Below are 59,410 nucleotides of genomic sequence, written 5' to 3' on the forward strand. Positions count from 1 at the left end.
CGTGCTCCGATCCACCTTACGTAGATTCAATAAAAAATGTCTTTCTGATAAGCAATATTGATACTCATTTACGTAGTTTTATTGAATTTGTATCCTTATTTTATTATAATAAATTAAACATGATTCAAAATGATACAGCCGCTCTTGAGTTATAAATGGTGTAACTAAACTATAAATTCATTGATTGTTAGGCGGTACGAGGTTCGCCGGGTCAGCTAGTATGTGTATATATTTGAAATATGTTTGAAAACAAATTACATATGATTTCGAGCCATGCCTCTTATACAATGGCTCGAAACCGACAACAGCTCCTACCATTCATACGTCAGGAAAGCATCAAATCATATTTCCCTGATTTGCGTGCGCCGATAGTGTCTGTAGACAAAGGAAAAGTAGGTGACTCTCGTCATGTCATCCTCGATCCCTGAGATGTATTCCTTAAAGCAAGAAAAACACTATTCAACACCATGCGATGTCCGAAATCCGAGGCCAACATGTGAACTATTTCACTCCTCCGTGATACCTCTCATTTGGTTAATACCTGGTTAAATGACTTTCTTTCACTGCGCGCTTAATCACAAAGATGAATTAGATAGTTGAAGATAGAGCTCATTGCGGACTAAACCGCAGGCGACTTATCCACAGTTAATTTCGTACATTGATAATAGGGCGGCCACTTCCTTTCCCCCAAGCCACCTCGCAAGGTGCAGATAAAATACACCAGGGGAAAACCTTTTTAAAATGAAATTAAATTTAATTAATGTTTAGGATAGGGAAAATTCATCACTTTATATCAGAAGAATCATATTTGCTTTTAACTGATTGAAATTTGGGGACATATTCTCTGTATTTTTCATTTTGATCTCTGCTCCAACTTAATTTTATTTCCTGGCCGTGTCTCGCAAACAAATAGTCATCCTGGGAACCCAAAGGCGTGCACCCTAATTGGAACCCGAAACACTAGGATCATCATATAAATTTTTACCAATAAGGACATAACTTCACCATAGACATAGTGCTAATAAGGTTTCAAATTCTCTGTGCGTGAGGAGCTAAAATGACCCGTTATCTTTGAAGGCAACAAAAATTATCGCAAGATGAAAAATTTCGGAGCTGAAATTTACAAGAAAAAGGACGTTCATAATGGATACTTAACTTTTTCTATAATAATTCTAATATAATGTTCATTTACTTTCATATTGAAAATCCATTCAATTATATTTCAGTTCTTAGACATTCTGTTCCCTTCAAGTCATCATAGGCGTATCAATAGATGATGGTTTTAGTAATTTTAGGTTTCTTATCACATGTATTTGCAAATTATTATTTTACAAACAAACTTTAATTTCGTTTTAATTACCCCATTATTTTTCAAACTTTAGAATTCGTCTTTTAGGCTCTTCCATAGGGTAGGAACTACGACTCATAATTGCCTTCTTCTATTAGTAGCGTGCCATAGAGTGACCTAATATGAATTTGCAAATCTCAATTTAAATATGTCCAAGCCTGTATAACACAATCATTTTTTTCATCTGTTTCTAGGAACCGTGTTCAAATATCCGTGAGTTTTATGCTTTGAGTTGTGTGAAGGGAGCCAAGTGATCAATTTTGCACCCTCGCGAAGGCGTAACTGAAAGAATGCTATAATAATATTTCTCTGACACATTGGCTGAAGGGAGCGTTGGCATTTGTCCGCCATATTTCTTCCCTGTTTTCCCTCCTTCCCCGACTTTAAGATAGGAACGAATAGAATGACCGCCTATTTTCGCGATATTTTCATATTTCACATCAGAAATACTTCAAATCGTTACATGCGGTTCAATTGTCAACATAAAAATTCAAATAGATAAACACCCGATTGTTAACACCGATAAAACTCCATTTATTTCAATAAATCGTATTTAATTTAATAAATAAGCAATAACTTTGGCGTTCACAGCAGGGAACCCTCTTTTGTTACCAAGAGAACGTCAGGTTATTTTAAGTAGGGACATGATTAGAACAGAGCTCAATTGATAAAATTTCCGATGCCAGAACGCATACCCAGACATTAAAATCTACTCATGATTTTCAAATTAAACACCCCCCGAAAACCTCCGACATTTTAAAAGTTGTAATAAAAGTCGCAGTGAGGAATCTTGCTTTACCAAATATTATCATTTAAATATTAAAGGTACTTCAATTATTAATTTTTTTTACGACGACATTTTAAAAATTTTTTTACACATGGTAATATTATTGATAGCACCCAATTCTGGCTTAGAGGTGCCGGAACGCTTTTCCGACCAAAATTAAGCATTGTATTTGAATACGGAACTATATTTAAGAATCGTATCATCAATTAAACATTTTAATTATATGCTATACTCATAAGTTATTATTATTATTAATATTACCCATTTACCTCTCAGTGGTACGATTTGAACCGAGGACATTCGGATGAAGGTCAAGCACCGTAACATATACACTACGGCTGCCTCGTAACAGCGGGGTATTTCTACGGGAATGCATGTGAACAGTAAATATTTAATTCAGTTTTTTTGTTTAAACTATTGGATATATAATCCCGTATTGCGGGTGATTCGAGGTGAGCGCCGGAAGGACTATAACATAACGAAGTTTGATTGAAATCTGAGACCCGGTTTTCGGACACTTTTATTGTAAGAGGTACCGAAACGCCGTCCCAGCCGAAATTTAGCTCTGGATTTGAATACAGTAACATATTTATGACTTGGAGAATCAGTTTGGTTTGCCGCAGTCGCCACTTGGTTTGGATGCGGGTGCAGAATGAGGTTGCCGAGTGTGGAATTGTTTTGTCGGAGAGAAACCTTTAGTAATTGAATGCCCGGAGGGCGAGAACGTGGAAGTGGGATGCCGCAATTTATACACTGTCAGGCCCCGGGAGCGATAATGAATGTGAAGAGCGTGTATCAGTGATGACGCTATTGCCGCATGTTATGCTGCGGGTCAGGATGTAAGGCGATGACGTGGGAATTTTGGATTTACAGGTCGGAGACATGACGTAGAATGAGTGCGAAAATTTGATGCAACTATTTTGCCAAAACTTTGACAGCGGATTGAATTGACTCAACATTTTGGACCAAAAATCAAGAGAAACATACGAAAAAGCCATCGTGGTAATAATAAAGATTGACTTCTGTATCTTGCATATTCAATATTATTATTGGTTTTGAAAGTTATACGGAAAAAAAGGGATTCTTGCTATCACCACAAGGTGGAGTGCCTCCGCTATTCCGGAGGAGGACAGCCACGAGGGACAGTTGATAGCTGAGGAAAAATGCAGCTAAGACTACTCCTACCATCATTCGAAACCTATTTATTAATTACGTTGATTAGTGCCTTCGAGTGAAGATCTTTCAGTATGAAATGCAGAATGTTTGGCCACGTTTCGGTTTTTACCTTCTTCATGGATTATTTTTTTCAATGAATATGATTTGTTTGCAATTTTAACTGCAAAAGAACCCTGCAGAAGGCCTAAATATACCGAAACGTTGGCCAAAAATTTTGCAATAATTTCTTAAAGACCTGCACTCCAAGACACTAATCAACGTTAATAATTGAGGTGAATCCTCACACCTCCCGATGAAACTTACTATTCCTTGTTATTTATTTGTAAATACTGTTGAATATTTTTTGTTCATTGGTTGCGTTGCTTAATATTATTAAATTGTTTCTCCTGTTATTTTAGTCCTCTGTAATTGGCCTCGTGCTGTTTTTGGACTCGGTTGAACAAATAAAAAAAATAAATAGAAAGAAGAAAAAATAAATTTATTATTACCCACACTCCAAATCCAAATATTTTTCGGTTCAGATTTTAGTAAAATACTCCAAATCATTTTACTGACTTACTTACCTATTATTCAGGTGCAATGACTTGAAAACGAAGCATCTTAACCCATTTCAATCAAATAAGTTTTATAATGACAAACCGTAAAATACACAATTTCCTACCAATTATCGTCACATATTTCTGGCAAGTTTCAATTTTATTGAACTTTAAGTCCTCCTGAAACACCAACCTCCCAATCAATCATCTTCGACCTGAAGATGCAAGTCAAGAAAATATTCTATCCATGAAAATGAAAAAAGAGGATATTTATAAATTCATGACAGCTACTAGCAAAACTCGTTCGAATAATGGCAACCACCGTAAATAGTCTTTTAGAATAATTAAATTTCTAGCCAATATTAAAAAAACAAATACACGTCAAAACTCCACAAAGCATTCCATAAAGAGCATAATAACGCAAAAGAACAGCATATAAGAGCAGATTTCCCCAGTAATGTGTTATTATGAAAATGCAGAAACTAGGAGCTGCACTCCCTGCTCTTATCTCGCCCTGGTTTTGTCCGGAACAGTTTGGAATCAATATTTTTACAGAACGGAAGTGCATAAAAATCAACAATTAGACAAAAATTATAAAGCTGCTGAAAATACATTGTACGTCTGAGAAACCTGGTAGGTTAGGGTAAAGAAACGTCATGAGACATTTTTTATATTTAAAAAAATGGCAAATATTTTATTCCCTCCTGCGGTTATGGATGAACAGATCCCCACGGAGTTACATGCTTCGCTTAACACTTCTTGCTACCTCTGTTGCTTGTTTGAAAACACCTTCATCTCTAACGTCAGACGATCGTTAGTCCTAAAACCTTCTTTATTTACTTCGAATTACAGTTTTTTATCGTCTTTCTCCTTCAATCAACTTTCCCCTTTGCCTCTCTTCTCCAGAATCCACCTATCCTTTTTCATCAACAACTGTATGACAGCAATGAATAACAGTTTTTAAATTTCAAATGTTACGCAGAAAACTATAATGTCAACGCATATGGATGCAAATGTTTTTAACTCTGCATTTAAAGGTGCATTTTGCCACCTAAAAATAGTTTGCCACGGAGATAATTTTTAATTTTTTTTCCTAAAAAAAAACCAATAAAAATTAAATGTCTTATACATTTTCATGCTTCATCTTTTTCACCTGACTACCGCACCAAGTTTATTTTTTAGCTATTATCAAATTTTTGTCACCTCAAGGAGTGTTGTGCACATCTTGCGCCGTAAAATACTTTTAAAATGTTTTTCAATATGTCTTTAGATGAGGCTAACAAGCTTTTCCGATAAAAAATTTGAAACTAAGATTACCGTGATTCCAAATAAAAGTGACAAGCTACGTGGAAAATAATCTAGCAGGTGAGGATAGTGGACAGCGTAAAAGAAATTTATCTCCTATTCTTTCCCTTGAGTACATTGCGCTCGTCGTTCGGCGGCACATGTCCGGTAAAATAATATCTTATTACACGAAGGTCTCAACTTAAACGATTGCTTATTAACTTCTTACTGACTCACATTCCAAACAATAGAAATATAAACGGTGATATCTGAAATATGACAATATCAAGAGACAAATTGACGTCAGACTTTGACCAGACATAAACGAGAAAAATGGCACGCAATCCAAAATTAAAATCACACATAAAATAAACGCTAAGGATTCATTATCTAACGCCATTCTGTGAAAAATTGACGTTTATTACGGATTCTTCCGGCTCCTAATGTTTCTTCTGGAATATGGAGATAAAATTTCACAAAGCCATTGCATTTGGAAATGGCCGTAAAAATATCAGAGGTTCATTTCAGCAGGCGGTCCTGTGAAAATTAACAAGGAAATCCTGAAGAATGGGGTTTCATAGGAATAAAATAAATCAAGTATATTTGAGATAGGTTGAGCAAAAGCCAAAATTAGAGTCACGGGGTGAAAGTTAAGTAATAGTAAACTTCAACGATACATAATCTGTGTGTGTGTGTCTTCTTATTTACTGTGTCGAACGGTAAATGATAGAAGTGGAAAACCATGAAGAATATTTTATGAATATTTATTTCAATTGATGATAAATATAATCATTGAATTACGAGGACAAACTTGGGAAGGTAACCAGCAAAAAAAGGAAATCTCCACCACCAAGTAGTAAACAACAAGGAATGATTATTTTGAGATAGATATTTTCGTTAGCCACTTTAGATCTAAATCTTTCTTGAAGCTGTCACACACGAAAAAGTTTTCAAAAGGGGAGTAATGCATCAAAACACTCCATTCACCTCTCAAGACTCAATTATCCAATTTGAGATATGAGCCGATTGCAGTTTGATATCTAGCAACGTTTGAACAGTCAAGTGATCCATCAAGATCCTCAACGTATACCGTTAATAGCACACGGGTTGATACTACGATAGAATGCCGAGGCAGTTGACAAGCGTCTAGTGCACAGCGGAACAATAGTTAATTAAGTGCAAAACTTAGAGGATAAAACCTCCCTATTTGCTCTAAAAACAGGAATCCAGTAACATTCAACGAAACCAATCAGTAAACAATCCTGATAGACTACCCTAAGATGCATGCATGCGATACCTCATCTGCCGCGGTCGGTCTGCTGCAAAAGTAATTAAATGCCATCGAGTTCGTATTCCAGCAGATAACACCACCATATTTTATGCTTTCTTTTTTCTATGAACTACAAACTACTACTTTCTATCGAGGTGTTTCTACCCACGAACTCATCCCTGTTATGAAGCTCAACATGTTCAACATAATATATTCCATGGAATAGCGGGAAATTGATATTTGACATCCAATGTACGACCTCAAGTTATAAATAAATTGAAGAAAGAAATAATCTTGCCAATGGAAGCGGGATTATTGCAGCTGAGATAACTACCTTCAGTATCTTTCGAATACTTATGCTGTGAAAAGCAAATCGAAAAAATACAGTTATCAAGGTTATAGCGCTGATGGATGATAACTGCTAAGGTCAGAATGCACTCAAAACTGTGAGCTCCAGAGCTCGTGATTTTGCATTTAGCGGGAAGTAAAAAAATATTAACAGAAAATAATTTAACAATATAGTTCTACGGAAAGAAAAATTAGATTATTGGATTTTATGAGTATTTAAGGGCTTCACAGGGCTTATAGAGCGCCTGCTGTTGTAAAATGTGAAGGTATTCAACAAGATTTTAATAACAAGGAAATCATAAGATTGGTAAGATTAAAAAAAACAGCGGACATAAGTAAGGAGTGGAAAATTGAGACAAAGCAATCATTGGATTGTTGACCAATGATGACGGTCATTATAAAATGGAAATTTGCATCAAAATATATAAATTTAAGATTTGCAAAAATATTGGAATTAATTAATAAACCAACCTATCTGAAAAACCTCAGCGAATATGATTCGTAATTCAGAATCTTTGATTTTTCCTGGGCAACAATGCTTTGTGGTAATGTGTGGTTTTGATCTTATTGGTCGATTTCTATTGCTTATTATTTAAGTACATTTTGATTCATATAGACAAACAGATCCCCAATACTAGGAAATCTTTCAGAGAAAACCTAACCACAATGCCAAATAAGTTTTTCTTTTAATTTTGCATGAAAGTCCATATAAAGAATAAGTAAATGATTTAATAATAATCAAATTATTTATGATTCACGCAAGAGTATGTTTTATTACGTGGTCATTCATCATTCAATTCCCATTCAACGTTCACGCAGGACGTGTCACTGCAAATATAGCGGCTGTTTACTGCCGTATGAATAGATAAGTGCATTCATATCTACTCCTGGAGATGACTCTTCACAATCTATGACGAGCAGGAGAATCAAAGCGGGCGAGAGAATTATGCAATTGGCATTATTTTTCTTGATAGATCCCCCGCGTCCTTGGTTGAATGTCGTATCTGTATCGTGCTCGTATGTGCAGGAACACAGAATAGAATCCACGCGCATCATATCCCTTCGCGATACCGACCGATGAGGACGATGGATTACACGGTGAGCGCTTTGTCGGAGTGACTTGTCCTGAAGTGCGTCGCGTTCTCCCGAGAAGCAAGAGATCACTGGAAACACACTGGTCGGCTGGTGAATACACCTGACGGTAGGATTTATTTGCCTTAATAATTCACCATATCATTCATAATTAGCATCATAGTACGGTGTTTGTATTACGGATATATTTTGATATATCGCGCTATTTCGAGCCTGACTTTTTTCGTTTGCAAATACGGCAATAAATATTCTTATATTGGTTTGACTACCCAATTATTAATTTGACAAAAATTGACTCATTAACAATAATACGTAACTATTTACACTGTAATAATTCCTATGAAACATAAAGTTATGGTATAGTTAGGAAAAAAATAGCAACTTCGAATTGATATAAAATAGTTCACCAAAGTCAATGAACTAAAGTTGTATAAGAGTAAAAATATCTCTACGTGATAGTGCATGTAAATAAAAAAATTATATATGAACGTAGGTCCTCGATACAATTACTTTGGAGATATGGGTGAGTACTAGAATCCCGTGCAATATCGTTCATTGAATTTAATTTTATCGTAGCCAGCTACCAGATTAGAGTTCTTCAAGCTGGGAATACAATAATTTTAATAGCATTACCTTATGTAGATACTTCTATACATTATTAATAAAATTATTATGGGCGCCCACCATAAGATAACGCAGTTTTTCATTTACTACCAATGCGCATAATTCACTGTTTGAGATTTTCTGATCCTCGATACACCATTTTCTCGAGGTTACGAACCGATAGCCTAAGTCAAATATTCCAAAGCTTCATATTATGAGCGTCATAAGGATTTTGTCATTTACCCTAAAAATCTATCGATTTAAGTAAATCAGAGGAATTATAGCCTTTCCGACGGTTTTAATGATATTATTACTGGACGCAAGGGTAAAAGGACAAGAGTTAAAAAGAGAGACAACAGAAAATCATCAGTAAGTATTCTCACATTAATTCCTTTTTATTTTCGTTCATAAATCTATTCCTCTTTAACGCAAGAGAATTTCTCATGATTAGTATGACTTCTTATCTTCCCATGCAAACAATTCTTCATGACATTTACAGATTCTTTGTCTCAATTGGTTACAGAGACCATTTCAAAAGAAGAATAGTTTTTTTCGATATTTTTTTGTTTCTAGCGTTAGATTTTAGATCACTACCAACCCGAAATGGACATCGTTATGACTATGTAGTACGTATGAAGTTATATTTGTTTAAATATATAAGGTTCCATTCCCGAAAATTGAGAAGCGTAAAATCTGAAACAAAACATAACATAAACATTGATACCAAGCTATAATTTCCTCGTTGTCTACTAGTTCAGTCAGTACTTAAATTACGAGTCGTAGGTACATGTAATCAATTCAAACTAAGATAGGCGTTTTCGCTATCGCATTTTCAACTATTTTTATGGTAACATACGTCTCCTTTAATTTTTGGATTGATCGTGACATTTAAAATCTGAGAAAAACGTCGATTTTCATGTTAGAAAGAAGAGGTAAACTCATACTGCAGAAAAAGAAATTGGCAACCTTATCATCATAACTGTCCTTCACATGATCCAGTCAAGCGATAATTTTAGGCGCCATGTGAGGAATCACTCAAGCTATCTTTGAACATAATCGGAAAATATGATCATGGTATCCAATAAATTCATACAATTTCTCACGTTCCTCAGTTACTGGTGTATACTAACACCCCATCAACTCTCAACTCAAATAGCAATTTCGTCAATACCTCTTTTCTCACCCTCACAGGAATCTCAACATGGCGGTAGCAGGATGGAGCGTGCTGCAAATCACCATTGCCATTGTAACTATCCTTGTGACCAGCTTCATCCTGTTCGCGTTCTGGCGCCTAACGTATTGGAAACGCCAAGGAATCCCCTACCTCTCGCCTAAGCTCCCATTTGGAAATGTCAACGACGTATTCCTTGGAAAGAGGCCTTTTGGCAATGTGATGCACGACATATACCGACAGCTCTCAGGTAAGAATTCTGTGAAAGGAAACTCTGATCGAGAAATATGACAATGAAATGTCACAAAAATTGTTTCACGAATAAACACTGTGGAATGAGCGATGAAAACTGAGCTGAGCGCAGTAGTGCGATGCGAAAGTGGAAAGAATTGACGCCACGTCTGTGTGAAGTGGGCGAAATGGTGAAAGATAGCGCATAGATAGGGAGGCAATAATAAACACCAATTAATAATTGAGAGTTTGTCAATTTGTCATTTAAGGGTAACACCCTGAAAGCTTCCATTTCCATTTTGTACTAAAAACATCTCACTTTGAAACTTCTTGCCCGTTGTTATCCGCACTCTAGGGAGATTACCCCATTTTCATGAAGCTATTTGCGTTTTCCATACTTGTGGCAAGAATTCCTCTAATTACCTCTAATTGTCTATCCCCTAAAAATTCTGCAATCTGCGTTTATTTATTTCCTACATTGGGTCATACATTTAGCCACGAAGTGCAACCTCTTTTTTGAGAATAATCTCTTCTTAAGACTTTAAACCCATTCAGCATCATTTCCCCTTCATATAAATCGACTATTCCAATTAAAAGTCTAATTAACGTGCCTTAGTTCTTAGAATCACAGACATGTGCCACGCTGGTTCCCCTGGGGTTATCCGCAATTGTTTTGACGACAGTGACAATAAATAAAATCCGAGACCAAAGCATAAAGAAAAATTTATTATCCTCGATTTGATAAATTACAAATATGCACAGCTTTCAATTATCAGCTCCTCATAAGGATGGTGGATGAAAGCGTGACCCAGAGGAGCTCGGTTCACAAAGAAAAGATAGTGATTACGGTCGACCTTACGACAGCGCTCTATTCAAATTAATTTGAGATATCATCCAATCAGAGATCAAAGTATATGCTTTCAAAGACTTTTGGAGTAACGCCCTCAAAATTTAATCGTGAAATACTTCATTCAAAAATCCCTTCCCATTTGTGAAGCCGCAGTGCAAACAAGCGAGGCTAATAGCTTCGTGATGTACCTGTCTTCCTAAATAGGACACACACATTTAATCTTCAAATCCCAGTTCAAGATGCTCAAGCATCTCATCGGTTAAATGGAATACAACCTTCCTAAAATTTCATTTAAAATTTTTATTTGCATTACGAACTACATTTTTAGTTATTAATTGCTTGGTTTCTCTATATTTGGTTCAGTTTTTCCGTATCACTCAAACAAAGAGGGTTTAAAAAATGCGTAGTGAGTGAGATTTGATTGCGCGAGTTAAAAGCAAATTCATTGTTAATTTTCTATCGCACACATTTGACTTCAAAAGAAAGGACCCAGATAAATACAAAAAATGGCCTAGATGCTATCCTCGATGGTGCTTGCGTACGAAGTGAGAGAGTATTTAGGCATAAACAATAGCTTTTAAAATTAATAAACTGTGCCGCCATAGAAAACATACAATTAAACTCCACTTTTAGCCGTGTGATGACGGTACTACAGCATCTCCCACAATCTCTTTTGGTAAATTCACTCTGATAAAATCACCCGGATATTTTTACAAATTTAAACGTCTAAAATAAAACAGTTTAATGTAGGAGGAGATATCTTATGATAATAAGAATGGGTCAAAATGGTCATAAATGATACTCAAAGTAGGAGAGACAACATTTATGTGATCCAAGAATGCATGAAAGAGAGACATGACAGTATACTCGTGCCTGAACGCAATGGAGAAAACCCATACGACCGAAGGTGTCGTTAGACCTGTTTACACGATAAGTCTACAAATACAAACTAATTTACGAATACATGGAAGGGACTAAGAAGGCGAAAATTCACCCGTAACCTCCCAAAATGCATATACGTATGGACAGAAAATAAAACATTTTTTCAGGGTTATTATTTGAGAGTTCTACTCCGTTAAAAGCGTTCACAGAAATGTCCCTGACTCGTGCAATAATGCAACTTGAAAACAGCCATTTAGACCATTTTGTTTACATTATAACTCACTTGGCTACTCTCGATGACTTCCGAAGGCCAAGCAAGCTATCTTCGGTCTTTTTCGCTGTCTTTCGCAATTGAATGAGCTTTACAGTTTCCAATTACCTTTTCAGCATAGATGACATCAAAGAAAAGGAAAAATATATTCAGACTTCAAATGCTTTGTCCTTGTAGTCATTATCTAACGCTCTTCATAACAACGTCACGGTCAAGCAAGAAACTATTGCGTTAAGATTGTCTAAACCCCGAGTAGTATTTTATTTTCATTATATAAGGCCGAAGACATGTCAGATCAGGGGCGTAACTATTAAGGGGATGAGGGGTTCGATCCCCCACCAAAGCCTCGGGGAAATGAAAAAGTTATTTCAAACTATTGCCTAGTTTTGAAATTAAATAACACCATCAACTTAAAGTTAAATTTTTACTGCCAAAAAGATGTAGAATGTATATCCAGGCATGCCATTATTCAAAAATTTTCCCGAACCTCTTGTTACCTGTATGAGAGGGATTGCAACCCCTTCGCCATCCTATCCCCTCCCCCCAAAGCTTATTCCAAGCATTGTTAACTTTCCTATTATTCTTTTCAGGAATTTTCGACTGCTTTTGAACCAAATCTTATTTTAATAAAGTTTCGTAGATATATTTCATTTCCTTCCAAAGATGGATGCTTTCCTTCACTGCATTATTTTAATTTACAAGGTCATAAATAATTTTTAAAATGTTTTTTCCTCAAATTCTAAATCATTGTAAAAAAGAAAATCTTAATTAAATTTTGTTAATTTGCTATTTTTAAACCAATGATAGTTTTTTTTATTCTTTACCAATTTCTCGTCATTATTTTTTGCCATTTTTCACGTTAATACGACGATACATGTACATTACGTTCACCTTTAAATTTACCGGTGGGCTCATGATTAGCCGGAAAAAGGCACTAGCCCGGCTCATTTCCGAGCCAATACAGTCGTATAAAAATTGCTACTACCTGCGTATTTATTTCAGGCAAACCCTATGCTGGAATCTACATGGCTCTGCAGCCATCCCTATTGGTAATGGATCCGAAACTCATCAAAGACATACTCATCCGAACTGCCATAACCAACTTCCAGCACCACATCGCGAATCCACACCCAACGAAAGACCCGTACATTGCTAATAACATTTTTTTTGCGCGGGGACCAAGATGGAAGACTCTACGCGCCGGACTCAGCCCTGCGTTCTCTTCGGGAAAGATGAAGATGATGTACCCACTCGTCGTGGCCAAGGCTAAAAAGCTAGCATCAGTGCTGGAGGAGATAGCCCAGGGGTCAGGTGAGTGCCTGCGAAGGGATATTTTAACAAAATCAAAGCTGGAAAATTACCATCTCCCGCCAGACAGTGGAATAATATTCATATTATAAATTCATTACATATATAATATTCATATGACAGTCTCCTACCTAACTCTGAGGAAGGTGGTAATGTGCCACCAAAAATTTACTGCAGTGAGTGTTTTTTATCTTTTTTTGTGTCCTGTGATTCTGCCCAACCTGGGGTATTTTTGTGTTATCTCGTCGAGGAACATTTCGAAGTATTCACGTTATAAATGCAGAGTAATATTCATTGTCAATGGTAGGAAGTTTGACCTAGGGCTTATACTCTTTTCAAATATCTTGGAGATGGTCTCGATATTTTTGGGGAATGCTTGAAATCCATAAGCTCAATTAAATGCAAATTAATTTGCTTTCACCGTCTTAAGAGTTTTCAATTTCATAACTGGTCAATTAGGTATGCAAGTTGAGCATTGTGCTCCTTAATGCGTGGGAAATCATGTAGCACTCAAACTGTTTTTCTGCGCTCATACACAGAAAAAACCGCTTATAAAGCGCCTCACAAACCTGCGGTTTCTGATATACCGCGAGTTTCACCAAGTCTGTGAATTCTTAGCACGATGACTTTAATTGCTTCTTGGAAAATATTTACCTAAAAAAACCGCGCCAGAAGAAAATATCAGATTATTTTAGTTAATACTCCCATTAACATTAGCAACTCCCGGAAGACACTTCGAACGACAAAATAATATTTTCAAATTGTATTATGCAAACAAACTTGCGGTAAAATTTATGGTTAGAGGTTGTTTCTTTGTTCCCCCGATTTTTTCCAATAATCAAACGCGTTTTCCATAGCGCTAGTATAAACTCCGTCCCTCGAGAACCACGCCATAGCCGGATTTTACAGTAATTTGGAATGAACTTTAATTAGGTTTAAAATAACTGGATCTCTAGATCATTTTTATCATTCTATTGTATTGAGTAAAGACGAAGAGATCGTTGAGAGCAATGTGACTTTTTCAGTGCCTTGAGGATATAGGTACTTCGCTAGGCCAAAAGTGGTTTGTCCCGGGCACATCGCACCTCAGCTGAGGTTTAGTCCACCTCCTTTTCCCCAAAACATCTGAAATGATAATAACCAAACTGATGTCAAAACGGACGAAATAATTTTAGTCACTGCCAGTGGCGTAGCCAGGAATTTCGTTCGGGGGGGGGGGTCAAAACCAGGGGTGAAATTTTTTGAAAAACAGGGTACTAATTAGAGGGTTTTAAACTAGTGTTAACACTTTCATACTCGAAAAAACTTCATTTGTTGGAGAAATATTTTGAAAATTCATGATTTTTCAATATTTTGTTTTCTTTTATGAAGGAAAATAATTGTGTTTTTATATTTCGGGGGGGTCCAGACCCTTCTGCCCCCCCTTGGCTACGCCGCTGGTCGATGCCCAATTAAAAATGGTTTAAATGTGTTATGTTCCTTTATCAAACGAAGCAATCGATTAATACCTACGTCCATGTACATTTCAATTGAAAAAGTTGCTTTTGCTAACTAAATTATTTTAATAAGAGACCAAAGTCCGCGCGCACACTGTACTTTGCACAGGTTCTAGCAGCTACCAGCTGGTCTGATCCGGAAACAACCCACAACTGGAGATTTTTTTTATTCACTCACATTTATAAGGTTAAACAGGTACTTTTTAATACTCCACTCAATGTAATCCTTTCTATGTATGAAGAATTGCAGTGGATTTCTAATGCCACGATTTTCCGAAACGAAACGAAAATTTCCGTTTTTCGATTAACTTCAATCATTCTATGAATAATAGGCAGTTGAAAAATTATCTTATCAGTGGAAATCTTACATGCTGGAGGTAAAAGCAGATGTAGTTCCAGAGGAGAAACTGTGACGGCGGCTTAAGTGTACATGCCGCAATATGTTACAATTGTGTTATTTCAATCGAAATTTTCTCGGAAAATAATTTAATCGCCTAATCTTTACACTGCCTGAGAACACAAAATGTGTGATTAATCAAATAAAGATATATTACTTTATAATATATCTTTATTTGATTGATAAGATATAATAATTTTCAATCAACATTTGAAATTACTCGTTTTTCTCAGAGGGTAAATCATATTTTATGGCTCTAAATTCATAAAAAATTCTAATACTTACTTTTTTCGCCCAATAGATCCGAAGATAGACGCGAAGTTCCATGCTGCTCGCTACACCACAGACGTGATTGCTTCCTGCGCCTTCGGCATCGAAACGAACTCGCTAGAGGACCCTGGCAATGAATTCTTCAACATGGGACTCAAAGTGTTCGAGAGGACGTTCCGGCACACCCTGGACACAATGATTATTTTCCAATTTTCATCCCTCGTTAGGGTGAGAGCATTAAATATACGCACGGAATTGATCACATTCGTTTCTGTAAATTGTCATAGGGTATTTTAATGAAAGAAAATCAGTAGTGTTTCGACGAGGCGTTGCTATAAAATCAAAGTTTGAATCTTTCAGGAGGTGAAACTTTGAATATCAATAAAAGAATTTACTTAGCCACTTCCTCCAGATTTTATTTAAAAAAGACCGGTTTTCGCAGTTACGCTATTCTCTCCTGAGGATGAGCAATAAATAAAAGTTGTGGAAGAGACTAATTGTAAGCTATGACTACTGGTGCAGTCCATAGTGGCCATTTTGAATGTTCAGATTGTATCATGCTAATGGATTTCATCGATTTTTTTTTATTTTAGTAACTGCAAAAAATATCAAAATGCAGCATTAATTATTAATGGGGTAAATTGTTGCTAATTAACGTTTTTCACTTCGAATATGTTCAATATCGGCCATTCGCAATTGAAAGTTATTTATTTATCGACAGAAAAAGTATCAATGTAAAGGGTGTTGCAAAATTCCACAATATATTTCATATAAAACTATGTTCATTTAATATTTTGTTTCTAAGGCTAAAGAAATTACTTATCCTGGCATTCACTATTATATGTCTACATGAATTTTGATATTTATTATGTAAATGGGCTTTATGAAAGAAGTAAGTTTTGGACACTATTTTACGGAGGTTTTCACAATGATTTACTGAATTTTTTTGTTTGGTGGCTTTCACCGAGCAAAATAATTTTTCGCATCACTCTTTTGCTTTTTAACGGCTAGAGTCTTGAGATCCAGCGAGAGATAGAGCGATTATTTAAAATTTTTGTCTATTCAATGGGTATGAGGCGTAGATTTTACGGTCTATCATAACTCGAATTTTTAATTCATCGGAAATCATCCTTATTAACGCTATAGTCGGAATGTATAACTATCATTTCAGATTGCCGGATCAGTGTTTATAACGAAAGATGTGGCAGATTTCTTCCGTCATCTTGTGTGGGGTGTAGTCAAGGAGCGAGAGGAAAAGAACATTCAGCGGGGTGACTACATGGACATGCTGATTCAACTTAAGAACAACGGAAAAGTTTACGAAACTGGAGATGACAAGAAAACTGCCGTCGCGCAAGATGTGGACAAGATGAAAATATCCGAGCGTGAGTTGATACCAACTAACCAGATTGAAAAATTGGGTCGTTTCGCCAGACCTGATATCTTGAATTTTTTATTTTATTTTTATTTTTTATTGATTTTCATTCATTCTTGAATTCTAAATATAAATTAATTTATTTTTAATCCTGAATTCCGTTTGAAAGGTGGAAAATAAATTTGAGCTATTACAAAGAAGGTATTATTTCCGATTCAGCCACTCTTTCGTGAAACAAAAAAAAAACAATAGTTAATATCCTATTAAGAAGCTCGTCGAGCTATTAATGAACACACTTATGATTATCTCGCTCTTTGAAAAATAAGAGAATGGATGTAACATATAACAGCCATTAAGGTTAAATGTGAGTGTCAGGTTGTATAATAAACTTTCCACGCCCCTCTCCCATGCATGGTTGATGAAATGGCTGTAAAACAAGTATCGGGTATAATTACGGGAAAATGAAAATTCTTGTCGCGAACTCTCAATGTGTTCTACACCGGGTGATAGACTCTGGTGCATCCGATGCTTTGGACAGCGACTCGTTACCCATCTCAAGGCAAATGTTAATCTCATTCCTCACCCTACATCAGAATCGTTTCAGAAAAATTAATACCTGACTCTCATCCTGAACGTAGGTCCATCTGTTCGTATTAATTTTCTCTTTTGACTCGCACAAAACCGTCCAACAAATAGTCCTTCCTCAGACATGGGCATTTCTGGCATTTTTAATTATCATGTATTAGCTTTAACATCGTTATTTAAGAATTAATTAGACACCTGTCACGTACGTAATTAATCCTACCGATCCTAGTTTGAAGAAGTTACTCGCTGCATCAGTTTTTCCTTAACTCACAATCATTCCTACGAAAGCAGGTCAATTTTCTAATAATACTAAATGAGGACGTACTTTCAATTTCTATTCTTTTGTTATTTTAGTTCACTTTATCCTTCCTTTTTCTAAACTATCACTTCATATTTTGCTTGTTGCACCGCATTGACGCGAGAGGGTCTTGTGATGAATGACGAAATTCCCTGTAAGAATTATTTCCTAATAGAAAATAAGATCTTGAGTCTCCTGTCAACACTAAATGCGCCAAGTTAAAGTGTTAAGCGTCTAGATAAAGAATAAATTCAACCTTAGAACTACTGAAAATGATTCTCTCAATACCTCACATTTTAAAAAATGGAGGTAATTCTTAAATGTTATAAAACATTTAAAGAGCAATACTGTTTTTTTTATGTGTTTTTAATTCGAATTCGGTTGCAATGATTATTGGGGTATATTATCAGTATAGACTGAAATCTTGTGTTATGACGTTATCTACTGAGTCAATTGCTACTAACGTGCCCGTATATGAAGAATGTGGCAAAAATTTAGACAAATTTGAGCCTAAATTTGTCAATAATATTTTGAAGTGTAACCATTACATCAATTGTATTGCGAATTCGATATGAATGGTCGAGTCGTCATGCCTTCAGATGTTTTCCAAATGCTACTAAACTCATTCAAAAGTATGATTTTGAGTCTGGAACGCCAAGGTCATCATCGTCTACAAAAGCCATACCCCATTTTGGAAATAGCTATTAATTTTTAGAAATAAAATAACTTCAATAATGAGGTTTACAATAATATAAACAGGTTAACAATAATGAGGTTTATTGCAGACTTTGGCGGAGATTCACTTGTAGCCCACGCTTTGGTTTTTTACACCGCCGGATATGAGACTTCGTCCACAGCACTGAATTTTGCCCTGCTGGAACTTGCACGAAATCCCGATTGCCAGGAGAAGCTCATCAATGAAATAGACGAGACACTGAGGAAGAACAACGGAGAGATCGATTACGATGCACTCCGAAGCATGGTGTATTTGGACAAGGTGGTCAACGGTGAGTGATGAATTTTAAAAAATATCCAGTTTTTATAAAATATATATGCTAATACATGAAATATATACCCGTATAAAACGTTTAAAGCTTAAGAAATTCACATTAAATCGCTCAAATTTGACGATTAAAAATGAATCATCAGGAGTTGTGACTTCATAATTACACAGCAAGTATTTTTGTCGGAAAATATGAAGAATGTGACAAAAATTTAGACAAATTTGAGCCTAAATATGTCAATAATATTTTGAAGTGCAACCATTACATCAATAGTTTTACGAATTCGATATGAAAAACTCTTAAAATAATACTTTGGCACGTGTAACACAGTCTTTAATGAATTAAAAAATGAAAACTACGCCATGAATTCAAGTTTAATAGTAAAGAAACAAAAATAATTTCTCATCCTTTTTCTCCGATAATAAAAACGAGTGATCAATGGAGACAAACAAATGCACAATTAAAAAATGACTTCATTTCATCTTTTGGCTCCTAAACACCTCTTCCTCAAGCCATAATTTAACTTTCTGTGTCACTGTCGATTACCCACTTAATGAGTACTTCCGTCTACGTCAATATACTTGATAAAGCACCCGTGAATAATCGTTACGCTCAGCGCAGCATTCCAATATTTGATTGACTGTTAGAGAGAGTAATGGTATACGATATAATGTGAAGCACCTTAATTTTATGCCATCTTTTATTTTCTAACGCTAATTATTTCTACGCCTGAATCATAATCTGTTCTGACGTCACAATTATATTACTCTACCGCACACCATGTTAGTTTATTAATAAATAGTTCAGCCGATACCGCAACAGCTTAAAGAATGCAGAACGGAAAGAGACTAAGGCTTCATGCAAGAACTGAGTCTAATGCGTCTAATGATATTGTTAACCGTGAGACGACGAACCCTTTGCATTAAATTGATATAAGAAAAGAGAATTACATAAAGGTCTGTCGTATTGTATTGGTGATATGATGAAGTCATCACATTTCATGAAAACTGCCATCACTGGATTTTTATCTCCGATATTTTTCCCGTGAAAATGTTAGAAATAACAAGGCATTGGATTTAAGCCGAAGCAATATCTCATTGGGCGTAGATTTTTTATCATAATTACATAAATAACTAATGTCTAATGCCAACGTTATATTTTGTTCTCGCGTCGCCATAGGCACTGAAGTAATATCTAACAATGCATTGATTTTGTTGAGAATTACCTAAGGAGCCATATTAAGTACACCAAATAAGCATCAAGACTAATTAGTGAAGCATAGGTTTTTTCTACACCCCAGAACTCCTACGTTTTCACAGGATGAAATTTTAAATTCGGAGGTAATTCCAAAAAAAATGTTTGCATAAACATTATGCCGCTTGCTTCCAGTAAATTTCATGATCCCTATTACGATAAATTTTTTTTTAATCTTTCATCAGTTCGCCTGGGGACCTCAGCGATAAATATTTTTCTTCTTTTCCCAGAGACGTTGAGGAAATATCCAACCCTTGCCGTGTTGGATAGGTACTGTACGGAGGAGTACCGCAACCCAGAGTACAACCTCGTCATCCCCAAGGGTATGAGTGTACTAGTTCCTGTACTGGGCATACACTACGACACCAAGTACTATCACGACCCATACCGATTCGATCCTGAGCGATTCGGCGAGGACACCAAGGATAACCGCCCGAGCTGCACTTTCATGCCGTTTGGAGAGGGACCAAGAATATGCATAGGTGAGAAACCCTGGACGAAAAATCCATCCCATCACCGAGCCCCAAGATACAGCCAACTTGTGTTTCATTATCCTCACGGGTGGCTGGTGGACATGACCAATGAGCGTAAACATAATCTACACCTTCCCATCGCTCGATCAGCCTGATTTCCTGGTATTATAGGCGCTCAAAAATATTTCTGTCATCTTGAATCTTTTATGGCACAAGTTATGACCCTTTTCAATTACCACCTGAACGTAAAAATACAAAATTTTTACCTCTTTATATAGGTATTTTCACCTCAGTGTTTCTCATATTTCATCGATAAGCAATTATAAAAAATAGCCGACTTAATCGTACCTAGTGTTGCCGCGAGACTCGAGACGAGACCGTAGGGTAGAATTCGAGACGAGACTCGAGACGAGACCACCTTTTGACGAGACGAGACGATACCACTTCCACGAGACTCTCGAAAGTCTCGAAATTTAGATGGACGTCCTCAATTGATATTTGGTATAGTTTTATGCCTATAGGTTTATAGGTTTATGCTTAAAACTATATCCTTCAGTTAGGACGAAACACATTTTACGTTATTCTTAAGCATTATATTTTAAATACAGCTGAATAATAACTTTTCGATAGATGATCAAATTATAAACTAGAATATTTGCTGAAAAACCAATTTCTGAATGCATGAGCCAAGTAAGGGAGTGTTAATGGCTGACTACTTTTCCTTGTTTCCTGGGATAATTAATTTGGAAAATTGGAGCCTTATTTTAATGTAAAAAATGTTCTGGCTAAACTTTCGAGAGCCACAGCATTGTGTTACAAAAATGTGTTACGTTGGGTGGTCAGCCCCTCGCTCGGTATCTTTTGCTTTGGGTATTTCCTGCATTTATTTCCTCTTGATTTCTTCAGGGTTCCAAGGTCTTTCTTCATTCTGCACTTGTGAAAGCATCGAAGTATCGTAAACAAAAGACTGCATTATACAAATATAAAATTAGGACGCATGACGAGACTTATTCCGCGTCGGTAAGCAATACTGTACAACATAATAGATCGTTACGAGAACGCCAGAAATCGTGTATGACTTTCACGAGAACGCCAGAAATCGTGTATGACTTTCGCAAATTGCTGTTTCCTTTTTCTTTCTACCGTTTTTTTTAGCAATCCATCAGAAAATTCACGTTAATATTACTTCAGTAATACATATTACTGCGCCCTTCATTTCTAAATTTTTCCTAAAATGGCAACGACAATATAATTTTTATTGCAGCTGAGAGGAATCCTAAATTACCTCTATTTCGATCGCTTCAACTCCATTGGTGAAAGGTTTTCACACGCCGTGCTAACTCCAAGTTATGCATTGAGTAAGAAAAATATATTAAAATTCTAAAATTTTTACAATTAGTGAATTTCATGAGAGACATAAACGTGTTTATAATTATATTCATTAAAATTCATATATAGTTATTCAAGCTGAACTCCTCTGAGATCCTGCCAACTTCATTTTTTTCTTAACTATGAAGTCTGTGGTGCTGTCATCGGCACTAAAATCTCAGTAAGCTGAAGAGTCATGGTATCCTCAATTTTTCATCTCACTCATTTGAAGATACTCGGAGAAAATGAAAGTCGTGCCTCAGCATTTTATCTTTTCTGGGAGAAAAAATTCGAATCGGTTCATAATTGGTAGAGGGTATTTCGAGGTGGTATTAGTATCTTCGTGTATTGCTATCTCATTACCCTATTGTAGTCCCATCTCTAAGGCCATGTCCGGAAACATTTGATCCGCATGTAATTGCAAAACAATGTGGCTAGCGCGGCTGTTAGCTAATAATTATTTCAATGTATTGCATATTGTAAGGACTTATGGAGAGAAAGTCGTACTTAAATTTTTTACAATTTTAATAAATTTTTAAAATTGGCGGTGGAAAAATGTGTCGTACACAGTTATGCCACACTTGCCGGGAAAAGCCTGTGGCGGGGGGCAGGAGGCTGCTGTTGGCCGCGCCGCGATGTACAGGGATAAATATAGTATCAATTATAAATGAAAATATTCGAATTAAATATGACTTGCAAAGTAATTTTACGGGAATTTCAGCCAAATATCCTGTTCAAAATTATTACGTGTTTTGACTATGGCAACATGCTTGACTCTTAATCACTATGGCCATAAAAGATTTTTTTAGCCACAGACGGCAAGAAAATCAATGTTATTGAACCGTACAATGTATATATATTTTTCTAACCTAAATAGAAATGTGACCTACACATCTAATTTTATTCGATCGCAGTATTTTAGGCATAACTAATTCCGATTCTAGAAATGTAAAAACTACTATGTCTTTACATGAGACAAGTGTAAAAATATTTTTACACACATAAATACAGCAGAAATTAAAATGACAAAAGCTTTCTCGGGCACCAAGTGAGTGGTTGTTGTATAAGTAGCCAAAGTTTGTGTCGGATTGCCACCGTCGGGTGTTTGAATAAGAAGACGTTCTGCTGACAGTGTCTTTTTCTTGTCTGAGAGATCTTCAAATTTATCATTCGCTAGGAAAACACCAAAAATTAAAACGTATGCCCCGAAATCGTTTGTATGACGTTGCCTTTGACAACTATATCGTTATCACCGTTCAACAATTCGATAATTGAGCCTCTGATGAAGTTTTCCGTTGGGTTTTCGTATAAATGCCTGTGAATGACTTATTCAGTGTAATTGTCCTGTATAATAATCTAATTTTCGGAAACACCGGATAATTTTAATAGATTAATACGAACGTTTATTTTCAACTTATTAACAAATTTTATAAATTATGAATGTACCAGTATACAGGTATTTTTTCGCCGGTACAAACGAGGGAGTACTATTATTGCTATTTAACCCCTCAAGCGTGACTTTAAATTCCCGTGGTCGTTCCCTTGCGTGGTCGTTCCTAAGCGTGAAAGACACACTGTGTGAGTTTGAAAGTTTCATTAGGTATTCCTATCTCTTAATCTTCCATATATGTACTTTCAGTGAGTATATATGTGAGACATATCTGTCTGATTTCGTTCTGTGCCTCTTAATTGCCTCTGTTTGTGTGGTCGACTTTTTTTAGAATATTTTTTCCAGCTGATGCCAGGATGCTTCCTCTAGGAGCGGCGACTGGTGGACGCCCATGGAAGATAGTCTACCACTTACGCTCCGATTTATGTGCTTTCTTAGCGATTGTATGTTCAATGTGGGGACGCTGAATGCCTTCCTCTGTGGTTCATTATCATCTCATCTTCTGTCTCATCTTTTCCTTTCTCTTTCATCGTGGCAATGATAGTGAAGGCTTGGACCGTCCAGGCATTGTCACTCAATAGTTCTCGGAACCTCGAAGACCTGCCAGCATCTGGTATCTTATTTATGACGTTGGAAGCTGAGGGTTGGAGTTTTTTTTCGCGCTTGCGTTTGCTTTGGTGGTTTTATTTTTTTCGGCCTTGGGCCCCTTCCGTATCTGAACCCCTTCTTAGTTGACCATGCCTTCTAGCTGTCGTGAGTGGTGCGATCACAGTGTGCTTGACTTTCTGGAATAAAAGAGTGCAGAATGTTCTGATACGATTTCGTAAATTACAATTGGATACTCCCTTGAGTCCAGGTTCGAAGATTTATAGCATCTAATTTTTCCGTGAATTTTCAAGAAAATAATTGGGAAGAGATCGGCCGTGAAGACGCGCCTCTAACCTTTGCGTGTGATTTAGTTGAAAAGAAATATCGCCTATTCGTGTAAAAAGGATCCTTGGAATTGGAGTTATTTTTCGATGATGAAATAATTACAATTATAGTGACTGAGACAAACCGCTACGTGGCATAGTTTCTTTAAAATTTACAAAGAAAATTCCAAAAAAATGCGCTTTCACTATAACCTTTCGCCCATTAGTGAATATTTGAATCTTAGTGAACAAAATTATAGCAGGACAGAATTTAGAACAGCACAAAGGACGGTTCTAGAATATCGATACGGAATGTGCTCGATCGACCAGACGGCATATTTTGTTCAACAAAACCCATAAATTGAAACATATAGGGTTGAAAGAAGAAAGTGTGCAGTGAGTGACATAAACATAAAGAGATACGAGACAAGATACAGATGTAAAACTGCCCAGGAACCTGTGTTTTGAGAAACCCCACAGACTTTTGAACTACTAGACACGGCATACAGGGAGCAGGCAAAAGTAAACGGCGCTGAAAATTGTAAGTACGTATTAATAATATTCAAGTTCAAACAATGTTTAAGATAATATAATATTTTGAATTTTTTTCGGTGATCGATTAGGATTATGTCTACATTCCATTTTTAGACATTTTTCGTTTTATGTTATTATTTTATTCATTGATTATCAATAAAATCAATGATTTTAGCACCAGTTTGATGCAATTGGTGTCCGGATAAATATGTGCTTGCAATTTATATTAATGGCTCTACTATTTTTAAGACTATCGATTAAGCGATTCAGCACGCTTACCCATGGAAACGACGCTAAATTTAGTGTGGGGGAAACGAGACGAGACGAGAGTCTCGTCCGAGACTCGAGACCGAGACGAGACTAGGGTTCACGAGACGAGACTCGAGACGATACCAGAGGTCAGGAAACGAGACTGAGACGAGACTGGCGAAAGTCTCGTCTCGTCTCGTCTCGTCTCGCGGCAACACTAATCGTACCGGAAAGTTTCAAGTTGGTAACGCACGTTTTAAAAAAGGCAGTAGTCGAGAAACGAAGACAAAATGCAAGCGGTCATACAGGAGTGATACATATGGTTTCACTCCTGCATCTCTCTTTTAGTATGCATTGATGAAAGTTAAAATGTCTACAATCCCCTTCGACGCCACGCCTATATCTCAGAGCCCAAACATTAATTACATCTTAGGGCCTTCATGTGCGTATCTCATTTCATCTCACTTCTTCATCTAGTTCGCCCTCTCTTACCATTGTTTGGCAAAATCCTTCCTTCGGTCACTATCCTCGACCTCAATGAACTCACAGCCCTCAGTACTTCATTCAGCTACCTAACTAACTTCTTCATTTCTTCCTTATTTCCTTCAACAGACTACAAAAGTAAATTACACCATAAAAGTAACAGAACCAGGTGAGATAAGGTGGAATGACATCCTGTAAGTATTTGAAGAACAGAGAGATGGCACTTTTCCACAGGTTTATTATTGAAAGTACGACGCGTTTCGACCGTCAGGTCATTATCTAGTAAAATTAGGATTTTTGGTTCCGGAGCTGTATTTATGCAAAATGAATTGGTGTCGAGTGGAAAGGGACGAACAAACATTTTTTGGCTATTCCCCACTCCTTGCCATACCATTCCTCAAGCGCACCACCTAATCATGCATACCCTTCTTAACCATCCCCTTACACTAAGAAACTCCTTTTACCATACTTCCAAACGAGAGAACCGAATAATATATGTTTTATATAATCTTGTACCCAAATTTATTTTTATTTAATTACATGAATCAATTCGCTGCCAGTAACACAATAAATATTTGGAGTTCAGTGAATCTAAACGCCTTTACTTATTGACCTATTTAGAGCCCCATATAAAACTATTCATTTGCCATCTCTTCACAAATTCTATGATAAATTGATCAAAATCAGGTAAATCCATGTAAGTTATTAATGGTGATCATAGATACCCTATCTTTTTCATCAGAACTGGCCTTCATCACCTTATTGAACTCAACATCTTAATTTACTTCCCATAGCGATTTATCAACGTACTATATGCTAATCCGAAAACTATTCGCACATTCGTCATCGGTTTTGCAAAGAACTCTCACCTTTCAACTGCTAACTATACTGAGCCCATCATAAGGAGCATCAGGTTGGTGTGAGCATGGAGAAGATGTGTGATTGCTTACCAAGTGGACTGTTCGGCTACTCAAAAATGGTCCTCAGGTTTAAATACAAATTTGTAACAAGTTTCCGAAAGAGCAAACCTCACTTTTCATGGAGATACAGTCAAACGCGCTGGACTCCTTACCCTGAGTGCGTGAAATATTCATGCACATGACTTAATTTAAGGGTAAGCTCCACCCTGACCTATTTTAACCATCCTCAGGACTGAAGAGTGGGCTAGTATCTATTGACTGCATACGTTTAATACCGACTTTTATGCTTTCCAGGAATGAGATTTGCGCAGATGCAGATCAAAGCCGGCCTGATCAATATCCTTTCCAAGATGCGATTCTCAGTTCCAGATAAGTTGAAAGAAATGAGGGAGCTCCCGTTCGAAATAAATTCCTTCCTGGTCGCCCCAGACGAAGGTCTATTATTGACAGTGCACAAGAGGGAAACATCTACCGTACTGTGACCAATGAATATGGTTCCGCCTAAAATATGGAGAATAACATTTTCCACGCGATTCCAGTGATACTGCTCGCCGAATGGAGCAAGGTGGATATTACAAGAATATTTTTCTCGAAAGCTCCACGAGGTGAATAGAGCAGCATACATTGAATAAAGAGAATAAAAATATGATTTCGGAGCAAGATGCAAATATCGATGCTTTTTCATATTTTGCTTCCAGTGTTCACGAATATTGTAATAATTTCGAAAAGAATTTTGTTAATTATATTTTTGTTTGTTTCATTTGTTGGTGACAGTTTAATAAACATGCGATCTATAAATTAGAGCATTTGATTCAAACCTCAATCTTATTTTATTTGGGAGAATTGTACCAACATATTCAAATTCATCATACCACCCTACCGAACAATTACCAAAATATAATGCGTATCCACATCCAGGAGAAAGGTTATTTCAAACACCAAAAAAAATGTCCAAAACAATGGTACATTAAGACAACACACGACTGATGTCTGTCGTCTATTTCACACTACAGTGATTTATTGAGCATTCCTACGCGAATATTCAGTTGGCTGTATTTATACTGTGATTCGTTTTCCCTTTACCTGATGACCTCAACTACTTATTATAATAAGACCGGAAGCAGCAGAAAAAATATTGTATTCATCTCTTTTACCACTCCAAAAATGGACCTTCCTCTGTATAGGGACTTGATTTCTGACTTAATTACAATATACCGGTTTTATATAAACCTCTTTCCAATGATGCGTTATAAATTAGATTCAAACCCTAGAAGAACGCATAACAAATTGATCAGGCGCAAAAAAATATTCTGTTACAACGCGCATCGGATGCAACTGTAAATAAACAAATGCTGCATTTATATTTAAAATTATGAAATCTCATCAGCCACTAGGTTTCGCACAACTAGTGTTTGCGATATAGTATATTTCATTAAGTCATACTACGAGCCGTGTGAATCGAACCTCGTACCTTCAATAGAAATCTTAAAATTATTTATTTTTTATTCGTTTCCATATCACCGAAAACAACACATATTGGCCTTTTACATCGGGGTATATTAAACATTTCACCAATTAAACGTACAAGAACAACCTTGCGTTGGTTACGGGCAATCTAGTCAGGCGGTACTCAAACCCGAGACCTCTTGTCTGGCAAGCGAGGACTTGACTACTCCGCCACCGAAGCAGGCGATATTAACTGGTTGTACATGTAAATGCTTGTGAGTTTTAAGTACGTATCACAGTAATTTAAATGTGTTTAAAATGAAACGACCAGCCAGACGACCACCAGATCAATAGAATAAATAGATGGGATACTTTGCGAGGCGATGGGATAGAAAACTACATCATACTCACAATAGAAGAAACAAAAGTTAAAGAACTCGTTTATCATTACTTTTTTGGCGAGTTCTTTTAAATTTTTAAAAGAAAACTGAATGCTAATTCATCCAAGGTTCAAATTACATTTTGCTTCTAGCCACTGATTAACAGTAAATGAATCAACCGGAATCACACGACTTAAGGACACAGCAGAAATTTTCGACAAGATCAATCAGAGATATCAACCGTACATAGAGGATGAAACCTCCTTGTTTCCTCTAAAAACAGGAATCCAGTAACCGTCATCGACGCCAATCAGTAAACAATCCTGATAGACCACCATATGCATGCATGAGATACCGCGGTTGGTCTGCTGCCGCGGTTGGTCTGCTTTGGTCTGCTGCAAAAGAAATTAAGAGGTACCGAGTTTGCATTCCATCTGCTAACATCATCATATTTTATGCTTTCTTTATTCTATGAACTACAAACTACTACTTTCTATCGAGGTGTTTCTACCCACGAACTCATTCCTGTCATGAAGCTCAACATATTCCACATAATATATTCCATGGAATAGCGGGAAATTGATATTTGACATCCATTATACGACCTCAATTTATAAATAAATTGAAGAAAGAAGTAATCTTGCCAGCGGAAGTGGGATTATTTCAGATAAGATAGCTACCTTCAGTATCTTTTGAATAGTTATGCTGTGAAAAGTAAAGCGAAAAAATACAGGTATCAAGGTTATAGCGTTTATGGATGATGACTGCAAAGGTCAGAATGCACTAAATGCTGAGCCCCAGAGCTAGTGTTTTTGCATTTAGCGGGAAATAAAAAAAATATCAACAGAGAATAATTTAACCATATAGTTCTACTGAAAGAAAAATTAGACTATTGGATTTTATGAGTATTTAAGGGCTTCACAGGGCTTATAGAGCGCCTGCTGTTGTAAAATGTGAAGGTATTCAACAAGATTTTAATGGCAAGGAAATCATAAGATTGGTAAGATAAAAAAACAGCGGACATAAGTAAGGAGTGGAAAATTGAGACAAAGCAATCATTGGATTGTTGGCCAATGATGAAGGTCATGATAAAATGGAAATGTGCATCAAAATATATAAATTTAAGACTCGCAAAAATATTGGAATTAATTAATAAACCAACCTATCTGAAAGACCTCAGCGACTATATGTTTCGTCATTCAGAATCTTTGATTTTTTCTGGGCAACAATGCTTTGTGGTAATGCGTGGTTTTGATCTTATTGGTCGATTTCTATTGCTTATTTTTGAAGTATATTTTATTCATGAAGACAAACAGACCCCCTACTAGGAAATCTATCTATATGATACCAAATAATTGATTTATGTGAATCATTAATTACTTAATTTGTGATTAACGAGTACTATGATTTTATTAAGTGGCCATTCATCATACAATTTCCATTCAAAGTTCACGCAGGACGTGTCACCGCAAATATAGCAGCTGTTCATTGCCGTATGAATAGATATGTGCATCTACTCCTGGAGATGACTCTTCACAATCCATGACGAGCAGGAGAAACAAAGCGGGAGAGAGAATTATGCAATTGACATCATTTTTCCTACTAGATCCCCCGCGTCATTGGTTGAACGTTGCATCTGTGTCATGCTCGTGTGTGCAGGAAAACAGGCTATAATCCTCGCGTACCATTTCCCCTCGCCATACCGACCGTTGAGGACGATGGATTACACGTTGAGCGCTCCGTCGGAGTGACCTGTTCTGAAGTGCGTCGCTTTCACCCGAGAAGCAAGAGATCACTGAGAACACACTGGTCGGCTGGTGAATACACCTAACGGTAAGATTTATTTGCCTTAATAATTCACCTTACCATTCATACTTAGCATCTTACAATTAGTAAGGTGTTTTTATTACGGATATATTTTGATATCTCGCGCTATTTGGAGCCTGACTTCTTTCGTTTGCAAATACGACAGTAAAAAGTTTATTTTGGTGTGACTACCCAATTATTAATTTTCCAAAAATTGACTGGTTAACAATCATACATAGCCATTTACACTGTAAAAATTACGATTAAAAATAAATTTATGCTATATTTAGGGAAAAATAGCAACTTCGAATAGAAATAAAAAAATCTTGATTGAAGCTTTCGCGGCTCATGGTGATTAAAAGAGTGAGACATATGGGTGTATGCCGCGTGACGTAGTGGAAATTGCCCCGACGTTTCGTGACCGACTGCTGGTCATTTCTCCAAAGGAATAATGCTGCAAATGGGCAGCGAAAACAAATCTCAGCATCATTCCCTTGAAGAATTGACAAGCAGTCGGTCACGAAACGTCAGGGCAATCCCCACTACGTCACGCGGCATACACCCGTCTGTCTCTCTCTTTTAATCAGAAAGAAAATAGTTCACCAAACTCAATGAACCAAAGTTATATAAGAGTAAAAATATCTCTAAGTGATAGTGTACGTAATTAAAAATATAAAAGTGATGCACGAACGTAGATTCTCGATAAAATTACTTTGGAGATATGGGTGAGTACTAGATTCCCGTCCAATATCGTTTACTGAATTTACTTTTATCGTAGCCAGCTGCCAGATTAGTGTTCTTCGTGCTGAGAATACAATAATTTTAATAGCATTACCTTATGTACGTACTTCCATTCATTATTAATAGAATTATTATGGGCGCCCACCATAAGATAACGCAATTTTTCATTTACTACCAAAACGCATAATTCACTGTTTGAGATTTTCAATTCCTCGATACACCATTTTCTCGAGGTTACGAACCGATAACCTAAATCAAATATTCCAAAGCTTCATATTATGAGCTTCATAAGGATTTTGTCATTTACCCTAAAAATCTATCGATTTAAGTGAATCAGAGGAATTACAGCCTTTCCGACGGTTTTGATGATATTACTACTGGACGCAAGGGTAAAAGGACAAGAGTTAAAAAGAGAGACAACAGAAAATCATCGGTAAGTATTTTCATATTAATTCCGTTTTTATTTTCGTTCATAAATCTATTCCTCTTTCACGCAAGAGAATTTCTCATGATAGGTATTACTTCTTATCTTCCCATGCAAACAATTCTTCATGATATTCCAGATTCTTTGTCTCAATTGGTTACAAAGACAATTTCAAAAGAAGAATAGTTTTTTTCGATGCATTTTTTGTTCCTAGCGTTAGCTTTTTGATAACTACCAACCCGAAATGGACATCGTTTTGACTATGTAGTCCGTATGACGTTATATTTGTTTAAATATCTAAGTTTTCATACCCGAAAATTGAGAAGCGTAAAATCTGAAACAAAACATTTCATAAACATTGATACCAAGCTATCATTTCCGCGTTATCTACTAGTTCAGTCAATACTTAAAGTAGGTACAAGTAATCAATTCAAACTAGCATAGGTGTTTTCGCCATTGCATTTTCAACTAATTTTATTGTAACATACGTCTTCTTCAATTTTTGCATTGATCGTGACATTTAAATTCTGAGATAAACGTCAATTTTCATTACAGAAAGAAGATGTATACTCATACCGCAGAAAAAGAAATTGGCAACCTTATCATCATAACTATCCTTCACATGATCCAGTCATGCGATAACTTTAGGCGCCATGTGAGGCATCATTCAAGATATCTCTGAACATCGGAAAATATGAACATGCTACCCAATAAATTAATTAAATTTCTCACGTTCCTCAGTTACTGGTGTATACTAACACCCCATCAACTCTCAACTCAACTAGCAATTTCGTCAACACCTCTTATCTCACCCTCACAGGAATCTCAACATGGCGGTAGCAGGATGGAGCGTGCTGCAAATCACCATTACCATTCTAACCATTCTGGTGACCAGCTTCATCCTGTTTGCGTTCTGGAGCCTAACGTATTGGAGACGCAAAGGAATACCCTACCTCTCGCCTAAGCTCCCATTTGGTAATGCGAACGACGTATTCCTTCGCAAGAAGCCTTTTGGCAATGTGATACACGACATATACCGAGAGCTCTCAGGTAAGGATTCTGTGAAAGGAAACACTGGTCGAGAAATATCACAATGGAAAGGGAGGTAACAAATTGTTTCACGAATGAACGCTGTGGAAGGAGCGATAAAAACTGAGCAGAGCGCAGAAGCGTCATGTGCGATGCGAAAGTGGAAATAATTAATACTGAAATGTGACTCTGAATTGAATGTGAATTAATATTAAAACTGAAATAATTGACGCCACGTCTGTGTGAAGTGGGCGTAATGGTGAAAGATACCGCCGAGCACACAATGCCTCTAGCAGTGTATATATTGCCGTATACATCATAAAAATGGAGGAGATAGGGAAGCAATAATAAAAACTAACAGAGAATTGAGAGTTTATCTCCTATTGATGTCGTGGGAGCACATTCTGATCGCATCTTTTTGACACTGGATTCTTTTGGCGACTAATCGGGTTTCGTCATTTAAGGATAACACCCTGAAAGCTTCAATTTCCATTTTGTACCAAAAATATCTCACTGTGAAACTTCTTACCCTTTGTTATCCGCACTCCACGAAGAGAACCCAATTTTTATGAAGCTATTTGCATTTTCCAGGCTCGTGACAACAATTCCTCTTATTAACTCTAATTGTCTATCCCCTAAAAATTATCCAATCTAGGTTTATTTATTACGTTGAGTCATACCTTTAGCCACGAAGTACAACCTCTTTTTTGAGAATAATCACAGACTTTAAACCCATCCAGCATCATTTCCCCTTCATATAAACTGACTATTCCAATTAAAAGTCTAATTATCGTCCCTTAGTTCTTAGAATCACAGACATGTGCCACATTGGTTCCCCTAGGGTTGTCCGCAATTATTTTGACGACAGTGACAAGAAAATATAATCCGAGACCAAAACATAACATTGCATTTATTATCCTCGATTTGATAAATTACAAAGATGCACAACTTTCAATTATCAGCTCCTCACAAGGCTGGTGGAAGGAAGCGTGACCCAGAGGAGCTCGATTCACTAAGAAAAGATTTTTATTACGGTCGACCTTACGACAGCGCTCTATTCAAATTAACTTGAGACATTATTCAATCAGAGAATAAGCGATCAAATAATACGCTTTCCAAAGACTTTTAGTTAAAGTAACGCCATCAAAATTTAATCGTGAAATACTTCATTCAAAAATCCCTTCCCTTTTGTGAAATATTCCAATTCGGTGGTTTCCTATTATTATTTTACAGTCTAAATCAAAGATTATTACTTCTGGAGTACGTATTTCACGCTTTTAGATTTTTAAATGACGATATCTATTTTTCGCAATTAAATGAAAAGTGAAAATTTTCAAGCGCGCGAAAACGCGACGGCTAAGTATGAATGCCGGGAAAAACTCCGTGTGACGTCGTTCTGGTTCCCGCTGCCGCAAGTGAGGTGACCTTGGGGCGAGGCTTTGAGCGCTGATACGACGCAGGATGCTAGCAGGTAGCGGAGTACCCTGCTGGCTAGTAGCGCTTGGCTTAAATTAGGATTATTAATACCTTTTCAAACGAAGGAAACTTTCCGACCTTAGGCAGTTTTAATAGGAGATTATTAAGACATGTTTCCTTGAGCTCTATGCCTCATGCATGCATTGGTAATATCAGACGATTTAAAACTCCTATCTATTCGTATAGAATCTAGGTCCCTGTGACGTTACGTGGAGTGGCATCGCATGGGCGCCAATCTGGCCTTTTTCAAATGAGGATAAAATTGACCATTGCCATTCATCTACACCGGTATTTCAAAAACTAAATAATTTGTATATTATGAATACACTAATGGTGGGTAACGAATCGTAATCAGTGCCTTTCGTTTTCTTTGATGAAGGAAACTACCCTATTTACGCCACTATGTCAGATTATACCATATGATTAACTTTCCTATTATTCTTTTCAGGAATTTTCGACTGCTATTGCACCAAATCTTATTTTAATAAAGTTTCGTAGATATATTTCATTTCCTTCCAAAGATGGATGCTTTCCTTCACTGCATTATTTTCATTTACAAGGTCATTAATAATTTTTAAAATGTTTTTTCCTCAAATTCTAAATCATTGTAAAAAAGAAAATCTTAATTAAATTTTGTTATTTTGCTATTTTTAAACCAATGATAGTTTTTATTCTTTACCATTTTCTCGCCATTATTTTTTGCCATTTTTCAATTTAATACGACGATACATGTACATTACGTTCACCTTTAGATTTACCGTTGGGCTCATGATTAGCCGGAAAAAGGCACTAGCTCGGCTCATTTTCGAGCCAATGCAGACGTATAGAAATTGCTACTACCTACGTATTTCGATCAGGCAAACCCTATGCTGGTATCTACATGGCTCTGCAGCCATCCATATTGGTCATGGATCCGAAACTCATCAAAGACATACTCATCCGAACTGCCCTAACCAACTTCCAGCATCACATCGCGAATGCACATCCCACGAAAGACCCGTACATTGCTAATAACATCTTCTTTGCGCGGGGACCAAGATGGAAGACCCTACGCGCCGGACTCAGCCCTGCGTTCTCTTCGGGAAAGATGAAGATGATGTACCCACTCGTCGTGGCCAAGGCTAAAAAGTTAACATCAGTGCTGGAGGAGATATCCCAGGGGTCAGGTGAGTGCCTACGAAGGGATATTTTAACAAAATTGAAGCTGGAAAATTACCATCTCCATCAGACGGTGGAGTAATATTTATAATAAAAATGTAGAGTAATATTTATTGTCAATGGTAGGACATTTGATCTTGTGCCGATATTCATTTCAAATATCTTGGGGCTGGTCTCGATATTTTGGAGGGAATGGTTGAGATCCATAAGCTCAACTAAATGCAAATATAATTTCCCTTCCCCGTGCTAAGAGTTTTAAATTGCATATCTGGTCAATTCATAAAGGAACTTGAGCATTGTGATCCTTCTAAATGCGTGGAAATCATGTACCTTTTAAACTGTTATCCTCCACTCATACACAGTAAAAACCGCTTATAATGCGTCTCACTAAACTATGGTTCCAGATATACCGCGGGTTTCAACAAGTCCCCTAAATTCATAACACAATGATTTTGATTGCTACATTTGAGAGACATATTGGAAAATATCTACCTATCAAATGCCGCGCCAAAAGAAAATAATAAATAGATAATAATAGATTATTTCACTAAATTCCATTAATGGAGATTGCAGAAGATACTTTAAACGACCAAATAGCATTTTCAAACTGTATTATGCAAACATACTAGTGGTAAAATTTAGCGTTAGAGCTTTTTGTCTTTTGTTTCCCAAAATTTTCCCATAAAATGGGTTTCCCTAAGCGCGAGTATAAACTCCATCCCTCGAGACCCAAGCCATAACCGGATTTGACAGTAATTGTATCTTATACACTTGACAGCGAAGTATCTTATAAAACTCTGTTTTCACCAACTTATTTAGCGTGATTCCCAATTATAATACATTTCTGTAGGCCGTGTTAGGAGACTTCGGGCTGTCTATAGCTTATGTCGCGCAAGGAGTAGATCGGTTGTCATTCCATTGTATTGGGTAAAGAAGAAGAGATCGTTGAAAGAAATGTGACTTTATTCAGTGACAGTAAGATGTACTACGCTAGGCCAAAAGTGGTTTTTCCCGAGCTTATCGCAAACTCACCTTAACTGAGGTTTAGTCCACCTCTTTTGCCCCAAAACATCTGAAATGATAATAACCAAAACTGATGAGAAAACGGACGAAATAATTTTATTCGCTGCCACATCAAAAATGGTTTAAATGCGTAATCTTCCTTTGTCTAATTAATAAATCGATTAATACCTACATCCAGGTATATTTCAATTGACAAAGTTCCTATTGCTTTGTAAATTCCTGCTTTCAATGTGAGACCGAAGACCGCGTGATAGCAGCTACCATCTGGTCTGGGGCCGTATTCTGTATCTCCAAAGCGATCGGTTCGGCACCGAATCGTCGGGTGGGACGTCACACCGACTCGTAGTGCGATTCTGTATGCACCCGATCGGTGCGGCACCGAAGGGAAAACGGTAGATCGTCGATAGCCGTACCGACACCAAATAGGTGTCGGTACGGCCACCGACAAGTGGGTTTCATGAATTCCCCGATGCGCATTGCACGATTTATTTTGTTTTCACCTCATCACCGAGTAAATAATGAGGTTTTCCACAATTTTATCTCTTTCTCCCCCTTCGAATAGGCCACTATAATTCCATGTGTCATCATCTATTGATTACCTTGACATAAATATAAGATATTGGTCAATAAGCATGAGGTTTGCCACCATATTATGACATTCTCTCATTTATATCATCACTTTCACTCGCTTGGAATAGGATTTATTTCACTTTACCATCATTTATTTACTCCCTTGACATAAAAAAGATATATTTGATTAAATATGAGTTTTGCCGCAATGTTATCACTCTTTCTCACTCTGAATAGGCAACTATTATTTCACTCAATCATCATTTGGCGTTTCTCTCGACATAGAAATAAGATCTTTTTATTTAAATATGAAGTTTGCCGCAACAGTATGTTTCTTTCATTTGTAATAGGCAACTATATTTCATGCGAAAGATCCACAGAGAAAAAATCATTGGCCTTGACCGGGATTCGAACCCGGATCCCCCGATTTCCGTTCGATTGCTTTAGCCAGTTAAGCCTTTCACATGTTTATTTTCTTTTTTGTCAAAATACATAGAAAAAACACAAAAAAAAACAACTTTTTTTTCCTTGTCCAAAGTCCTGAGTAAATATGAGGCGAAAATTTTAAATGGTACATGAAAAAAAAAATCAAAAACAAATCACTTCTCTCACTTTAAATGATACATGAAGAAAAAAAAATCAAAAAACAAATCACTTCTCTCATTTTAAATGTTCAATTCACTTCTTTCACTCTTTTTCTTTTTTGTTTACGTCGACAAGTAGTCTTTTATTACTGCATAAATGAATTTTTTTAGGGCCTCAGGTACGCCCTTAATTGCGCTCATGTGAGCGGTACTCAGCAGCGTCCTCCCCATTGGTTTTTTGAAATATTGGGCATAGACAAATTTTGATATTAGAGCCGAAAGGGTTTTATTTTTGAAATCTGGGAATAGTTTAAAGTTTAATGTCAGCAATTTCTCGTCGCTGACCGTGGCACTGCCGCCATAGACGTCAAGGTGGAGATAGATGTCGAGGATTGCCCTCCATGCACTCGGACTATCCCCACAGCCGAGCACATGGTGAGCAAGTCCATCCACGCGGCCACACACGCCGCAGAGGGGCGAGAGAGCGAGGCCCATCCGATGCTTCGACTCCCCAGTGGGAAGAAGGCCAGCAATCAAAATGTACATTAGGCTCGCCTCCCGCTCATCCACGACGCATGACGCCCAATTCCTCCACATATTACTAGCGGAGGGCGCAACAACCCCACCCCCTCCCATTAACGCGCGCGTGTATAATGTTTTCACGCCAAAAACCTCGCCGGGCTTGAGGAGCGCGACGAGCGATCTCACGGCCGAGATCGATGTTTTTAGTTCCGGAGCGGCGGCGCTGCTGAACGCCCACGCCTCTTTCAGCAACGCACGCCTCCCCGGAGTACCATGTCCTAGAATTCTTACCGACAATTTTGTGAAGCACACGTCCGCCTTTAATCTGGCGTTAACCAATCCCAACCCACCCCTGTCCCTATCACGATATAACTGCTCCCGCTTAACTTTTTTAGTTTGACCATGCCAAATCATGCCATTAGTACTTTTAATAATTTCCGCATGCACTTTATTAGTCATAGGCAGGGTATGCGCCACATACCATATCTTCGGGTATGAAAACGTGTTAATTACACGTACCCGAGCCGTCAGGGGTATTGATGTTAAACGGTAACTAGCAACGCCCCATTTAATATAGTTTATGACGATTTGCCAATTTCTGGCAATCATCGCGGGGATTGGTGTCTCCCACCACAGGCCTAAAATCTTTATGCCTTTCTCAGAGACATTCCACACGGGATCAGGTGACGGGGTGCCTCGTAAAATAAGAACCTTGCTTTTCTTATTGTTTGTCTCAAACCCCGCCACCCGGTACACCTCAATTACCTCTCGCGCTGTCTCAAGCTGTTCATTGTTATTTACGAAGAGGGTAACGTCATCAGCGTACACTATCCCTGTGTACCGCACACCAAATCTCTCGACACCAATCCCCGCCAACCGAAGGGTCCGGATCACCGGGTCCATGGCGACGGCGAAAAGCGCCATGGACATAGGGCACCCCTGACGGACGGAATTCTTAATAAAAAAAGGGGGAGAGGTTTTACCCTCGACCCGAAGACAGGCAGTGGCACCGTTGTAAAGATTAAAAATACAGTTAGTAAAATTAGTAGGAAATGCCATCTTTTTTAAAACATGTAAAATGAATTCAAGGCGGACGAAGTCAAACGCCTTACTAAAATCTACGGCTAAAATCGCGTAAAATTCATCTCCCGGTGACGGAGCTAAAAACAAATCTCTGAGTAAGACCGTAGCATCCAGGATGCTACGATCTTTCGACACCGCATACTGTGATTCGTCTAAAATCAAATCGGCTACGGCCGAGAATCTAAACTTTAAAACACGAGTAAAAATTTTATAGTCTGAATTTAAAAGCGCGATCGGCCGAAGATCGTCACACGACCTGGGCCGATTTCTCTTTGGTAATAGTGATATCACCGCGGTCCGCTGACTTGAAGCCAGCTCGCCGCCGAACAAGTAAAATTCATTAAAAATGCGCGTAAAAACCGGACTTAAAATATCACAGCATGCGGCATACAACTCATAAGGGATCCCATCCGAGCCGGGCGCCTTACCCTCAGGGAGGGAGTAGAGAGCCGATTCCACCTCTTCCCTTCGGATCGCGGACTCTAGCTCGCGGATTTTCTCATCAGGGAGGGAGGGCATGGAAGGGAGTTGGGGGCAGGTGATGGCATCCCAGGGAGAGTATCTGTCATATACCCCCCTAAAATGGCGTTCGGCCTCTATTAAGAGATCGGACGTATTATTTCCCATAGGTTTTCTGTTATTAAAATTTATGATCCGCCGTAGTTCGGCTAGGGTCAGCGGACCCCAACCTTCAGGTTCGACTTCCCTCTCCCACCTGCGTGGGGAGTGTCGGCGTAGCTCATGAGATAAAATTGTTTCTTTCAGATCTCTTGCGATATCATAGAAATTTTCTGGCCGCTCACTGGAGGAGACCAACTCCCCCAGCGCTTGCCGGAAAAACAAAATAGTGGCGTCTTTCTCTTTACGCCAATTTTTTGTGAGCTTTTTTAAAAAGGACCTTAGCCTTGGTTTAAAGGCTTTCTCCCACCATCTTACAATATCCCCACCCGGGCGGAGGGAATCAGCCAGCTGACAAACCCTCGCCCGGATAAGTTGAACATACTCCTTATCTTTCATTATCCTCGTATCCATTCGCCACATGGTTGAGTGTGAGGGAGTTGGGGGTGACGGGAGGGGGGAGGGGAGGGTAAGGTCTAAGAGGAGTGCACAGTGATCCGAGACGGACACCGGCACCACACTCTGGGACCGGGGGAAGGATTTTAGGGCTTGGGATATAAAAATAAAATCAATCCGCGAGCGAGAGGTTCTCCCGATGCGCGTAAAAGGCACCGAAGCGGTGGCGCAGGAACTAAAAAACACGTCTGTGAGACATGCTGATTCAATTAAAAATTTAAAAGTACGACTCGGTGGTTCCGGGACACGAGCAGTTGAAGACTCTCGGTCCTCCTGACGGTATGTACAGTTAAAATCCCCGACTAAGATGGCTTTACCAGTAAAAACATGCAAATACGGGAGCAGCGTGTCAGTAAGAAATTCGTCACGTTCCGCCCTCCGAGCAACATAAGAAGGAGCATATACGTTGACCACGTGTACGCCCTCGACACCTATGGAACATATCCTACCTGACGGATGACATCTGAAATTATAAGCTTTTAAATTTTTTTTTACCAAAAAGGCAGTGCCACGCTCAGGACCTTCACAATTTAAAAAAGATTTGTAGAAAGAGGCCGGCCAACTGACTCCCTCCATGACCTCTTGCAGACAAACGACATCTGCATTTAAATTTTGGAATAAATTATAAATTACGTTAAGTTTCAGGGGGTTAGACACCCCCGCAATATTTAAGCAAAAAACTAACATTTTGAAACCAATGGGGAAGAACCCGCTAAGTACCTTGTTTTTTTCCATTGTTGTTTTTTTTCCTTTCCTTCTTCTCCTTTGATTGTCTCTTGGCGCTGCCATTCCGGGAGCGGCTGCGACGCTGCACCGACCTCTGCTCCTTAGGGTTGGTATCGTCTAAGGTATCGTCCTTCTCGGTCCTGGGAGAGAGTGATCGGGAAGGGGAGCGGGGAGTCTGCGACAGGGTGTCAAAAACTAGCGTGTCACTAATGTGTGACGGAGAGGGTGAGGAAGGCGGGGAAGAAAGGCGGGGAGAGGGGGGAGGGGAGGGGTCGCAGCTCACGGCAATACCGCTCTCCAAGAAATCAGCTGTGTGGGGCGAGAGGGGAGGCGAGTGAACTCCCCCTACAGCCCCCTCCTCCGCTAGCAACTCAAAGGCGGCCGTCACGCTGTGCTGCTCATCAGCAAGGAAGAGAGGGGAAAGAGACTCCTTCTCGTCGTGGGCGGTTACGTGTTCAGGCAGAGGGGGGGCGGTGGGCGGGGTGAAGGACTCACCCCCATCACGGGCGGAGGAGTGCTGGGAAGCTGCTTCAGTTGACAAGGGTGGGGAAGGCAAAAACGCCTCGCTGCTGGACGATTCGACTCTCTTCTTTTTCACCAATTCCTCGGCCGGAGCGCCGTTTGATGGGGAAGGAGGCCGCTTCGATGATGCGGCTGCCATGGATGACGGGTCACCCTCCATCGCGGCGAGGTCCCTCGCGATGTCAGCCATCGTGTCTTCGTCGTCTTCGGGCGTTTGTCTGGCTGGAATGGCTGTGACGTCGGCATATCTCCTTCCGACGTCGTTACGCGGGCAATTTCTTCTCATGTGCCCCTCCTGATGGCACCTGGCACATGTTTTCCGTTGTCCGTCATAGGTCACCAAAGCACGGTGCCCCCCGATGAACAGGTATGACGGGATGTTTCTTTCAATCGCGATTTTCGCATAGAAAGAGCCTGTATACGAGCCAAGATAGAAGTTCGTTGACCCCTGCCAATGCGCCTCCCAAATGTCGATAACTTTGCCAAACCGTTTCAGTTCGACCTCCACCATCTCCTTCGTGACCTCGAAGGGGAGGCACATGACCTTTACCGTCGTCGGCGTCTCGTCAGCCATGTCAATAAGTGCTGTTGTCAGTTGGTTTTCCTTCGAAGGGAAGGGCAGCTTTCTTGTTTTTTCGTCTAAAGTCTTTTTCAATGTCTCAGCATTCGTCAGTTTCAAAAATATGTTTCTTCTATTATACCCTATTTGGATCCCGTAGACTTCCTCACGCGCGAGGCCCAGCGTTTCCCTGACAAACAGGTGGACCTCTAGCGGCGTCGGAATTCTGAAAGACTCGTCGGTCGCAATTAGCATTGTGTTAAGCCTCTGTACGGCCATCGTACAGAGCTTGGGGGCAAAAAAAAATAATAATAGTACTTGATAAAAACGTAGAAACAAAGAAAAACTCTCCTGCCTGGCACAAACGGTGCCCAGGCAGGCACGTAGCGCGGCTCCGCTCGCGCACGGAAGAACAAAAAAGTTCACTCGAACAAAAAGAAACAAAACTGGATATCACCAAGAGAGAAGAACCCGTCGTCACCTTAAAAGTCACTGATTTGTTTCAACAGCTCACGATGGTTTCACATGTCCATGTTGAAATTCCACAAGTCCGATGGAAAAAACTGGCCCGATACGGGCGAAACGGCGGCCGAAGCCGGCGAGGCGAAAGGCGAAGCCACGGACTCGGGCCGTCCCAGCCCGGGGATTTTTCGTCCTTCGGCACAAACCCGGAGATATGACACACGTCCGTTCAGCTCAGCTACCGAGGCGTCATTCTTCCCTGCGGATATTTTCGGACACTACCGGACCGGACACTTGTAGCTTAACTGGCTAAAGCACTCGACCAGAAATCGGGGAATCCGGGTTTGAATCCCGGTCAAGGCGGATGATTTTTTTCTCTGTGGATCTTTCGCACGATTGTGCATTGCGGGTGACTCCCGTAATAGTTATCACCGCGGCTAGTCCCGGTATACTTTAAACTATATTTCATTTTATCGTCAGCCATTGATTCCCTTGACGATAAAAGAAGATATTTGTCAATAAGTCTGACGCTTACCGCAATATTATCATTTTCTCTCACTTGGAATGCGCAACTTGTACATATGTATCTCACGCAATCACAATTTCTTTACTTCATCGTCATTACACTTCTTTTAATTACTCCTAGCTCCATATTTTATAACAATTTCCTTACTTGTTCCTCTAATATAACATTTACATTTGCTTTTGAATCCTACGCTCACGATCCATGATATATGATTTTCGTCTGCTACGGTGCCAATGGCATAACCTTCCGTTGATAACATTTAGACGGAACTTACTTAATGACAAATATATCACCAAATCATGAATAAATAGCAATATGCGGAACCAATGTATAAAAAAAGAAACTACGATCTCAAGGATAGTTTCAATAATTCATTCCAGCAACAACAATCTCCATCTCATACAAACTATATTGTGATGTTGTAATATTGTTTCCTTCGATTCTGTAGGCACGGCATTACTACCACACATTATATAAGCATTGCTAACAAGTTATCCAGTATCGATTATCTTAATCTAGCAATAAGTCGTAATTTCCGCGAATGAAAAGATTTAAAACGACGCCAACAAACTGTGCCAATGAGTCTTCACTTGTTTTTACCATTCTTTCATTGGTGGAGACACGTTAGATGACTTCAAACTTCGGATATATTCGGATTTTCCCTGTTTGGGAAGGATGGGGAATCGTACCAACTGGTTTGAAACCGACGACCTTACAGAATCACTGAAAGTGCCGTCGTCGGTACGGAAACCGTTGTCGGTACGGAATGATGTCCAGTCGGTGAGCTTGATAGGGAAACCGATCGGCGCTGTACCGACGAAATACAGAATACGAACCCTGATCCGGAAGCAACCCACAACTGGAGGTTTTTTTATTCACTCACATTTATAAGGTTAAACGGGTGCTTTTTAATACTCCACTCATTGTATTACTTTGTGTGTATGAAGCATTGCAGTGGATTTCTATAGCCACTAAACGAAAATTTCCGTTTTTGGCACTTCAATCATTCTAAGAAAAATAGGCAATTGAAAAAGTATCTTATCAGTGAAAATCTTACATGCCGGAGGGAAAAGCAGTTGTAGTTCCAGAGGAGAAACAGTGACGGCGCACAGTGGGCTAGAATCGAAAAAAGCTGGCCAAAACCTCAAAATCGAGCTAGGAAGAGCTTTTTTTGAGCTAGGAAGTTGAAACTTCGCATACACATTCTCAAATAAATTGTGCATAACTACCCAGATTATTTTGGTCCTGTGTTTTCACTTTAACAATATATGTGAGGTCAAAGTTGAGCAAATTTAGCGAAAAACGACCACCCTCGATTTTTTCTGAAAATTGCCGACTTTATCCTCGTGCAGTGGTTTTATAAATAGTTTTATCGACAAAATTGTTATACCATCTTAATTGAAACTTCTTATTCTTTCATTTGAAGGGTTTTTAAAGATTTTGTTTCATCAATAACCATAGATACATAGCAAAATGGCGGAGCCTGTTTTCAACCCATTTTTTTACATAAACGTAGAAAAAAAGTAGACATTGTCACCGGCTTACACTAAGTAACTTATATCATGTCGTTCTTTGAAGCTTCTATATTGCGAATCTAAAGTCAAACCTTGCACCAATTTGCAACCCCGAATTTTAAATCGTTTTTTCGAACGCACGGACGACTCCGGTTCTGGCCGGCGGCGGCGGAGAGTACGGCGACGCGGCAAGCGGGAGGATGCAATACGGTCTCATTCACGTTTACGTGTGGATAACAGATATATTAGTGACAGAAAATAATCACCAGAAAGTAAAATTAATAAATATTGCTACGAATGACTCTCATTATGCGATCGCTGGGCACTGCAAGAGGTGCACTGAAAGGTTTCTTTCTTTTATGAAGGAAAAGAATTGTGTTTTTATATTACGGGGAGGTCCAGACCCTTCTGCCCCCCCCTTAGCTACGCCGCTGGTCGATGCCCAATTAAAAATGGTTTAAATGTGTTATGTTCCTTTATCAAACGAAGCAATCGATTAATACCTACATCCATGTACATTTCAATTGACAAAGTTGCTTTTGCTAACTAAATTCTTTTAATAAGAGACCAAAGCCCGCGCGCACACTGTACTTTGCACAGGTTCTAGCAGCTACCAGCTGGTCTGATCCGGAAGCAACCCACAACTGGAGATTTTTTTTATTCACTCACATTTATAAGGTTAAACAGGTGCTTTTTAATACTCCACTCATTGTATTCCTTTCTATGTATGAAGAATTGCAGTGGATTTCTAATGCCACTAAACGAAAATTTCCGTTTTTGGATTAACTTCAATCATTCTAAGAATAATAGGCAGTTGAAAAATTATCTTATCAGTGGAAATCTTACATGCTGGAGGTAAAAGCAGATGTAGTTCCAGAGGAGAAACAGTGACGGCGGCTTAAGTGTACATGCCTTAATATGTTACGATTGTGTTATTTCAATCGAAATTTCCTCAGAAAATAATTCAATCGCATAATCTTTACACTGCCTGAGAACACGGAATGTGTGATTAATCAAATAAAGATATATTACAATACCTTTCAGTCAGCATTTGAAAATACCCGTTTTTCTCAGGAGGTAAATAATATTTTATGGCTATAAATTCATTAAAGAAATTCTAATACTTATTTTTTTCGCCCAATAGATCCAAAGATAGACGCGAAGTTCCATGCTGCTCGCTACACCACAGACGTGATTGCTTCCTGCGCCTTCGGCATCGAAACCAACGCACTGGAGGACCCTGGCAATGAATTCTTCAACATGGGACTCAAAGTGTTCGAGAGGACGTTCCGGCACACCCTGGACACAGCGATTATTTTACAATTTTCATCCCTCGTGAGGGTGAGAACGTTATATATACGCAAGGAATTGCTCACGTTCGTTTCTATTTATAGTCATTTGGCATTTTAATGATAGAAAAACAATACTGTTTCGACGAGGCGTTGTTATAAAGTCAAAGTTTGAATCTTTCAGAAGATGAAATTATGTCACAATATCAATAAAAGAATTTGCTGTCACTTTCTCCAGATTTGATGTAAAAGCGACCGGTTTCGGTAGTTACGCCATTCTCTCCTGAGGATGAGCATGAAATAAAAGTTGTGGAAGAGGCCTCTTTATGGCAAATGGAGCATTCTATAGCGGCCATTATTGTAACTTTACTCTTTTTGAGGGCGAGTGTTGAAATTGTATCATGCAAAAGGATTTCATCGATTTTTTATCTTAGCAACTAGAAAAATGTCAAAATTCAGCAGTAGTTATTAATGTTGTAAATTGACGCTAATTATCGGTGTTCTCTGTGAATATGTTCAATATCGGCCATTAGCAATTGAAAGTTATTTATTTATCGACACAAAAAGTATCAATGCAAGGTATGTTGTAACACATTCCACTGTTTATTTCACATAAAACTCTATTCATATAGTACTTAGTTTCTTAGGTTAAAAGGAATTACTTATTCTGGCATTCACTACGATATCTGTCTTCTTACATTAATATTGATATTTATCATGTAAATGGGCTTTTTGCAAGAAATGAGTTTTGGACACAATTTATACGGAGGTTTTCACAATGATTTACTAAATATTTTTGTTCGGGGGTTCTCACCAAGCAAAATAATTTTTCGCAGTACTCTTTCGCTTGTTTAACTGCTATCTGAGTCTTGAGAGCCAACGAGAGTTGGAGCGATTATTTTAAAATTTTATCTATTCAATGGGTATGACGCATAGATTTTACGGTCTATCGACTCGAATTTTTAATGCATCGGGAAATCATCCTTATCAACGCTTCAGTTGGAATGTATAATTATCATTCCAGATAGCCGGATCAGTGCAAAACTATCTTAAACGAAACATGATAAATGAATGTATATTAGGAATATTGAAGGATATTCACGAAATTTGTAGATTTATGCCGTGGACATAATAAGAAAAGAGATCTGCACGTTTATTTACTCATTTGTTTATTCATTTTTCCCGGTTTGATTGCCAAAACGGTATAAACAGCGCAGCGTCACGATAAGCGTCGTAATATCTTTGGTGAGCTACAGAAATAATGTTATTGTACATGAATTCAAAATATTTCGGTCACATATTACACAACTATTTGAATATTGAGTAATATATATTAACCATATTCCTCGTGGTCTGTAACAATTCTTTTCATAACGTTGAAACCATATTCCTTTAGAAGTATCACTATTTCAGATCTTTGGATCAGTGTTCATAACGAAAGATGTGGCAGATTTCTTCCGTCATCTTGTGTGGGGTGTAGTCAAGGAGCGGGAGGACAAGAACATTCAGCGGGGTGACTACATGGACATGCTGATTCAACTGAAGAACAACGGAAAAGTGTACGAAACTGGTGATGACAAGAAAACTGCCGTCGCGCAAGACGTGGACAAGATGAAAATATCCGAGCGTGAGTTGATACCAACTAACCAGATTGAAAAATAGGGTCATTTCTCCAGACCCGATATCTTAAATTTTTTGGCCTTTTTATTTTTAATTCATCTTACATTCATTCTTGAGTTCTTATTATAAATAATTCATTTTTAATCTTGAATTCTGTTTGAAAGGAGGAAAATAAATTTGAACCATTACAAAGTATTCTTCCCGATTCAGCACTCTTTCGTGAAGGAAAAAGAAAAAAAGTTAGAATCCTGTCAAGAAGCTCGTCGCGCTATCAATGATCACACTTGTAACTCAATCCGCCCTTTGAAAAATAATAGAATGGGTATGAGATGTAGCGCTCATTGTGGTTAAATTGGAGTGTCAGGTGGCATAATAAACTTTCCACGTATCTCTCCCACATATTGTCGATGAAATATAAATATGATGCTGTAAAAATAAGCATCGGATATAATAACGGTAAAATGAAAATTTTTGGCATGAACTGCAGTGAAGTTTTCTCGGGTTTCACACCGGGTCAGGTCCTCCATTTCTCCTTCCAACGTTTCGATGGACAACTCGCCCATCGTCTTCAAGGAATCCCTGAAGACGATGGGCGAGTTGTCCATCGAAACGTTGGATTCCTGATTGGATTGGATTCCTGAATCCCTGAAGACGATGGGCGAGTTGTCCATAGAAACGTTGGAAGGAGAAATGGAGGACCTGACCTGGTGTAAGAAGCAGAGAAATCTTTACTGCAATTGTTCGCCGGGAAAAAACCAAAAATTATATTACTTGTCATGAACTCTTTACGGGTTCTACACCAGGTGAGAGACTACGGTGCATCCGATGTTTCGGATAGCGACTCGTTACCCATCCTCAAGGCAAATGAAAATCTCGTTCCTAACCCCACATCAGAATCGTTTCAGAAAAATTTTATCCCTCTGGTCCTGTACGTAGTTCCATCTCTTCATATTTTTTTCCCTTTGGACTCGCACAAAACCGTCCAACAAATTGTCCTTCCTCAGACATAGGCATTTCTGGTATTTGTTATTACCATATATTAATGTGTATTAAAGTATTAGCTTTAGCATCGTTATTTAAGCATTGATTAAACATCTGTCACGCACTTATATAAACCTATCGATCCTAATTTTAAAACGTAACTCGCTGCATCCTTTTCCGTAAATGCACAAACACTCCTTAGTGCGTAGGTTAATTTTCTAATTACTCTAAAAGTAGACGTATTTTCAGTTAATTAGCTTTTAATTTTTTTAGATCGCTTCATGCTTCATTTATCTAAACTATCACTTCATATTTATCTCTTTGCACCGCATTGACGCAAGCGGTCATTGTGATGAATGACAAAATGGCGTGTAAGAATTATTTCCCAATGAAAAATAAGACCCTGATAACCCTGTTGACACTAAATTCAATGTCAAGTTAAGATTTCAAGAGAGTAGATTAAATGCAACCTTAGAAATACTAAAAATAATTGTGACTATACCTCACATTTATAATAATGGAGATAATATTTAAACATTCTAAAACGTTTAAAGGAGTGATGTTGCTTTTTTAAACTATTTTTTCAATTTGAATTCGATCCTAATTATTCTTTGGGTATGTTATCATTGTTATCTTCTGTTACTATGTTATCCACTGAGTCAGTTGCTACCGCCGTGCCCCGTCTTCTCCATGGTCGAGTCGTCCAACCTTCATATGTTTTCCAAATGCTACTAAAATCATTCAAAAATACGTTTTTGAGTCTGAAACGTCAAGCTCATCACCGCCTACAAAAGTCATACCCGACAAATGAAACAACTACTAATTTTTAGAAATAAATCACTCTAATTTTGCGATTTACAATAGTATTATGTGCTTTATTGCAGATTTTGGCGGAGATTCACTTGTAGCCCACGCTTTGGTTTTTTACACCGCCGGATATGAGACTTCGGCCACATCACTGAATTTTGCCCTGCTGGAACTTGCACGAAATCCCGATTGCCAGGAGAAGCTCATCAATGAAATAGACGAGACACTGAGGAAAAACAACGGAGAGATCGATTACGATGCACTCCGAAGCATGGCGTATTTGGACAAGGTGGTCAACGGTGAGTGATGAATTAAAAATAATATACAGTTTGCTAATGCATGAAAACTATACCCGCATAAAAAGTTTAAAGCTTCAGAAATTCGCATCAATCGATCGAATTTGACGATTAAAAATTAATATTCAGTAATTGTGACTTCATAAGTAAAGAGCAATCATTTTTGTAGGAATAAATGAAGAATATGACAAAAATTTAGACTTTGAGCCTAAAATTTGTCAAAAATATTTTGAGGTACAAACCTTAGATCAATACATAGTTTTGCGAAGTTCAATATGAAAAACCCTTAAAATAATACATTAGCAAATGTAGGAATGTCTTTAATGAATTAGAAGATGAAAACTGCACAATTAATTTAACTTTAATAGCAGAAAAAATAAAAATAATTTCTCATCCTTTTTCTCCAATGATAAAGACGAGTGATCGTTAGAGACGAACAAATGCACAATTAAAATGGCGTGATTTCTTCTTTTGGCTCCTAAACACGTCTTCTTCTAGATCAAGCCATACTTTAACTTTCTGTGCCACTTTCAATCGCCTAATTAATGAGTACTTTGGTGTGCGTATATATAATTGATAAAGCACGAGTGAATAACCGTTACGCCGAGGGCAACATTGCAATATTTGATTGGCCATTAGAGAGAGTACTGGTATTCGATATAATGTGGATCGCCTTAATTTGAAGTCAACTCTTATTTTCTCACGCTAATTATTTCTACGCCTGAATCATAATCTGTTCCGACGTCACACTAGCATTGCTTTATCGCAACGCCATGTTAGCTTAATAATAAATAGTTGGGCCGATACCGCAACAGCTAAAAAAAATGCTGGACGGTAATGGACTAAGGGTTCATGCAAGAACTGAGTCTGATAACATCGTTAACCATGACACGACGAACCCTTAAATCGATGGAAGGAAAGAGAACTACATAAATATCTGTGGTATTGTATTGGTGATATGATGTTAGTCATCACCTTTCATGAAAAATCACTGGATTCTTATCTCAGATATTTTCCCCGTGAAAAGGTTTGAAAAAACAAGGCATTGAATTTAAGCCGATGCATTTTTTCATTGAGCGTTGAATTTTTATTTTTATTCTTAAATAACACACGTACAATGTCAAAGTATTTTTTGTTCTCGCTCCACCATAGGCACCGAATAAATATCTGAAGTTGCATTGATTTTAGTGAGAATAACAAAGAGACCCAAATTAAGCACACCACGTAAGTATCATGGCTAATTAGTGATGCATAGGTATTTTCTACATCCCAGAACTCCTACGCAATCACAGGATAAAATTTCAAATTCGGAGTTATTTCTAAAAAAATGTTTGCACAAACATTATGCCGCTTAATTTCAGTAAATTTCGTGATCCCTATTACGATAATTTTTTTTAATATTTCATCACTTCGCGCCCTTAAAACAATACTTTAAAGTTATGTCATGAAAATATTAAAATATGCCATCCCTCATAAAACTTGGACCTCAGCGCTAAATATTCTTCTTCTCCCAGAGACGTTGAGGAAATATCCATCCCTTGCCGTGCTGGATAGGTACTGTACGGAGGAGTACCGCAACCCAGAGTACAACCTCGTCATCCCCAAGGGCATGAGTGTAATAGTCCCTGTACTGGGCATACACTACGACAACAAGTACTATCACGACCCATACCGATTCGATCCAGAGCGATTCGGCGAGGATACCAAGGATAACCGCCCAAGCTGCACTTACATGCCGTTTGGGGAGGGACCAAGAATATGCATAGGTGAGAAACCCTGTGGTCGAAAAGTCCATCCCATCACCGAGCCCCAAGGTACAGCCACCTTGTGTTTCATTTTCCTCACGGGTGGCTGGTGGACATGACCAATGATTGTAAACATAACACCTTCCCACCGCATTGTCTACACCTTCCCACCGCTCGATCAGCCTGATAAACCCTGGCATTATAGGCGCTCAAAAATGTTTCCATCATTTTGAATCATTTATGGCACAAGTTATGACCCTTTTTAAATACCACCTGAACGTAAAATACAAAATTTTTACCTCTTTATATGGGTAATTTTACCTCAGTGTCTCTCATATTTCATCGATAAGCAATTACTAAAAATCTCCCACTTAATTGTACCGGAAGGTTTCAAGTTGGTACGTTTTAAAAAAGGAAAGAGTCGAGAAATGAAGACAAAATGCAAGCGGTCAAACAGGAGTGGTGCATCCTCTTATTGCAGGCATTGATGAAAGATAAAATGTCTACAATCCCCTTCGACGCCACGCCTATATCTCAGAGCCCAAACATTAATTACATCTTAGGACCTTCATATACTTACCTCATTTCATCTCACTTCTTCATCTAGTTTGCCCTCTCTTACCATTGTTGGGCAAAATCCTTCCTTCGGTCACTAGCCTCAACCTCAATAAACTCACAGCCCTCAGTACTTCATTCAGCTGCCTGACTTCTTTATTTCTTCCTTTTTTCCTTCAACAGACTACAAAAGTAAGTAAATTACACCATAAAAGTAAGAGAAGCAGGCGAGATATAGTGGAATGACATCCTGTAAGTATCGAAAGAACAGAGAGATGGCACTTTTCCACAGGTTTATTATTGAAAGTACGACGCGTTTCGACCGAAAGGTCATTATCAAGTAAAATTAGGAGTTTTGGTTCCGGAGCTGTATTTATGCAAAATGAATTGGTGTCGAGTGGAAAGGGACGAACAAACATTTTTTGGCCATTCCCCACTCCTTGCCATACCATTCCCCAAGCGCACCACCCAATCATGCATACCATTCCTCCCAAACCATCCCCTTCCACCCGTTTTGCATGTATACCGTTCCGGAACGAAAAATTCTCATTTTACTTGATAATGACCTGACGGTTGAAACCGGTCGTACTTTCAATTATAAATCTGAAGAAAAGTGACATATCTCAGTTCTTTCAATAGTTACAAATTACTCCATACCTGATTCAATTTGTAAAATATTTTTAATGAATAACTCGACTTACTTCCAAACAAGAGAACCTAACAATCTATTTTTTATATAATCTTCTTCCTGAATTTATTCTTATTTAATCACAAGGAAAAAAGTCGCTGCCAGCAACAAAATAAGTACTTGGACATATATGAATCAAAACGCCTTGACTCATTGACCTATTTATAGCCCCACATACAACTCTTCACATGATTCATTTGCTATCCTCTCACAAATGCAATGATAAAATGTTCAAAAAATATATATCGCCTTTCCTTACCGTTCTTACCCAGCATTCATCCCTCGGTCACTGAGCTAAACCTCAACATCCTTACTTCCCTTGGAACATCGCTCAGCCACCTTATCGACTTCCTCATCTCTTCCCTGTTTCCTCCAACATACTGCACAATAAAAAAAATATACCAAAACTCATTCGATTTATAACATCTTTCTTGACTGATTTGGCTTGCATCCAAACAAGAGAACATAATATTCTATGTTTCATATAATCTTTTAACCAAATTTATTCTGATTTAATCACTTGAATCAATTTGCTGCCAGAAACACAGTTGATACTTGGACATCAGTGAATCTAAACGCCTTGACTCATTGACCCATTAAGAGTTCCACATACAACTCTTCACATGCTTCTTTTGCTATCCTCTCACAAATGCATTAATAAAATGTTCAAAAAATCTATGTCACCTTTCCTTGCCATTCTTGCCCAGCATTCTTCCCTCGGTCACTGAGCTAAACCTCAACATCCTTACTTCCATCGGAACATCGTTCAGCCACCTTACTGACTTCTTCATCTCTTCCCTGTTTCCTCCAACATACTACACAATTAAAAATATTATACCAACCTCATTCGATTTATATTTAACACACCTTTCTTTACTCATTCGGCGTGATTCCAAACAAGAGAACCCAATAATCTAATGTTTTATATAATATTCTAACCAAATATATTCATATTTAATCACATAAATCAATTGGCTGCCACTAACACAACAAATACTTGGCTGCAGTGAATCGAAACGGATTGAATTATTGACCTATTTAGATTCCTACATTCAACTCTTTCCATGCTGTTTTTGCTATCTTCTCAAAAATACAATGATAAAATGTTCAAAATGAGGTAATTCTATGGGTGTAAGTTATTCATGGTGATCATAATGCCCTATCCTTTATCATCCCTCTTCAGCTCAACTAGCCAACTCATCATCTTAATTTACTTCCCATAGCGATAGATCAACGTACTATATGCTAATCCGAAAACTAGTCGCACATTCAGAATCGGTTTTGCAAAGAACTCTCACCTTTCAACTGCAAATTATACTGAGCCCATCATATATGGCTGGTGTAAGCATGGAGGAGATGTCAGATTGCTTACCAAGAGGACTGTTCGGCTACTCTCAGATTAGTCTCAGGTTTAAATCCTGGATTTCTCCTGTGCAAATTTTCAACAAGATTCCGAAACAGCAAACCTCACTGTTCATGGGGATACAGCCAAACGCGCAGACCTCCTTACCCTGAGTGTGTGAAATATTCATGCACATGACTTAATTTAAGGGTAAGCTCCACCCTGACATATTTTAACCATCCTCAGGATTGAAGATCTGAGTGGGCTAGTATCTATTGACTGCATACGTTTAATACCGACTTTTATGCTTTCCAGGAATGAGATTCGCGCAGATGCAGATCAAAGCCGGCCTGATCAATATCCTCTCCAAGATGCGATTCTCAGTTCCAGACAAGTTGAAAGAAATGAAGGAGCTCCCGTTCGACATAAATTCCTTCCTGATCGCCCCAGACGAAGGTCTATTATTGACAGTGCACAAGAGGGAAACATCTACCGTGCTGTGACCATGTTACTGCCTAAAGGAATAAGGTTCCTCCTAAAATGTGGAGAAAAACATTTTCGACGCGATTCCAGTGTTACTGGTCGCCGAATGAAGGAGCGAGGTGGATATTACAAGAGTATTTTTCTCGAAAGCCTCACGAGGTGAATAGAGCAGTATGCACTGAATAAGGAGCATAGAAATATGATTTCGTAACAAGATGCAAGTATAGATATTTTCTAATATTTTTCTTCTAGTGTTCACGAATATTGCAATAATTTTGAAAAAGAATTTCGTTCATTATATTTATGTTTGTCTCATTTCTTGGTGACAGTTAAATAAATATGCGATCTATAAATTAGAGCACTCCTTAGAACTTAGAACACTATCAACCCTGACTATTATTTTATTTTGGAGAGTCGTGCCACCATATTCAAATTCAAAATACCACCCTACCGAATAATTGCGAAAATATTGTGCGTCTCCACATCCAGGAGAAAGGTTATTTCAAACGCCGAACATAATTTTAAAAAAAATGTACTTTAAGACAACACGCAACTGATATATGTCGCCCATTTCACACGGTAGATATTTACTAAGATTTCTACGCGAGAGAGAATTTCTACGCGAATATTCGGTTGGCTTTATACACTGTGATTCATTTTCCTTCTACAATCTGACCTCTTCTACTACTTAAAATGAGGTAATTGATATATGTCGCCCATATTATACGGTAGATATTTACTAAGAATTTCTACGCGAATATTCGGTTGGATATATACACTGTGATTCATTTTCCCTCTACAATCTGACCTCTTCTACTACTTAAAATAAAGCCGGAAACAGCAGAAATAATATTGTACTCATCTCTTTTACAACTCCAAAAATGGTCCTTTTTCTGTTTAGGGCCATGATGCATGACTAAATTACCATATATCCGTTTTATATAAATCCGTTTCCACTGCTGCGTTCAGGGCATTTTAAATTATATTCAAACCTTAGAAGAACACATAACAAACATCATCAGGTGCAAAAAAATAAATAATATCGTAAATACAATAAAATCTGAGAAAAGGCAATACAAATTGCGTATAAGATAAAAAATAAAGAATTAACTATCATTATTATTTAATTTCCCGGGATAACAAAATAATTACTACGTTTTCCAAATTTTTTAACATTTACTTATACTATTACTGTAATTTTTGTAATTTTTGATTTAATCGATACATGTATGTACTGATGAGTTGGAGCATAACTCCATTCACCTTTTTATGACAAATAATTTGTTTTGTTGTGAAATATGAACACATCTTATATTGATCTTATAAAAATATAAGATTTCCTTTGCCATAATTAATTAACTATCGCTTTTATCATTTATGTTACTGCGTATTATTTCTTAGAAGTAAATGTTTTTCCGCCTACAGTAAAAATCTGACTACCAAAAATATAGTATTAATATATCAATCATCTATTTGTTCTAAAAGAATAAATTATCATATCATTTTTGAAGAAAAGAGGACATGAAAAGAAAAAAAAACTGTCTTCCACTCGATCCAATTCCGATCGATTCGACTTCAATCCTGAGCAATAATAAAAAAATGAAAGTTCAATTAACAATAGGAAAGTTACCAAAGTCAATATACGTCGCATGCATAAGAACAACAGAATAATAAGTGACCAAAAACAAACAAAAATAAAGTTTTTATTCGCCATCAGGAATGAATGGATGGAGAATAAACATTCCACTTATCGGAGGCTTACATTGCCTGAAACTGGCTTTATGCTTCGAAGAAGTCAAGGAATTAAATAAATTGATTTCAATTTCATTCGGCATTAGCGGCCATGAACTTGAAGCCATGACTTACCCTGACTTACACAATATAAATAATGCCGGCCTTCGACTCCACTGAAAACAAACTCTTAGGTGAAGTTATTTGCCTATAAGTACCGTTTTCAGTGTTTGTTTCTGATAAGATAAATCCTGAGGCATGCTGTGCCTGGCACCTCAGAACGCCATGTCATGCTCCACTCCATTGAACTTCTACGCCCTCCAACCACAATTATAGCAGTGATTTCATCAAGTCATACTACGCGTCATGTAGATCACACCTCGTACCTTCGAAAGAAATCTTTAAATTATTTATTTTTTATTCATTTCCATATCACCGAAAACAGCACATATTGGCCTTTTACATTGGGAAATCTTAAACATTTCACCAATTAACCGTCCAAGAACAACCTTGCGTTGGTTACGGGCAATCTAGTCAGGCGGTACTCAAACCCGAGACCTCTTGTCTGGCAAGCGAGGACTTGACTACTCCGCCACCGAAGCAGGCGATATTAACTGGTTGTACATGTAAATGCTTGTGAGTTTTAAGTACGTATCACAGTAATTTAAATGTGTTTAAAATGAAACGACCAGCCAGACGACCACCAGATCAATAGAATAAATAGATGGGCAACTTTGCAAGGCAATGGGACAGAAAACTACATGATGCTCGCGATAGAAGAAACAAAAGTTAATGAACTCGTTTACCATTATGTTTTTGCCGAGTTTTTTTAACGTTATAAAAGAAAACTGAATGCTAATCCATCCAAGGTTCGACTTACTTTTTGCTTCTAGCCACTGCTTATCAGTAAATGTATCAACCGGAATCACTCGACTTAAAGACACAGCAGAAATTTTCGTCTAGATCAATCGGAGATACCAACCGTAGATGATAATCGGTCTTCTTCTAAAAATAAATGGGATGTGAGTGGTCAGCGGAGCTTCGAGAATATTTGGGTTGGCTTAACTACGGAAACAATTAAGATCAGACGGAGAAAATGATTTTAAACCGAGGTTAGATCAGTAGAAAGTAAAATAAGATTCTAAAAAGGATACAGATTGACAGACCTTGGCCTTTTTTATTCGACGGTCCATAAATCTTACAATCGGGGTTATAACAATGTTGTTCAGTACCTTCTCTGCATAAAACCAGCGGTGAGTACTATCAGGTTCTCCGGCTTTGTCTTAAACATCACAAATAACATACGACCCAGAATGGGGAACGTGTCCCAAGTTGACAGCAAATTTAAATCATTAATCTATACCACCCTAGATATAATTGTGTGTGTATGTCCATATATTATGCATCAATCGAATAGCTTCAGACGTTTGGTACAAGTAAATTATAATTATCATAATTACTTGTGATCCGTAGTCGATGCCTAAATTACTTCAAGAGTGCGAAAGATCCACAGAGAAAAAATCATTCGCCTTGACCGGGATTCGAGCCCGGATCCCCCGATTTCCGGTCGAGTGCTTTAGCCAGTTAAGCTACCGAGGCGTCATTATTCCCTGTGGATATTTTCGGACACTACCGGACAAGATTTTGCTGGACTGCTGAGCATATGATGCCACAAGCAGTCCAAATCGTGCGCACAGCGCCACAGCCGGAGAGCAGGCCCGGACATAGAACACAAAGAGGTGTTCGCTCTAGACTAGTTCTAAGTATACCGGGTTGCGTATACACGATTGTGCATTGCGGGTGACTCCCGTAAAAAGTTATCACCGCGGCTAGTCCCGGTACACTTTGAACTATTTCAAGAGTACAACTTGCCGGGAAAGTAAAAAGCACGCAAAACAAGTGGGATAAAAGCCTAATAATAACCTCGGTCGGAGCCCCGATATGAAGAAATGTGAATAGATAAGTCTCGTTATGAGCTATAGCTACAATCGTGGAGTGTTTTTATTCATTCCGGAAGGGAGAATGAGCTGACAAAGAGCATAGAGCAGAAGGTCAAGAGAGACCTGGGCATCGCAGCCTAATGCACACGTACACATCCTGAGGGCCTCCACTGGGGCAGGTTTTAACCCAGTTCCCGATTTTGTTTTCCACATTCTCAAAACAAATCGATCGGCCTCGTCACAGAGCTGCATCGTACTGCTTGCGGTGTAAAAATAAGTTGCCGCTGGTTGAGTGTTTTGCGGAAGAATCTTGCGCACTTGTCCCACCCAACATTTTCAGAGGTTGATTAGGTTTTCGATGAATGATAGGAAAGCCAGCAATTCAGCCAAACTTATAGCTATAGTACTTTAAACGGTCACACATAATTTCCACACTCACAATGTCATTTACAGAGATGATGGCATAATGATCTGGAACAATGGTCGGAGGTGAGGCGATTAAAAGGATGTAAATTGTATGTACCAGTGATCGTTTTATTTATCATGGATATCACAGTGGCTGATTAAGAGGGAGACGACCGAACCCGTATTTTTTTTAGAAAATTGAAAAGATCGTAATCCTTAAGGTGGCTCCTTAATGAAACTTTTACTGCCCCAACTTAACGGAAATATTTCAATATTATGTCTGAACATCTTAAACCCACTCGTCTATTGCACATATACTTGATCTCAGGCATATCGCTGAATATCTGAATCGCTGGGATATATTGCATACCACAGATGCGCCAAGAAAATTAATGAACCTCGAAACAGCGACCTTAATACGTTCCTGGGTCATTATTGCCTTATAAAAATTCCTTTTCGATACGCTACCACACAATTGCGACCTTCTCGGTCAAAAAAAGAGTTGATCATAAATACTACTCATTCCTCATTAAATAATGAAAACAACCTAATTGAGGAGGTAACAGATAAATGACAGAAGACATGGTAGGGGTTATAGAAAATACAATTGGTGGAAAGAATGCAGAAGGGCTGGAAAGGACTGAAGAGGTGAGGAAACTACTTGGGGCTGTTGGAAAGAGACAACTAGATAACATTCCATAATATAATACCCAAATTAAGTTAAATTCCTTGCCCTCACTTCATGGATTGTCCGAACTATTTAATCGTAAACCAAGGTATGAGTTATGCTGAATAAAATTTCTTGGAGTAAAAACAATGCCGATAAAGATAAAATTGATGATTAAATTCATCATTCAATAGAATAATAGTGAGGATAGTATAAATAGTATAAGAATAGTAGGCATGAGATTTCCAGAAAATTTCATCCTCCGAAAACATCTGCAGCTGCCAGCTCCTGGCGAATATATCTGAAAAAGTCTTTTGAGAATGAATGATATTGATAATATAATAATAATTCGACTTGATTTGGCGAGATTGTGATTAGAAAGTTCCATATTCCATTTAACCTGGCGTCATACATTAAATATATGCAGAAGAATGCATTTTTAAGTTACTCTGGTGATTAATGCAGTGACATTATAACAAAAGATACTTAAGACTATCCTTTAAAAAAACAACAAACAAAATTCAAACTGAACAAAGTTATATTTACCAAGTGCAAAAAGATGTGAAAAAACGTGGGAAAAACCTAAAGATTTTTACTTTCGTCCTTAAAAAAAACCACTGCAGGAAAATGCCCTCACAAGAAGAAGACGCACCTATACAATGAAAAAATTCGATAATCTGTATTGCGAAAGTACAACATGGCGCACGGCGATTTCCCTGGGAATGACTCCAGAGCATTACCTTATAGGAAAGGTACAAAGAACAATCGTTCTTAAAGGATTGGTGGAAGGAATTAAACAGGGAGTAAGAGGAATGAAATATATTCATGAGGTTAAGAGTTGTGGCAAAGAGCCAGGCGAGGGACAGTAACAGAGAGACACCTACAGGTGGAACGAAACCCTTAGGACGGGCTCGCGGGGTACACTCCTGGGGCAGGGACTGTAAGCGTTAGCTTTTCTCCTCTACCACCAGAAGGGGAAGGACGGGAAGGATCAAGGAAAGGAGGCGCCGCGCCGCCGCGATGAGAGCCCGACGACGCCTCCGGGGAGTGGATAGGGAAGGAAGGGAAGGGA

At 38.1% G+C, this 59,410-nt stretch overlaps 1 protein-coding gene across 4 annotated transcripts; it reads left to right on the forward strand.

Moving 5' to 3' along the window:
* The first annotated feature begins 7,758 nt into the window (after window positions 1-7,758).
* On the forward strand, window positions 7,759-54,954 carry LOC124154017 (cytochrome P450 6k1-like). Of its 4 annotated transcripts, none has more exons than XM_046527490.1 (8): window positions 7,759-7,950; window positions 9,636-9,865; window positions 12,852-13,160; window positions 44,934-45,130; window positions 46,492-46,705; window positions 48,564-48,785; window positions 50,297-50,548; window positions 53,428-54,954. In XM_046527490.1, the coding sequence occupies exons 2-8, from the start codon at window positions 9,646-9,648 to the stop codon at window positions 53,613-53,615; spliced, it is 1,602 nt and encodes a 533-aa protein (XP_046383446.1). In that variant the 5' UTR covers window positions 7,759-7,950; window positions 9,636-9,645; the 3' UTR covers window positions 53,616-54,954. The 4 variants fall into 4 exon arrangements, with proteins under 4 accessions (XP_046383446.1, XP_046383445.1, XP_046383447.1 ...); XM_046527489.1 differs by lacking the exons at window positions 44,934-45,130; window positions 46,492-46,705; window positions 48,564-48,785; window positions 50,297-50,548; window positions 53,428-54,954 and adding exons at window positions 15,352-15,548; window positions 16,492-16,705; window positions 18,364-18,585; window positions 20,067-20,318; window positions 26,459-26,962 and having other exon boundaries at window positions 7,773-7,950; XM_046527491.1 differs by lacking the exons at window positions 7,759-7,950; window positions 9,636-9,865; window positions 12,852-13,160 and adding exons at window positions 29,683-29,823; window positions 31,782-32,011; window positions 34,324-34,632.
* Window positions 54,955-59,410: the final 4,456 nt, after the last annotated feature.

The sequence above is a fragment of the Ischnura elegans genome, chromosome 2, assembly GCF_921293095.1.
Source record: "Ischnura elegans chromosome 2, ioIscEleg1.1, whole genome shotgun sequence".
Lineage (NCBI taxonomy): Eukaryota > Metazoa > Arthropoda > Insecta > Odonata > Coenagrionidae > Ischnura > Ischnura elegans.

Coding starts and splice junctions, on each gene's coding strand:
- LOC124154017 (XM_046527490.1), top strand. CDS start 9,646: ATGGCGGTAGCAGGATGGAGCGTGCTGCAAATCACCATTGCCATTGTA. Junction 13,161..44,933: donor GGAGATAGCCCAGGGGTCAG/GTGAGTGCCTGC, acceptor TTCGCCCAATAG/ATCCAAAGATAGACGCGAAG. Junction 46,706..48,563: donor CAAGATGAAAATATCCGAGC/GTGAGTTGATAC, acceptor GCTTTATTGCAG/ATTTTGGCGGAGATTCACTT.